This window comes from Quercus lobata, chromosome 3 (assembly GCF_001633185.2).
Source record: "Quercus lobata isolate SW786 chromosome 3, ValleyOak3.0 Primary Assembly, whole genome shotgun sequence".
Taxonomy (NCBI): Eukaryota; Viridiplantae; Streptophyta; class Magnoliopsida; order Fagales; family Fagaceae; genus Quercus; species Quercus lobata.
In genome coordinates this window covers 48,760,154-48,832,242 of record NC_044906.1, presented here as the reverse complement: position 1 = coordinate 48,832,242, position 72,089 = coordinate 48,760,154, and the positions used below count along the sequence as shown (strand labels likewise).

The window sequence follows — 72,089 nt, the reverse complement described above, 5'->3', positions numbered from 1 at the left end:
TTCCTATATGGAAAGGATCCCGTGAAATACGCCCAAGGAGACTCCTATAAGGAAAAGACTTCTACTCCAAGGAAAAGGGGTCAAGCCCTACTACTATAAAAACCAAGCACCCTCATGAACCAAGGTACGCATAATTTACCCTCTTTAGCACTCTAGAGCAGTGAGAATAAGTTCTGACTTGACCTTCGGAGGGTATTTGGCCGGTACCACACCAATGCTCTCTGTTAGGTCCTTTCTCTTTGCAGTGCAGGTGCTATTTGGAGTGCGCGAGGATCGTGTGACTTACTGGTAGTATTTTCGGCATCATCAGTTGGCGCCGTCTGTGGGAATCGTGTAGTGTAAAGTCATATTATCGCTTCCCGGACAAAATTTGCATGGTGCTCACCCGCTCAATGGCAACCACTAACAACATTCAAGAAGAAGAACCACCCACGACCGCCCTCGAGAAGCAAGTTAAGACTCTCGCCGCGGCCGTGGAACTCCTCACCAGACAGAATTGCGACCTGGAAAAGCAGCTGGGCCAGAAGAACGCAGCACCGGACAACCAAGGAGCTGATCAAGAAGGAACCAACGCTGATAGAAGACACCAAGAGGGACCCCAGGCCAGTAACGCCCCGAGCAAACCGGAGCGGAAGAACGTGAGCCTCCCTTCCCTCGCAAACACGACTCCGCCACCTATTATCGCAGAGATGCAGGCGATGAAGGAACAAATGGAGGTGATGATGAACGCTCTCAAGGGGCGAGTGTCCAGTGATCTTGACGACCTTGTCAACCGAACAGACTCGCCGTTCACCGCCACCGTCAACTCCTTCCCCCTACCAAGTAAGTTCCACATGCCACAGATAGACAGTTATGACGGGGTCAGGGACCCTCTGGACCACCTAGAGACATTCAAGACCCTGATGCACCTTTAAGGAGTGACAGACGTGATCATGTGTAGGGCTTTCCCTACAACGCTAAAGGGTGCGGTGAGAATTTGGTTCAGTCGACTGACACCAAACTCCATCAGCACCTTCAGAGAAATTAGTGCTCAATTTACTGCGCACTTCATCGGAGGCCATCGGTACAAGAAGTCTACGACTTGTTTGATGAGTATCAAGCAGCGAGAGGATGAAACTTTAAGAGCCTACATATCCCGTTTCAATAAGGAGGCACTCTCGATCGACGAAACTGATGATAATATACTTGTCGCAGCATTCATGAATGGGCTGAAGAAGGGTAAGTTTTTGTTCTCCCTATATAAGAACGACCCAAAGACCATGTCAGAAGTACTTTACAGGGCCACAAAGTATATGAACGCCGAAGACGTGCTGTTGGCGCGAGATGAGAGGCCAAAGAAAAGAGAGAGGTAGGAAGACACTCGGCAGGACCAAGGCCGAAAGAAAGCAAGGACTGGAGACCGAAGAGATGGGAGGCGCCCTAAGCCCCTGGGAGGAAGATTCACGAGCTTCACTCCATTGACAGCCCCGATAGATCAAGCCCTTATGCAAATCAAGGACGAGGAGGCTCTGACATTCCCGGGAAAGCTGAAGAGCAATCCCAACAAACGTTCTAGGGATAAGTATTGCCGCTTCCACCGTGACCATGGTCACGATACGGCTGATTGCTATGACCTAAAGCAGCAGATTGAGGCCCTTATCAGACAAGGAAAACTGCAGAGGTTCGTTAGTAAGGAGAAAACGAATCCACCCCCACAAGAACAACACCCCCGACGGGATAATGAGCGACCAAGGCCCTCGATAGGGGACATAAGGATGATCGTAGGAGGAACAGCTGTCGCTAGGTCATCCAAAAAGGCCCGCAAAACCTACCTTCGGATGGTACAAAATATTCAGATGACGGGAGTTGTGCCGAAGATAGCACGAAGAGAAGGCCCCATAATCGGGTTCTCAGAAGAGGATGCACGACACCTTCACCATCCACATGACGATGCGCACATCGTCAGCCTACGGGTAGAAGACTATAACATGCACTGGGTGTTGGTCGACAACGGCAGTTCAGCAGATATTTTATACTACCTGGCGTTCCAGCAGATGAGGATTGACAGGGAGCGATTGATTCCAAAAAATGCCCCGCTTGTGGGCTTCGGAGGGAACCGGGTATTCCCTTTAGGCGCGATCACATTGTCTGTAATTGTAGGAGATTACCCTCAGCAGATAACCAAGGACGTAACATTCTTGGTGGTCGATTGCTCGTCTTCCTACAACGCCATCCTCAGACGACCCACGCTCAATTCATGGAAGGCGGTAACTTCGACTTACCACTTAATGATTAAGTTCCCCACTAACTACAAAGTAGGGGAGCTGCACGGAAGTCAGATGGCCGCACGCAAATGCTACGTAGCCATGATGGAAATGGAAGATCGGGTTCAGGCTTTGAGTATAGAAGAGCACCGGACGGTGATGGAGCCAATAGAGAAGCTAGAAGAGATACCCCTTAACAGTTCCGATTCTGGCAAAACGACTAAAATTGGAACACTCGTTAAACCCGCAATCCGTCAAAAATTCATAACCTTCCTCAGAGGAAATTGAGACGTATTCGCCTGGAGTCATGAAGATATGCCAGGAATAGACCCTTCAGTCATGGTGCACAGGTTGAATGTATCACCTGCCTTTCCACCTGTCCGACAGAAGAAGAGAGTGTTCGCCCCCGAACGAGATCGGGCCATAATAGAAGAAGTCCGAAAGCTACAGGAAGCAAGCTTTATTAGGGAAGTATACTATCCCGATTGGCTGGCGAACATAGTAATGGTCAAAAAAGCTAGCGGGAAATGGCGGATGTGTGTGGACTTCACCGACCTTAACAAAGCCTGCCCCAAAGATAGCTATCCCCTCCCAAGGGTCGACGTCCTAGTAGACTCAATGGCCTGACACCAGTTGCTGAGCTTTATGGACGCTTTCTCGGGGTACAACTAAATCCGAATGCACGAAGCTGATCAGGAAAAAACTTCGTTCGTAACCAGCCAGGGCCTTTTCTGTCACAAAGTGATGCCCTTCGGCCTGAAGAACGCATGCGCAACGTACCAAAGACTTATGAACAAAAAGTTTGTGTAATAGATTGGGAGGAATGTCCGGGTCTATGTTGACGACATGCTAGTAAAGAGCCGAAGGGAGGAAGACCATCTGGAAGATCTCAAAGAAACATTCAACACTCTTCGCTCCTACAACATAAAGTTCAATCCAGGAAAATGTGCCTTTGGAGTGACGGCGGGAAAATTCCTAAGATTTATGGTGTCCCAAAGGGGAATCGAGGCAAACCCGGACAAAATCCGAGCCATTATGGAGATGGCGCCACCAAGAAATGTGAAGGAGGTGTAAAGCCTCAACGGAAAAATAGCGGCACTCAATAGATTCGTGTCAAGGGCAACAGACAAATGTTTGCCCTTCTTCCGGACGCTGAAGAGATCATTCGAGTGGACTACCGAATGCCAGCAAGCATTCGAGGAATTAAAGGCTTATCTCTCCTCTCCACCACTGCTGAGCCCGTCGTAGCCAGGAGAAGAGCTTTTTCTCTATCTAGCCGTCTCCCCCGCAGCCATCAATGCTGCCTTAGTCAAAGAAGAAGAAAAAGTACAAAAGCCCGTGTACTACGCGAGCCGAGCGCTTCGCGGTGCTGAAGAAAGATACCCGCCTATGGAAAAACTTACCTTTGCATTAGTTACGGCGGCCCACAAGCTCAAACCGTACTTTCAAGCCCATACGGTAAACGTCCTGACTGACAAGCCCTTGCGGCGGGCGATGAGCAATCCTGAGGCTACGGGTCGATTGGCGTTATGGGCTATAGAGTTGAGCGAATTTGATATCCAGTACCTCCCACTCACCGCAATCAAGGGACAGATCGTCGCAGATTTCATAACAGAATTCACTCATGACGAAGACAAGGGGGCAGAAGAGTCCCCTCATTGGAGCATATATACGGACGGGTCCTCTAACCGACAAGCTGGAGGGGCTGGCATCGTGTTACTATCGCCCAAAAGAGATACAATTGAATGTATGGTCCATCTTGACTTCCCCGCTACCAACAATGAATCAAAGTATGAAGCACTGATAGCAGGACTCGACCTCGCCAAAGCAGCAAGAGCCGCGAGGGTAGTCATCTACTGCGACTCTCAGGTCATCACTAACCAAATAAATGGAGACTACGAATGCAAGGGCGAAAGGATGAAAAAGTACCTTGATCAAGTAAGGGCAAGAGTGGATGACCTAGAAGCCAAAATCATCCAAATTCCCAGAGGAGAAAACGAGCGAGCCGACCGCCTCGCAAAGGCTACTTCAGCAGAACATATGGTCATCCCTGGTAATGTACTCTCTTTCATTCAGCTTTCTTCGCTAATAGATCCCAGCAACGTGCAGGAAATATGCTCTGACAGTAGCTGGACCGCGCCGTTAGTTTCATACTTGAAAGACGGGGTATTACCAGACGGAAAGGAGGCTACAAGAAAACTGAAGGTCCAGACGGCAAGGTTCGTCCTAATAAAAGACGTCTTGTACAAAAGAAGCTTCTCTCGACCATATCTGAGATGCTTGGGTATGGAAGAGGTAGACTACGTCATGAGAGAGGTACACGAAGGAATCTGCGGAAACCATTCAAGGTCTAGATCAATGGTACACAAGCTTGTGCGAGCGGGGTACTATTGGCCCACCATGCAGAAGGACGCCGAAACCTATGTCAAGGCCTGTGACAAATGCCAAAGGTTCAGCAATATTATTAGACAACCAACCGAAGAGCTGACCCCGATGACGGCCCCATGGCCATTCGCACAAGGGGGATTAGATATTATGGGACCATTCCCTACAATAATACGACAGCTAAAGTTCCTAGTGGTGGGCATTGACTATTTTACAAAATGGGTAGAAGCGGAAGTTTTGGCCACAATTACAGAGAAGAACGTGCGAAGCTTTGTTTGGAGATGCATCATATGCAGGTTTGGCATTCCTAAAGCCTTTGTCTTGGACAACGAGAGGCAATTCAACAACGACTCCTTCCGGGATTTTTGCTCACAGTTAGGAATAAAGAACCACTACTCCTCCCCCGCTCACCCTCAAGCTAATGGCCAGGTCAAAGTCACGAACCGATCCTTGCTCAAGATTATCAAGACTCGGCTCGAGAGGGCAAAGGGTATATGGCCCGAAGAATTGCCAAGCATACTATGGGCATACAGGACGACGGCAAGGACACCCACAAGAGAGACACCGTTCCGACTGACGTACGGAGGCGAAGCGGTCATCCTGGCTGAAGTTGGGCTCACGAGTTACAGGGTGCACAACCATGATGAGAACAAAAACGACGAGGCCATGCGACTACAGCTTGACCTAGTGGACGAGATCAGAGCAGCAGCAGAACAAAGGCTCGCTAGGTACCAGGACCGCATGGCTAAACACTACAACTCTCGGGTCCGACACAGAGACTTCCAAGTTGGAGACCTTGTTCTTAGAAAGGTCATGGGCGCCGCTAGGGACCCTACCCAAGGGAAACTCGGCCCCAATTGGGAGGGACCTTACCGAGTTACGTCGTGACAGAGGAAAGGCACTTACCACCTAGAGACGTTGGAAGGACAGAAGCTGCCACACCCATGGAACACCAAGCACCTACGAAAGTATTACCAGTAGGAGCGGCAGCATGAAGACCAACCTTTCTTTTTTACATTTCAGCAAATTTTAGTCTTACTCCTTAACTTTATCATTTACTTTAGTTTTTTGCAACAATACTTCTTTTTTTGTTTTAAGCCCAAAAGGCAGGATTTGGTTTTAGAATTACTTTTATTTACAAATGCATGGTAATAAGAGGAGTTCATTCAAAATTGCTGAAGTATCTATTTTAGAAATCTACGGTTTAAAGTCCACAGAAGTGGACAACTAAGTTCACAAAAGTGAACAACAAAAACAACAAAGTCCATAACACACGGACTAAAAAGCTGACGGTCCTAATGGATGTCATCATATGGACGAGGTCCTAAAACTAACAGGCCTACAAAAGATGACAAGCTCATCAAGCCCACGATAGACCGAAGCTAAAAAGCTGACGGTCCTAATAGATGAGACTATCATCATATGGACAAAGTTCAAAAGCCAACGGGCCTACAAAGGTGACAAGTTCATCAAGCCCATGACAAACTAAAACTGAAAAACTAACGGTCTCACCAAACGGATTGGGCCGTTATACAACCAACGGACTTACATTAAGTCCATAAAGATGACTGGAAATTAGGAAATTGACGGCCCTAAAAACAGTGCAACTAACGGGCGAAGCCGCAAAGGCTGACGGGCTTCAGGCGACGGAACCAGTACTTGGATAATGAACAAGGCCAAAAATCCAAGAGGAAACCCGTGAAACTGACGAGATAAGAAGAGTATACACATTAGTCGCCAAAAATCTATACCAACGGAGTCTTCCAACCAGTTCAAAAAATTGACGGGTTTGCAAAACAGACAGGAATGCTTACCAAGACTTCATATGGCTCAATCACTGATTAAAAGATATGAAAGCAACGAAAATAACATAAATACAGTTGTATACAAACAAAAGCCCGAGAAAACCAAACGAGCACTTAAACAATTGTTTGCAAAATAATTAAAATACAACGATTGTTTGTAAAATAATTGAAATACAAGGTTGAAGTACAAATAAAAGAAAACTAAGGAGCAAGAGCGTCAGCAGGGTTCCCGTCAGCTTGCTGATCTTCAACGTTTACAATCACAGCTGGAGTATTGGAAGCAGGAGGAGAAGGGTTTGCAGCAGGTTGGGCCAGGACAACAACACCGTCAGACTCAGGAGTAGGAGTAGGCTGAGAGGAGTCGTCACCTCCATCATCCATTGTAATTCCGGATAGGTCCAACTCTGGGAATGCTGATGCGACCTGCTTAAGGCAATCGTCAAAACCAGTGCCATAATACTCGGCGCAAGAGTCAATAAACGATTGTGTCGTTTTAAAGTCTCGAACCGCGTCAACCCCAGCCGTCTGCAGCCTTTGGCCTAGATCCGTCACCTCCTCTTTGAGCTTGTCATTCTGACGGTCAGCCTCCACCAGCTTCTCCCTGACTTCCTTCAGCTCTTGGTTCAGCGTACGGACGACATCCTTGTACTGAGCTTGTTCATTCATCAGATTTGTATTGTGCTTCCGGACCCGAGTGATGACTCCCTCCTTTGCAACACAACGGTCTTGAAGGGCCGTAACACGCACCAAGGCCTAAGAAAAGAACACAGCTGTCAGTCAAAGTTCATCAAAGCAAAATAAAATCAAATTCGACCAAAAGGTAGCAAGTATACCCTGGTGAGATCAAAAAGGGCTGAAGCCCCTAAATCCTCCGTCTCCAACAGGTCACAAGGCTCTATGTCCGTCGGCTTTATGAAGGACTTAACCTCCCCAACGGCATAGTCCTTATGGGTCAGGAGACGGCAAAGGCCCTCGCTGACGGGACCTAATGAGGTCATTACCCCTTTACCCGCACCATGGCTCGACTTAAGAGGTGATTTCTCCTTTGCAGCACCGTCCCCAGGAGTGACAGCGGCCTTTTTGGACGGATGGCCGTCACTCCCGTCGGGCTTCCTCTTTGCTTGCTTACTGACGACTTTAGGGGTTGACGAGGTCTAGCCCCCCGCCTCCTTTGCCCTTTTCTCCTCTTTCTAACGGGCCGCGACAGCCCTTATCCTCTGTTTGGCAGATTCCATCTCTACAATACAAAGAAGTCGTTAGAATAAGAGACGGAGGAGTAAACTGATGAAACCAATAAGAAATCTACTCACGTCGACGTGAAAATTCCTCCAACCTTCGAGCTTCAGCTGACGGCTCTGGACCCCCACAATATAAATGAATTATGTCAAAGGTGATCAAATCCCTACACTTACGTTCCTCCAAAGGGATTTCTAGAACCCGACGGATGAACTCCTCCTATTCGTCGGTTATATGGGGACAGGTATAAGTTGAAAAGGAAAAAGAGAAGGAATGAATGTTAGTAGTGTCACTTCAAAAACAAAAGGAACATAGTTGACGGGATTAACCTGAATCCCTGACAAAAGCCCAAGTGTTGTCAAAATAACTGTGGGGCATCGTTGCCCATTCCTCTTGACGGCAAACCCAATCCGTCCCTTCAACAAAAAAATACCTACTTTTCCAGTTCCTATTGGAATCTAGCATATCTGATACCAACCTCAAATTTTTCTCCCGGGCATTGAAATGGTATGTCACCTTAGACGAGGCGATATGATGGGGCCTGTAGCAGTAAAAGAATTTGTCTAAGGTAAGCTGACGGTTTCCTCCACTTAGACGGCCCACAAGATCTCAGCTCCTATGAAAGTCCTCCAGGCATTTTGGGCAATTTGAGTGACAGACAGGCCCAGGAAGTCAGCTAGCTGACGGTGTAGGGCCGTCAACGGTAATCTCAGACCCGCAGTAAACATGGCATCATACATGCCCACGTCAGCGGTTCTCCCTGAGTAACAACTCTCATTCTCCTCAGGGAGACGAATCGGGATATGGTCTAGGATTTGGTAACGAGTGCGCAACTCCCTAAAAACCTTATCACTCATCCTAGGTAAAAATTTGTTAACGGCCCAATCCTCAGGGAGAATGAAAGGACGGTTATCTCCAGGACCCTCTGAAGTTCCTTCACTTGGTCCCTCATCCCCGTCACTATCACCTTTGTCGCTATCATCGCCGTCAACATTTATATCACCCCCTTCACCTTCATCCTCTCCTCTTCCCTCTTCTACTTCATCCTTATCTCCCTCAGTGTAACTCTAATCACCGTCAGGAGATCGGGCCGACGTCTCTCTCTCTGACAAAGGCGAGAAGTCCTCTGACTCATCGCCGGAACCAAAGGTCTCGTCGTAGCCCGCTCCTTCGCGGACTGACGACTCCTCACACAACACGTCACTTGACATCTGACTACCTACAAGTGACGGATCCAATCTAAGTACCTAGGCTGATGTCCTCACAAATGAAATAGACAAAATGAAAAAGAAGAGGAGATGGAACTTACTGGTAAAATGACCTTCTGGAGAAGAACTGCTTCAAGGATAGCGACGAATAAGTTGACGGAAGTAAAGGTTGCGTTGACGAAAATAAGGGCGACAGTCTCTCTCTCTCAAAGATCAGCAACAATGAAATAGAGAAAAATGAGGAGGAGGTGCTACTTATATATGGGATAGAAGGGCGCGGAAGACGAAGCGACACCCTCGTCAGAAGCAAAGCCAATAAGAACATGCCACCTGTCCAAAGCATTAAGTGCGCGGCGGCTCGAGGAAACCCTTGTAAATAATTTTCCCGCCTCTTTAAAAATAACACAATTGACAAAAACATGTACTCCATAACCCGTCAGTATAAAAAGTGACGGAGATATGGAGTAGGGGGCAACTAATAAGGATAAAAGAGTGGTCAAATAAGAGATATGGGTGACGGTACCTACTGGGCCGTCAGCCTTTGTTTAACGACTGACGGCGGGATGAAGTGAAGAGTTCCATAGGCCAACGGGATAATAAAGCTGAAGGTCATCCTGAAGCTGACGGTATGAAGACCGAAGGCACAATATAGACTGACGACACTAGTCAAAGAATGCTTGCTAACCACGTTTGTGTGTATAAGTAAATGACTTACTCTCCACGTTTCATGAAACCTAAGAGGGATTCCTATATGAAAAGGATCCCGCGAAATACGCCTAAGGAGACTCCTATAAGGAAAAAACTTCTACTCCAAGGAAAAGGGGTCAAGCCCTACTACTATAAAAACCAAGCACCCTCACGAACTAAGGTACGCATAATTTACCCTCTCTAGCACTCTAGAGCAGTGAGAATAAGTTCTAACTTGACCTTCGGAGGGTATTTGGCCGGTACCACACCGGTGCTCTCTGTTAGGTCCTTTCTCTTTACTATGCAGGTACTATTTGGAGCGCGCGAGGACCGTGTGACTTACTGGTGGTATTTTCGGCATCATCAGAGGGAAAACAAAATACACATGAATGATAAAAATTTGAGTGCAAATATTTAGAAATAAATGACAGAATATATGAAACAGCATAATAGTTTATGATAAACAATATTATCAATGTTAAAAAATATGACCGAACATACAAGATACAATACAACTACACTTACCTGTAACTTGGAAGCTTTAATGCAAATCAGATACAATCTAAAGATTAACGCATCCAACAAACTGTTAAAAAGTTTGTGTGCATGTATGAAAGTTTGTGTGGGCCATCTATAAAAGTTTGTGTGCATGTATGAAATCAAAAATAGTAATGTACAATACTTCATAACTCAATATGTGTTATAAACTAAACTAGATAGTCACTTAGTAAAAAAAATTCATAAAAATAACTAAAATAAATAAATAATTAAATTTGTATTAAATTTTTTTTAAAACACCTTGAATATGGAAAGGTTAGTAGCTTTTGAATACATTTGTGTAGTACATTCGTTTTGGATATATAAATTTGTGCATTTTTCGTTGTGCATATGGTTTTTTGTTTGATTTAATTTGTATAGCGATTTATTTAATTGTTAGGTTGGATTGAAATTGATTGGTAGTTGATTTTGAGTGTAATATATAATTTTCAATTTCTTTCACACCCTCAAATTTAATTTTCACAAAGCTATAAATAGGATTAAGGCTTAGTTGAGCTAAAAGGAAATTTAAATAGTATTAATTTCTTAAAATACCAAGAATGCTGTTTGAGAAATCCACCTATTCTCTAAGTTTAATATCAAGTGATGTAATTTCTTTTGGTGCATCTATTATTTTTTTGAACCCAAGCCCAAAAGTTTAATGAATGAAAATTATTCCTTTTGAATTGTGAACTTTGTAATGATCACATAAAAAGATATACTAGTCATAGAGTGTCATAATTATCATTTTTTTTTTTTAAATGAGAGTTATCAATTTTTTTTTTTTTTTAAATCTTAAAAGGCAGCCACTTAGTTCTAAAAGGTAGCTAGTTATTGCACATCCATAACAAAATTTTCAAATGCTAAAGACTCTCACGCTGTAAACTCATAATTTTTTTCATTCAATTTTTTAAAATGGTAGTTATTTAATCCTTAAAGATAAGCACTTAGTTCACATCCATAAATAAAGTTTAGGTTTCTTAAAAAAACTAGAGAAAAAAAAAAAAGGTGTCAACGTTACCATTGCTTTAATTTTAAGAAAAAATGTATTTTTTTTTTTTATATGAGAGTTATCAATATTTTTTTTAAAATCCTAAATGGTAGCCACTTAGTCCTAAAAGGTAGTTAGTTATTACACATCCATTACCATAACAAAATTTTCAAATGCTAAAGACTTTGATGTTGTAAACTCAGATTTTTTTTTTATTCAATTTTTTTAAATGTTAGTTATGTAATTATATTTAATCCTAAAAGATAGGCACTTAGTACACATCTATAACTAAATTTTAGGATGCTTAAAAAATCTTTAAAAAAATTTCAAAAAAAAAAAAAAAACAACTAAGAAGGACTGTCAATGTTACCATTCCTTTAATTTTTTTTTTTTTTTAAAAAAAAAATGCTGCAGTGAAAGGCACAACAAAGGACAATATTAAATTTCATATGGAAGAGATGAAATTGAGAAAAATGAAGGTAAAGTGTAATAGTTTCAATTAATTAAAAACGTGGTGTTACAAAAAATAATAAATATATGTATATATAGGTAGGATATTTACAAAAAAAATGGTTTTGAACAACTAATTGATAGAATGACTACCACTTCGCTCATCTGAATTCATCCAATGTGCCTGCTATGCAAGAAAAACAATAGGCAAAAATGAGCACGCACAGAGGCTCTTCTTTATTTATTTATTGGTAAAGGTTAGTAATTTTCTTTCAGAATTAGCAACTACTATTAATCACCAATAAATCTTTTAATTTTAAAAAATGTATATTCTTCACAAAATTTCCAGTGAAAGTAACAACAATTGTTAGGAAAATTGTAAAATGCATCCAACAATTGACAGCATTAATTTCATATGGAAGAGTTGAGGTTGATAGAGATGAAGCTAAATTGTAAGAGTTTCAATCAATTGAAAAACTATAAATTGAATCCGAATGGGAGGTAAAGATGGTATTTGCACAGTTTTATGTTTTAATAAAAATATTATACCCTTTTTTTAAACTAAATTCTACCATAATATTGTAATCAAATAAAAACAAAGCGTATACATATACAAACAAAAAATGTTTGAAGTAGAATTTGAAAAAGTGTGGTCCGATTTTGTGGGCACTATTTTACATGTGAGGGTTATTTTTTTATTTTTTTTTTTAAATATCAATTTAAGTTTTAAAAAAGTAATTTGAATTCAAATAGAACTCATATTTGAATTTAAATAAAACAACAACAATGTAAGAAAATGTAAGAGTAGTTAAAAAAAAAATACAATGTAAAAAACGTGTGGTTTGTAGAAAAATAGACCCAAAAAAAAAGAAGACAAAAATATATATCATTCCCACTCTTTAAAAAATATTCAATAATTAGAGAAAATATTAAACACTTATCAAACTGATCCCAAATAAAGAAAAGAAAAGATTAAAAAAGAAAAGATAGTGATATGGAAAGGATAATGATAACAAAGTAAGGAAACTAAATATAAACAAAATTCTACCATAATGTTGTAATGAAATAAAAACAAACATATACCTATACAAACAAAATATATTTGAAGTAGAGTTTGAAAAAGTGAGATTCTATTTTGTAGGCACTATTTTACGTGGAAGTTAAAAGATTTTTTTTTTTTTTTTTTTTCTAAACTCTAAGTCAATGTTCAACTAATTTTTTTTTTTTAAAATATCAATTTGAGTTTTAAAAAATTAATTTGAGTTCAAATAGAACTCATATTTGAATTTTGAACAAAACAACAGGAATGTAAGAAAACGTGAGAGTGGTTTCTTTTTTTAAATACAATGTAAAAAACGTGTGGTTAGTGGAAAAATAGACAAAAAAAAAGAAAAAATATATATATCATTCTCACTCTTTAAAAAAGACTCATTAATTAGAAAAATATTAAACACTCATCAAACTGACCAAATAAAAGAAAAGATAAGATAAGATAAGATAATGATATGAAAAGGATAATAATAATAACAAAGTAAGGAAACCAAATATAAACCAAATTCTAAAAATAAGATAAAATAAGATAAGATAAGATAATGATATAAAAAGGATAATAATAACAAAGTAAGGAAACCAAATATAAACCAAATTCTACCATAATATTGTAACGAAATAAAAACAAATGTATAGCTATACAAACAAAATATATTTGAAGTGGAGTTTGAAAAAGTGTGGTCCTATTTTGTAGGCACTATTTTATGTGAAAGTTAAAAGAATATTTATACTTTTCCTTTTAGACTCTAAATCACGTTAAAAGAATAAGGGTTTTTTTTTTTTCTAAACTCTAAGTCAGTGTTCAACTAAATTTTTTTTTAAAAAGATATCAATTTGAGTTTTAAAAAAGTAATTTGAGTTCAAATAGAACTCATATTTTAATTTTGAACAAAACAACAGGAATGTAAGAAAACGTGAGAATGAATTTTTTTTTTTTTTTTTTAATACAATGTAAAAAGCGTGTGGTTAGTGGAAAAATAGACAAAAAAACAAACATGATTTGCTGTAAAACAGAGAACCCAATATGCATGAGGCATCTAAATAGAGGTCATCAAAGATGCTTACATTTTTGCCATTGACTATGCTTCAAGTCCAAATAGTCCGCTGGAGTTGGAGGACAGAGGACAGAGCACATGAAAATCTTGAAGATCCACACCCTAGGGCACGTTCCTTGAAATTTAGATATGAAAACCTTGAAGATAGACACCCCAATGCGCATTCCTTAGAGAAATATGTGAAAGAAATTACCCGGTGCACGTTCCTTAAAGAAATATGTAAACGAAATTAAAGGTGAGGTTGAGGGTTATTTTACACAAATATTTGATTTGTTTCTAGAATATAAGAAGTTGTTCATGAATTAGAAAACCAAAATAGAAGAGACCAATGTACATTGACATACGCATACCCTTGAGCAGGAGCAAATTTGAGCAAAATATAGAAAAAATGATGATAATGGTGAAAATAAGATTAACACAGAATTGAGAGAATTAGAGAATTGACATAAACATAGGTTGTAGGGGTATTTTGGAACCAAAAAAATGTCTAGTCCAAACAGGGGAAGCCCCTTAAACTCAGAGGCTCTACTATTTTTTTAGTAAGCGATAATAATTTGAATCCGTTATAAATTTGGATTACTACATTTTTCAACCACAAAAATATCTAAGAGTGTGATGAGTGTTATGCGTGGAGAAAAGAAAAACTTGTAGCTAAAATTGAGGAGTTTTTAATTTGGGTGATAACTTAGAAACTTGAGATATATGTTTAATAAAGAAAAGAAAAAGAAAAAAAAAATGCAACGTGATATATCATATATGTTAGAGATAGAGTTAAAAAAAAAAAAAAAAAAAACAAAACAAAACGTGAGAGGGAGAGGAAGAGGAAAAAAAGAAAAAGAAGAAGCTATTAGTATATTTTTTTTAAACGTGGAGAGGAAAAAAAAAAAAAAAAACTTGAGAGAGTGGGAGAAAAGAAAAAGTTGTGGCTAAAATTGAGAACTTTTTAATTTGGATGATAACTACTTTAGAAACTGGAGATATATGCTTAAACCCCAAACCCAACCCCCACCCCCCCCCCCCCCAAAAAAAAAAAAAAGCATGAGTAGATGTGTGAAACTAAAATGTGGGTTTGAAACGTATGTTTTAATTTAAAATTTTTTTTTTTAAATGGATAAAGTAATTTGAAAACCATGATGAGAGTGCTCCTATTTTGTAGGCAATGTTTATGTGGGAGTTAAAGAAGCATCTTTACCAAATTTTGCCCCTATTTAAATGTAGACAAAAAGTGGAATGGTTTAAAAGAAATGGTAGATGAAAGACTAAAATTAATTGAAAGATCTATAATAGAAACCCAAAATGACAGTTTGACAGAATTAACTGAAAAAATGAAAATTTTAAATACACCCTTACAGACAGACAGAAATAGATAAATAACAGTTCTAAATACAACTAAGTCTTCAGATAATGAAAAAATTGACAGACATGTTAGTAATAATACTATTTTTCATAAATCTAAAAAATATGGACACCAAGTTACGGATTATAGAAAGAAAGAAAAGATGAAAATGAAAATAAAACAAGTAAATCTACAAGACTTAATGACAGAAGCAAAAATGGTAAAACAGGAAATTAAAGAGATTAAGGAAGAAAACTCCACAGACATAAATGAGCGAAATATTGCAGAATTAATTAACTTAAAAGAATTTTCTAATCCCCCAGACAGAAAATTTGATGATAATAACAATAGACAGAATTTCTTAAGTTTAATTGACAGAGTAATTTTCCAAAAATGGCATACAGAAATTACCTTGGTAATTAATAAAGAGTTTTCTTTGACAGAAATTGCTTTAATAGATTCAGGTGCTGACATGAACTGCATACAAGAAGGATTAATACCTTTAAAGTATTATGAAAAATCATCTGAAAGACTAGCTCAAGCTAATGGAGAAAAATTAATAATTAATTATAAAATACCTAGTGTTCACATATGTAATGATGGAGTTTGCTTTGAAACAGTTTTTGTTTTAATTAAAGACCTTTCTTCTAAAATCATTCTAGGAAACCCCTTTATGACTTTACTTTACCCCTTTTTAACGACAGAAGAAGGTATTAAAACTAATGTCCTAGGGAAAGATATACTTTTTAAATTTATCTTGCCACCAATTCCAAAAGATATTTATTCACTTAATAACATAGTAAAGGAAATTGATAGAGAAAGAATTGACAGAAAGAATAGACATTTGGAATCTTTAAAGACAGAAATAAAATACAAAAGAATAACTGATCAATTAACTGACCCTATACTAAATAATAAAATAAATTTATTTAGACAACAGATTGAGACAGAGATTTGTTCTAGTCTACCCACTACCTTTTGGCACAGGCATCGACATATAGTACAGTTACCTTATGAGAAAGATTTTAATGAAAGACAGATACCTACTAAAGCTAGGCCAATACAAATGAATAATGAATTATTAGAACATTGTAAGAAAGAAATTGAAGATCTGTTAACTAAAGGATTAATCAGAAAGAGCAAGTCTCCTTGGAGTTGTGCTGCTTTTTATGTTAATAAACAGGCAGAATTGGAGCGAGGAGTTCCAAGATTAGTCATAAACTATAAACCTTTAAATAAAGCATTACAATGGATAAGATATCCTATTCCCAATAAGAAAGATCTTCTTGACAGACTTCATGAAGCAACCATATTTTCTAAATTTGACATGAAAAGTGGATTTTGGCAGATACAGATAGATGAGACAGATAGATATAAAACTGCTTTTACAGTTCCTTTTGGTCATTATGAATGGAATGTTATGCCTTTTGGTTTGAAGAATGCACCCAGTGAATTTCAAAATATAATGAATGACATATTTACACCTTTCACAGACTTTTCCATTGTTTATATAGATGATGTTCTAATCTTTTCTAAAACAATAGATGACCATTGGAAACACTTGAATATATTTGTTAGAGTAATCAAACAAAATGGTTTAGTTGTTTCAGCCTCTAAAATAAGTCTTTTTCAAGATAAAATTCGATTTTTAGGCCATAATATTTATAAGGGAACTTTAAGCCCTATTGACAGAGCTATTCAATTTGCAGATAAATTCCCAGATGAGATAAAAGATAAAAATCAATTACAGAGATTTCTTGGCAGTTTAAATTATGTTTCAGATTATTTTCAAGGATTAAGAAAAATATGCAGACCCTTGTATAAGAGATTAGAAAAGAATCCTCCACCTTGGACAGACAGACATACTATGATAGTCAGACAGATTAAAAAATATGTTAAGCAACTTCCTTGTATTGTTATTCCCTCTCCTAATACTTTTAAAATTGTTGAGACAGATGCTTCTGACATAGGTTATGGTGGAATCCTAAAACAGGTAGCAACAAATGATGCTAAAGAACAAATTGTTAGATTTCATTCTGGCTCTTGGTCAGCTACCCAGCAGAATTACAGCACTATTAAGAAAGAAATTTTATCTATCATACTATGTATTTCAAAATTCCAAAATGATCTTTTTAATCAAAAGTTTTTAATCAGAGTTGATTGTAAAAGTGCTAAAGAAGTTTTACAGAAAGATGTTCAAAATCTTGTTTCCAAACAGAGTTTTGCTCGATGGCAGGCTATTTTAAGTGTTTTTGACTTTGACATTGAATATATTAAAGGAGAAACTAATTCAATTCCTGATTTTTTAACCCGTGAATTTCTACAGGGAAGATGAGCTCCCCTGCAGATAAGAGCAAATCCCCAAAACCCAGAACCAGACAGTCTTATGCTGCTCCCCCAATTCCTCCTCCCCCTAGCAGATTCCTCCCTTGCCCCTCTTTTACTTCCCCCACTTTCTCTTCAAATAAATCTCTAGACAGATCCCCATTAATCTGTAGCCCAAACCCTTTCCAACCACTCTCCCCCAGCCCCAATCCAACATCCAAACAGACTTATGCCATACCCTCAACCTCCTCAACCCCTCCTTTAAAGAAACCATTTAATGTAGTTGCATCTTCTTTTCCTCCTTTGGCCTCTCCTTCCAACCAGCCAAAATACAGATACTCTACCTCTCCAGAAACTCAGACCCAAATCCCAAAAGAAGATCACAGCATTGAAATCCCAAAAGACTCATGGAATTTTATTTTGTGGATTGAACCAGAATACCAGCACATAAAAGACACCCTCTCCCTTGTCCGACAGCTCATACCCCCAGGATGGGAACATCCTAAGACAGAAACTTTTAAGACCCAAACATTTTATGAGCATATTTTAGTAGATACAGACTCAATTTTAGTTACACATATGCCTTGTTCCCAGGAACCAAACAGAATTGGTTATTCTAAAGTTGTTATAAAACAGATTCTCACCTCTTCTCAGTGGAAAGCACAACCCTGGATCACAAGGAACTTTTCTGTACCTTTTGAGCCCCAGTTTTATAATTATTATGACTATATGGAAGCTTGGGACAGATTTCTTTTATTCCAAAATAATATTAACAGGCATACTTGGTTTTTCCGGTTTGATATGTACAGAAAGAAAGACATGATGATTCCAAGATGGTTCATTGACTGGTGGAATTCCTATGGTCCTGAAGCTATGATTCTTCCTCCTGATCTTTTAAAAGCCTATGAGACTTTCAAGAAAGAACCTAACATACTGCATCTTAGGGATTTCCCACATCTTTTACAGTTCTTTTACAGGTTTCCAGATCTCCCATGGATCATCAGATGGGAATACAAGATAGAAAAGCATCCCCAGTATCCTTTTCCTATGCTCGCCAGAAAGTTTAAATTAAAATGGTGGAATAAGTTTAATTTTGATCATATTTGCCAAGAATTACAGAAAAAGACCTCTTCCTCCCAGACAGAAAGTTCTAATTTCTTTTTAGAAAAGAGTCAAGTTCAGTGCCAACTTGCCTCTGTTTCAGACAGAAGACAGCTCAAAAAGCAACTGCTTGAAGCTGCATCACAAATATCAGATGATGAAGATGACACAGTAATGGAATCCTCTTCTCCAAACTACAGAACTCATCCAGAAGCATTTCAAGATTCCCAAGACCCTTATGACATGTGAAAGATAAGACAAAAGACAGAGAGATGCAAAAGAAGACAAAAAACAGACCGACAGACCAAAAGATAAAATGATAGAATGCAGACAGACCAGAAAGATATTTTAGCAGAATATTTTCGTACACAGATTCTCACAGATAGAAAAGTTACTATTCACCAACATGCGTACCCAAACAGACTGCCAGATAGACTTTTACTGTTCAAGATTCTACCGACAGATAGAGTATTACTGTTCAAGATAGACTTTTACTGTTCAAGACTCTACCGACAGATTAACTTGAGTTTACTTCACTTAACTCAAGTTACTTTTGAAGACTTACCATGGTTCACTTTATCTATAAATAGACAGACTTCGAAGACAGAAGATAGGTCCAAATTTTAGGTCCAAAACTTAGGTCCAGAATAAAGGTCCAAAATTTCAGGTCCAGTTCTAAGGTCTAAGTTTCCTTTTCAATTCCAAGGTCCAATCCTCAGAAAGACTTTTAGCTTTCCTTTTCCCTTTCCCCGAAAGACTTTGTACTCTCCCTTAGATAGACTTTTGTACTTTACTTTCTTTTGTAATCTTGTAACCTTACCTTTCCAGACAGACAACCTTGTAACCCTTTACAGATTTTACTTTGTAATCTTGTAACTCTTCAGACAGTGTTTATTTTCAAAGCTTGTAAGAAAGACAGAAGTTTTCAGTTTTAATCAAAGACAGAAGTATTTTCAAGTAAGATTTTATTTGTTTCAGTTTTCATATTCCATACTCTGTTTTAATCTATTTTTGACTATATCTATTTTGCTATTATCTTCTTTATCAACTATTTTATCATTGTTTATGCTTCTATATTACTGCTGTGCTCACTCCTGGGTAGTCAATGGTAACTACGCGGATCAGTGTTATCCTCATACTGCTCATGCTCGTGGAGCACTCCATAATCATTACATAGGGCACAGTATGAAATAGGAACGAAAACAGGAACATGATCCTTGGCTGTCATCAATCTGGGGTCTTTAACAATCCTTCTTTTCCCAATGATCCTTCCTGCTGAAGGTTTTGGGCCATACACAGCTATTCTGTCGGTGTAGCCATATAAATGGAAACCTCTGTCTAATTCTTTCTGTACTTCATAAATCTTATTACTCATGAAATTATACCATTCTTGAGCCAGAGCACCTGGATCATCAAATGATAAATAAGTATCTCCTGTGTACCAGTTATATTCAGGGATACCACACCAATCATGGATAAGGACTAAAATATGTGCTGGCTGAACTTCCATATAATAGCTACTGTCCCAAACTGGAAGAGTACTCCAGATTTCCATCTTCATATAATTAAGTCCTTCAATCTGTGCTGCTGCTTCTTGGATGACTCTGGGAAATAAACTAATCTGATTTGCAGAAGTAATGGTTAATTTGCTAATAAACCCTGCTTCTAGCATTTCAGATAACCATAAAGGATCACAGATTACTGGATCTTCTGTCTTTGTGTTGATAAGTAATCCCGGGTAGGGATCAAATCTGTCTCCTGTTCTTTCATAAACTCTATCTGAATTTCCAAAACTGTCATACCATTTAGCCTTATGAGATAACCATATATCACCTGTCATGTCTTCTGTTCTGAAAATGCTGTAGAGACTAATACTTTAAAAAGATACATCCATCTGTCATAAGAACTTGTTATAGCTTTATGAGTTAATATATTCTGTTGGATTTCAGGGGGTAAGGTTCTAATAGCAAGTCTCGTTATTTGCTGAATCTTAGGGTGGAGCTTTGAAAAGCTTGTTCCCATAAGATAGCTTTTTAGAGACTGTAGTTCTGTCTTTGTGGAGCTTGAATCTCCATCCTCCTTGCCAGGGAGTTGACAACCGAGTGCTTCAATAAATGCCCCGGTGCTAACAAGATGTAATTCCAAAGCCTGAAGGGTCATTTGGAATAAGGGTTTCTGTCTGAGGGTGAATGCTGCCTGTAAATTATCAAGAAGTAGTTTAATATGAAAAGGAAGGTCTGTAAATTCTCCGTCTTGAAACATAAAATCACTGTCGGGCACTTTTTGCAGAATTACTCTTTTATCACCACATGAATACATTGCCTCTGTTAGCAGTGTATCCTGAAGGGATATTGTCTCTTTCGAGACGCCTTCATGCATTTCCGAAATTTTTACTGAAGGTTTTCGGGTACCTTTGGGTTGCACCGCTGGTGCCTTGCCCTTGTCTTTCTGAGAGAATCTTTTACTCATGGTAGTCTGCAATTGGGTTTTAGGAAAAGGATTATATTTGGAACAAATATTTTCTGTCAAAACTTCTTTTGAAATTCTTTTGCCTCTGTCTTTCTGTGAAATTCTTTTGAAATATTTTACAAGAAAAGTAATAAAAGCATTTATAAGACAAACAACATTTATAAAACAAACTTTTCTTTGTACACTTTTGTGCTCTTTCTGAGTAGCAATAATATTAGAGTGGTCATGATGGGGTCTGTCAAAGTAAGTGGGATTCAGAGATTGGTTAAAATCTAATATAATTCTATCCATTCTATCCATACATGTACTACTATATATCTCATCTTGTGAGAATATGTGAAATAAAATTTCTTCATAAAGTCTTTCATTAATAGGGCAATCTATTAGGGGATTAATTCTGTCTGTTAGGAAATTGAATCTGTCATTATTCAAGAAATTACCACAATTAATATTTTCTTTAATGATTAATAAAGAAGATTCTGTCAAAGATTCTTTTATTAAAATATCTGTTATATTTAAAAATGCTATAAAGAGTGTACATCTGTCATTTAGTACTTCTATCAGTCTATCAGTATGTCTGTCATTATTAAAAGAAGTAATAATTGTACCATCTATATTTGGTGTAGGGGCAATAGTCTCAAGTTGCCATCTGTCAGTCCATATACTATTAATACATGCATATTGATTACAAAAGACTATATTCAAATCTCTGTCTTTTATGAATTCTTCTGTAGATTGGTCTTTACGTAAGAAAGGAGAATAAAAACATATCTCTGTCTCTTTGTCCTGTTTATTTTTCTTTTTGTCATTTTCTGTCAATTGATTAAGAAGTAGCATTTCTGTTCTATAGATTCCTCTATCGTTGATATCTGTTAAAATAGTAACCTTTTTGGAAGAGTGTATTTCTGTCAAGACAAGTGGTAAATTCAATTTAAAGAATATATCTTTTTCTAACACATTAGTTTTAATTCCTTTATCTGTCATTAAAAAGGGGTAAATTAAAGCCATAAAAGGAGTTCCTAAAATAATTTTAGAAGGAAAGTCTTTAATTAAAACAAAAGCTGTCTCAAAATATATTCTGTCATGGCATATATGATCATGAGGTATCTTATAATTGATTATCAGTTTTTCTCTATTGGCCTGAATTAATCTTTCTTGTATACAATTCATATGAACACCTAAATCTGTCAAAGCAATTTCTGTCAAAGAAAATTGTTTAGTAATTTCTGTATACCATATTTGGAGAATTACTCTGTCAATTAAACTTAAGAAATTCTGTCTATCAAATTTATTACTATTGTTTGAAACATTAATATCTGTAACTTCTTTATCTGTAGGAGGAACAAGGGGATCTATCATGGAATTAGAAAATTCTTTTACAATATTATGTTCATTTATGTTCGTCAGATTTTCTTCTTTAATTTCTTTAATTTCCTTTTTTACCATTTCTTCTTCTGTCAGTAGGGCTATTGGTTTTATTTTACACCATCTTGTTTTAATTTCATTTTTATCTTTTCTTTCTTGGCTTTTTCTTCCTTTCTACAATCCGTAACATGGTGACCATATTTCCTGCACCTAATGCAAGCAATAGGTATTTCTATAGTGTCTTTTAATTTTAATAAATATTCTTTCTTGTCTTTATAATGATTTGGTAGATTTTCTATCAGTTTTATTATTATGTCTTTTTGTTTTCTTTTTCTCTTATTAATTTTAAGTGGGTTGGTTGATTTTAACTCTTTCTTAACTTGATCTACTTCTTTTTGACTAACATTAAATATTTCCATTAATTCATTTATTATATCTTTCTCAAATTCTAATTTACTAATTTGTTTAATAATTCTATTATGTCTGTCACATTGTTTTTTAGTATGTCCATATTTTTTGCATTTATGACAAATAGTATTATTAACCTGTCTGTCAGTTTTCTCATTATCTGATAACTCTGTAGTATTTAAAACTGTTATGTCTCTTAATCTGTCTGTTTCTAAAGGTAAACTTAAAAGTTCTATCTTTTTAGCCAATTCTATTAAACTGTGGTTTTCAGTTCTGTCAATTATTTTAAGTCTCTCATCAATTTCTTCTTTAAAACTATTACTCTTTTTGTCTTTTACTTCCATCTTTACTTTCCCTACATTATCACTATTACCATAATTATTTTGCCTACTATTGTTGACTTTTTCTTTTTGTCTTTCATGTCTCATCTTTTCCTCTATTTCTATCTTTGAAGAAAATAAACTTGACATTCGCATACTAACTCAAACTTATGTTCTCCTCCTTAACCATCTGCAATATTAACACAATACAACACACAAAGATCTATCTCAAAATTTGATAAAACTTGGATTCAAATAAATAATTACACAATAGGATACAGAAATGCCTCTTCGTAAGGAGGGTGAGAAGGTGATCTTCTAAAAGCGTAAAGCTTGATGGCTTTATGCTCCTTGGCTTTCTTGGATTCAACCCATGCAAGTACACAACGTGGCCCAATCAAACTGTAGAGTTTTTGAGCCATTGGATTCAACCTTAGCAAATAGCAACCACCGCCACCATTCTCTCTCTTTCATTGGGTTCTTCAAATCCATAAAATCTTGGGGCCGATCTAAAGCTTTGTGAATATTATGTGAATAAAAGTTCTAGAGTTTGATTGTTTTCTTGCTTAATCAAGGTTGAGAGATGTGCGTTAGGGTTATAGTTTTTGTAGAAAAGAATTATATTTGAGTTTTGAATCCTGATTTTTGTGAAAGGTGTTGAGGGGTTTTGGTTTTGGTTTTGGGAATTTTTCTGGTTAAGGGATTTTATTTGGGTTTGGTTAAACTCCACAGTGAACAGATCCTGGGTTTGGATTTCATTATTTTTCAATTTTGTGGATTTTTTTTTTTTAAATTTTTTATTTAATGTTGACATTCCATTTTTAAATGATAAATAAATTTATTATTATTATTTTAGTAGGCACATAGGCATCAAGTGTGCCAAATATGCATACCATGTGCCACATAAGTATTTTCCATTAGCAAGTTAATGGTAAGGATCAAATTGACTATAAGTTCAAAATAACAATGACCAAATTGACGGTTATCAAAATGTAATGACCAAATTGAGTGTAGCCCCAAAATATAAGGGCCAAAATAACATTTTCACTAAAATATAATTAAAAAGAAAACAAAAATTTACCCGCCCTATAACTTATGGCCAGTAAAATTACTAAAATAAAAAACAATAGTAGTAAGAATACAATTTTGGAGAGTGAGTCTGCATAGGACAGTTCATTTGATCTAAAATTTGCTCTATAACACAATTTTAGAAAACTTTTAGGAAAATAGTATCCAAACAAAATTATTTAGTTATGTAGTACATTTTTGAAACTTGAGTTTGTCAAACTTGAGTTCCAAGCCATATGGACTATACTGATTGAAACTTAAATTTGTCAATTTTGAGTTCCAAACCAAACTCAAGTTCAAAAAATGTCCAGCATAACTAAATATGCTATTTTTCTAAATTTTTCTAGAAAAGGTACTATTTGACAAAATTTTCCGTCCATTCGATATCCGCTTAGATTTTCAGCTTATCCAGTACATACTACATAGTCAAGCACCACAGCTAATGCCAATCATCAATCAGAAATCACTTCCTGCTACAGTGCTAATCATAAATTCTCTCCTTACCAAAAGAAGCACCAACTCCACGAAGCTAAGAAAAAGCCTCTCTCTCTCACACACACACACACACACACAGGATGAGTGGAGAAGAGAAGGTGGTGTGCGTGACTGGAGCTTCGGGTTACATAGCATCATGGCTTGTGAAGCTCCTGCTCCAACGTGGGTATACTGTAAAAGCTACAGTTCGTGACACAAGTCAGTGCACACATTCTCTTTCTTTCTCTCCAATTTGTATTGTATATAAAGACATCTCTTTGTACCAATTCATTTTATGCAAGAGCTTGAAATTTCCAAAATCTTCTTCTTCTTCTCTCTCTCTCTCTCTCACAGTTTTTTTTTTTTTTTAATTTCCATAGCCTCTGCTCTATTTTTCTTCTTTCAATGTGTTATTCCACTTCTTGATTAAAGCTTTGCATCATCTAAATCTCATCAAAGATCTCAAATTTTCAAAGGCCTAATGCTATTATACAATGATTAATTACTGATGGTTTTAAAAACTTGAGCTATTAAAAAATGATGAATTTAATCATTGAACCATATTTCTCACTTTGAAAGGTTTGCAGTAGAACAAAAGAAAATGTTATACAACCAAACCAGTGTTATTAGTTCAATTGAGATTTAAAAGACTTCGTTTAGAAGAGTCTCATTTCCATTCCCAATTGAGCTATAAGGCTTTGGTGGTTCAGTTATGTATTTACTGGAAATACACACATGATTTTCGTATTTAGTATATAAATAAATGATGTTAATAATCCAATTATTCAATTGACACTTTTGGCATCTCTAAAAGTATCGTCTACCTATTTGTACTTTTATCCCCCACACCCAAATTTAATGTAGGAAAAAAATATTTGTTGTAAGTGTCCCCACCCACTTCACTTTGGGCATCAAAAGCGAGTTACAACTAACAAATTGTCTACATAGATCTACTGTGAAAAATGATACACCAGAAGTCTTCATTCCCTCGGTCAGCCACTTTCTTGAAAACCTTCATGTTTATCATGTGAACCATAGTGAATTTGTGCACACAATAGGTGGGACATCAACTGGGTAAGCAAGGTTTTCTTTTTTTCTTTCTAATAAATAGCGTGGCAAGTAAACTAACCGTCATCCTAAATGGAAGCCTTAACATGGTTTATCTTATATAGAATTATAGCATCTAATGGTAGATTTATATGGTTTAGTCACAATCATATTGCATATGTAGCGTGCATTATTATCCTTTACTCTCTTTTTTTGGATGAATGAGAGATATGTTGTTAACAAGAAACTAAGTACAAAACCACAAAGCTAAAGAGCTCTAATCACCATGCACTCTCCGCACAGCACACACAAAGACTAGAACTTCAATAACCAAAGAAATAACATAAAGCTCCCAAAAAAATACACAAATATCAATGAGAGAGTAATACTGCACTCCCACCAACAACAAATACGCTAGGTCCAGTAACATAAATAAATAAATAAAAAATAGAGCTTCAAAACAAACCACTGATCAACTCCGTTCTCAAGATTCTTATTAAGAATTGTTCTAGGAATACCCCAACCCCAGAATAAGGTTCTGTTTAAGGTAGAGTTCTTGAAATTCCCTATAGCAACCACGTGTCTTTTAACTTCCCATCTTTTCTCACCTTTATTATTCATGCAGCGCTTGCTACTAATAATTTAGCATTTCAATTGAATTCTCTGCATATATATTCCACAGAGGATCTGAAGAAAACTGAGCATTTACTTGCACTTGATGGAGCTAAAGAAAGACTAAAATTATTCAAAGCAGACTTACTAGACGAAGGATCTTTTGATTCTGCAGTTGATGGATGCCAAGGTGTTTTTCACACTGCATCACCTGTTTTACTGACAGCCAGTGATCCACAGGTTCATCTTGTATTTTCATTTATTTGCCATATGCATTGTGGAATGTATAATCATCTAAGAAGCACAGGTGTGGATTTGGGTTTGGGTGTGGGTGTGGGTGCAGGTACAGTGCGGCAACTCAGTAATTTTAGAAAAAGTAGGGATAGGTACGGCGGGATATATTTATTAAAAAATGATTAAATATATTTTTATTTATATATATTGCTAAGCATATTTTTTCATATAATGGTAAACATATACCAATTTAAGAGCAATATTAGATAAGGAACCTTTGGGATCAATTTAATATTTATAACCGATATTTAAGGGGAAAATTTTGCAAAATAATATTATTTTTTAATGATAAGTAATACTTTAAATTGATACAATTACCAAATTATTTGGGAACGTTTTAAAAAAATAAACAAATAAGATGTGGAAAGGGAACAAAAAGAGGAAAGAAAACACTAGAGTCAAACAGTGCGTTTTGCCTTGTTTTTTTACTTTTTATTTATTATTATTATTTTTATAAAAAAACACTTATTTCGGCTCGAATCGGACCGATTCAGGGCTGTTTCGGCCCGTTTGGGACCGAATTGGAAATTTAAAAAAAAAAAAAAACTGATTCACCTCGGACGAGCTTGCAGACGCGTCGACGGCCGCATGGCACATCCGTGCGTGTCAAACGCGGGTGCGGCACTCTTGGAGCTGCACCTGTGCTTCCCAGATAATCATTGTGATAATTTTTCTTGTAATATGACAAATGCTAAATTTGTCTTAAATCATTTAGAAAAACTTAAAAAGATCTCATATCAGATTTCCTGTTTTAGCAAACTGGTGATTCTTTCTTTGAGCATGTGTCTTGGACAATTCAATGCTCGATACGTTAAAGCAAAATAGTGAAATGGGGTAAATGGGTAACATAATTATGTTCTTTAATTTTATATTTTAGAGAAGCGTTTTCAAGCCTTAATCCAAAAGTAGAGACTAGAGAGGATGTTGAAATGTGAGGAGCTGTGAAGCTAATCTATAGCTTGAAGAAGAAATGTACATGGTGAAGTCAGAGGCTAAAACTGCAGAATCAAATGCTGCATAAACTACACTAGTTTAGTGTAAATACTTGTAAAGCTACTTGTAGTATAGTTCTATTTAATTAGTTGGTTAATATTGACAGGTGTTAGTTGATGATTGGTTCTAGGTAATTGTTAGTTAGTTAGAAAGTTTGTTAGCCACTTTCCCGCTCTGTTAGTGTATATAAACTCAGAGCTTAGTGTAATCATATTATTCAAGCATTTCACAAACACAAACTCTCACTCTCTCTCTATCATGACCTCCATAGCCAAAGCTTGAAACTTTGATATGGTATCAGAGCTGACTGGCTCAGCAAGTTCAGATTTTCATTGCTGTTATCCCAGTTTCAATTCTTAATTTCTTTTCATCTTTTCTTTTGATTTTTCACTAGAATTCCTTTGATTCTAGGTCAGAATTTTGTCTTCTCTGAGTTGAATTTGTACGAAATCTTTTTTGATTTCTTAGTCAATGCAGTTTCAATCTTCTTCTGGATTGTTCAAGATTTGATTGAATTTCTTTGATTCTTCAAACTTGATTGATCACCATGAGCACTCAATGTGCCTAAACTTCAACAGCAATACCTACTCATCCTCAACTTCAACTCAATCTGCCTAAACTTCAACAGCAATACCTACTCATCCTCAACTTCAACTTTGGGAGATTTCTTCAAGCCCATAATATCTTCCTAACAGTGATAATCTTGGTATGACTCTCGACCCAACCTTTGAATGAAGAAAATTATAATACTTGGAGTAGGTCTATACTAGTGTCTTTGGATGCAAAAACTAAGCTTGGTTTCATTGATGGATCCATTCCAAAACTTCAGTCTGAATCTAATCCTAGTTATATAGCATGGTGTAAGTCCAATAGCATGGTTTTGGCTTGGTTATTCAACTCTCTTACAAAGGATATTTAGACTAGTGTGATCTATTTAAGTCTGCTAGGGAGGTCTGGCTTGATCTGTTACATAGGTATTCTCAAGGCAATGGCCCTAGGATTTTTGAGTTGAGGAAAGCTGTGAGTTCTTTAACTCAAGAGGATTCAAGCATCAATGCTTATTACACCAAGTTTAAAGGTGTTTGGGATGAGTTTTCTAACTATAGGACCTGCACTTGTGGTCATCAAGATAAAGAATGTACTATGGCATTTCTCATGGGACTTAATGAGATTTATGCAGGAGATAGGGGACAGATCTTGCTCATGGGTCTAGTTCCTCCATTGTCTAAGGTGTTTTCTCTTTTTCTTCAAGATGAAAAAGCAAAGAAAAGTAGGATCTGGTCATGTGGTTCAAGCTGAATCTGTAGCTTTGGTTTCCAAAACAACAAATTCATATTAGAAATCTTCTTCCACTTATGGCAAGGGCAAGAATGGTAGACCTCAGTGCACACGTTGTGGATTGATGGGACATGTAGTAGACAAATGCTACAAATTGCATGGATATCCTCCTGGATATAAGTTCAAGGGTAAAGGTCAAGCCTCTACCAACAGTGTTGCTATTTCTGCTATAGATAACATAGTGGATGACAATGTTTCTCTCACTCGTACTAAGTATCAGTAGTTCTTGAGTTTATTGAATTCCCAATCTCATTTTGGCACACAAGGCCCTCAAGATTTGGCTTCAGAAAGTCATCAAGTAGCTAACATCATTGCTCAACCTACAATGGGATTTGCTGGACATGAAATGTCAGGAATCTCTTTCCAAAATCTTTCTAAACTATCTATTAATTCCTTGGAATATTCTGTTTTTTCTTCACATGTCAAGACTACTTTCATTACCTCTACTGACTGGATTCTTGATAGTGGAGCCACTGATCATATGGTCCACTCTGTCCATCTTCTCTCTTCTATTACCTTTTTGGTACATATTTCTGTCAAGTTACCTAATGGTGACATTGTACAAGTCACCCATATAGGTACTGTCAAGCTAAGTACCACATTGACATTAGACAATGTTCTTTGTGTTCCAACTTTTTCCTTTAATCTTGTTTCCATCAGTAAACTCACCCAAAATATCCATTGGTGTTGTCTTTTTCTTTCCAATTTCTATTTCATTCAGGATTTACAGCTTTTGAGGATGATTGGGTTGGGTAAGAAGCTTGGTGGAGTGTACATTCTGCAGAATTCTTCAACTGCTTTGCCTGCTTCCATCCCTGCTATTCTTTCTAAACTTGTACCTGCTTCTTTTAAGGTTTCCGTTCATTCTTGTCATAAAACTTCTGTTGTGGATGATTCCAATCTGTGGCACTACAGACTTGGCCATCCATCTTCACAAAGGATGCATTTGTTGCAAAACTCTGTATCTTCAATTTCATGTTGCAATAAAACTTCTTCTTCTTGTATTGTTTGTCCCATTGCTAAACAAAGAAGGTTGCCATTTACTCCTTCTCATATTTCTAAGTCTAGCTTTGATTTGGTTCATGTAGATATTTGGGGACCATATTATGTACCTTCTTTGAATGGTTCTGAATACTTTCTCACAAATATGGATAATTACAGCAAAAGCACTTGGGTGTATTTGATGAAATCCAAGTTTGATACATCTATTTTAATTCAAAACTTCTTTCACGTGGTAACTACTCAGTTTAATGCTTCCATTAAATTTTTAAGGTCTGATAATGGACCTAAGTTTGCATTGTCATCATTCTTTGCTTCAAAAGGTGTACTTCATCAACTTTCTTATGTTGTAACACCACAGCAAAACTCTATAGTTGAAATGAAACATCAACATCTCCTAAATGTGGCTAGAGCTCTAAGGTTCCAAGTTAATTTGCCTTTGAAATTTTGGGGATATTGTATTCTTACAGCCACATACCTTATTAACAGAATACCTAGTCCCATACTTCATAATCTTACACCTTTTGAGAAGCTTCTAGGCCATCCACCTTCCTATTCTCATTTGAAAATATTTGGTTGCCTTTGTTATGCTTCTACCCTCACTAGAAACAGAACCAAATTTGATACTAGAGCCAAGCCTTGTATATTTCTTGGTTATCCCAATGGCATTAAAGGTTACTTCCTAAATGGTAGGATGCAATGCAAGCCGAAATTGATGCTCCCTAAGCTAATCATACTTGGGAATTGACTGAGCTTCCACCCGGCAAACAACCCATTGGTTGCAAATGAGTTTACAAAATAAAGCTCAAAGCTCATGGTTCCATTGAGAGATATAAAGCCAGATTAGTTGCAAAGGGGTATACTTAAACTGAAGGGGTTGATTACTATGAAACATTTTCTCATGTGGTGAAGTTTGTTACTGTCAGAACTCTCCTTGCCTTGGCAGCTATCAATGGTTGGCATCTAGCCCAGCTAAATGTCAACAATGCCTTTTTACATAAGGAGTTGGATGAAAAGGTTTATATGCTTCTCCTCCAGGGTTTGGCTGCAAGGGGAATGCAATCAAGTGGTGTGCAGGCTGACTAAGTCCTTATATGGACTCAGACAGGCTAGTAGACAATGGTTTGCTTAGCTGTCTTCCATTATCATTTAGCAAGGGTTCATCCAATCCAAGTCAAACTATTCAGTGTTTACTAAGTTTGAGAAGTCTTCAATCATCATTTTGCTGGTCTATGTAGATGATATCTTAATAGCAGGCAACAATGAGACAGCTATAGATGATTTCAAGAAGTTCTTCGACAACAAATTCAAACTTAAAGACCTTGGATTTTTAAAATATTTCTTAGGTCTTGAAGTTGCAAGAACTACAAAAGGGATATCTTTGTGTAAAAGGAAGTATACCCTAGAGGTTCTTTTTAATGTAGGTTTTTTAGCAAGCAAACCAGCACATACGCCTATGGAACAATTTGCAAAGTTCAGTAGTATAGAAGAGACAAATATGGCTGATCCTGGTATGCATAGAAGACTTGTAGGAAAACTTTTGTACTTGACTTTGACCAAACCTGACATTCATTATGCAATTCACAAACTAAGTTAGTACATGGGCTCTCCTAAGCTTCCGCACCTTCAAGCTGCTTACAAAGTTTTAAACTACTTGAAGAACAGTCCAGGATAGGGTCTTTTCTTCTCTGCACAGTCTACTTTACATCTAAAATCCTATTGTGATGCTGATTAGGCAGGCTGCCCTGGAACTAGAAGATCCATTTCTAGTTTTTGTGTTTTCTTGGGAGATTCTTTAATCTCATGGAAGTGCAAGAAACAACAAGTAGTGGCTAGATCATCAGCAGAATCTGAATATAGAGCAATGGCGGCTATGACCAGTGAGTTAGTGAGGCTAATTGCTCTCTTGCAAGACTTTAGTTTTAGACACTAATAGTCAGCCTCTCTTTACTGTGATAGCAAAGCAACCTTATACATTGCTGCCAATCCTGTCTTCCACTAAAGAACAAAACATATTGAGATTGATTTCCATTTCATTAGGGAAAAAGCACAATCAGGAACAATTTGAACATTTCATATGCCTACTAAACATCAACTAGTAGATCTTTTCACAAAGCCTTTTGGCAAGGTTCAATTCTTCAAGCTCCATTCCAAGATGGGCATGCTCAATATATATGCTCCGTCTTAAAGGGTAGTGTTGAAATGTGAGGAGCTGTGAAGGCTGTGAAGGCAGTCCGTTTGGATTGAGTTTTTTGATAACTCAATTCTCTGTTTCCATAACTCATAACTCAAAAATGGTGGGACCCATAGTAAAAAGGTTGTTTGGCCAAACGATAACTCTGTTTCCATAACTCTGTTTCCATCACTCAATTCTCTGATTTTTGAGTTATGAGTTATGGAAACTCAAAACAACAAAAAGCTGTTTTCAGTTTCCATAACTCATAACTCAATGGCATTTCCGTAAATAAACACACATGAGGGACCCACAGCCGCAACTTTTGACCACCTTTTGACTTTTTTTTTTTTTTTTTTTTTTTCTTTTTTCTTTTTCTTTTTCCTGGGTTGGCTGTTCGGTTTGGTTTTTTTTTTTTTTTTTTTTTTTTTTTTTATATATTAGCTTCGGTGAGTTGGGTGCTAAAAAAAAAAAAAAATTACTGTACTGGCTGACAGGTGTGGGGTCCATGAATAGTGTGAAAAAATTGAGTGATGAAAATAAAAATGATGTTGCCAAATGAGTGTAAAAAAATGAGTGATGAGTGATGAGTGATGGAAATTGAGTGACGGAAATTGAGTGACGAAAATTCCTTACCCAAACAGGCCCTAAAACTGCAGAATCAAATGTTTCATAAACTACAGTCGTTTAGTGTAAATACTTGTAAAGCTACTTGTAGTTTAGTTCTATTTAATTCATTGGTTAATACTATTAGGTATTAGTTGATGATTGGTTCCGGGTTAATTATTAGTTAGTTAGAAAGTTTGTAGCTATCTTCCCACTCTGTTAGTGTATTTAAACTCAAAGCTTAGTGTAATCATATTATTCAAGCATTTAACAAACACAAACTCTCTCTCTCTCTCTCTCTCTCTCTCTCTCTCTCTCTCTCCATAGCCAAAGCTTGAAACTTTGATAGAGGACATTGCAGAGAGCTCATAGTAATAATTCATTGAATTAGACAATGGAGTAAATCATAAGTATTAAAGACCCAATTGGGAATCCAATGACAGGTATGTAGACCGGTTCGACTGTTTAAATAGATCATTTATGCATAAGAGATCGGTCAAACTCGACGGGTTTGTGGTGACCTGTGTAACCCAAATAAGTTTTTATCACCCAGTTGGTTTTGTGAATTTTGTAAAATTATATCTATAGGTTCATTTTATTGACTTCTCACATCCTACCAAAAGACTATTATATTATTGTGAAACCTTGATTTTGAATTACAATGGCTAGTTTAATTTAGGCATATGCCTATTTTTAAAAATTTTAAATGTATATATTTATGTTATGATTTTTCAAAGTTATTTTCAAGTGTGTGTGTGTGTGTGTGTGTGTATATATATATATATTTTTTTTTTAATTTGATCTTGCGGTTCAATCAATGACCCACTGGTTGGGTTGGTGACATAGTAACCCAACTCATATTGTGAATTTCTTGTACGTTTTTAGACCTCTTAAAATCACAATCAGATTAACCTAGGTAATTAGCCAATTGATTACTTAGTGAAATTAACAAATCTAAGTTAACACAAATATATCATATCAATGTATAGCAACGGAAAAATAAAAAACACAACGATATGATAACCTAGGAAAACCAAACCGGTAAAAAACCTGGAGAGGATTTAACCCAGCTATCCTCAAGATAAAAAACAAACCCACTAGAAAGAATCGAAGTTTTACAATAGCAACTTAGACCACTAACACCCTATTACTACCCACCAGTAGAAACTTACTGACACGACCATGTGCAAGATCCAAAACTACGGACTCCTTCTTTCTTTGGCCTTTTGCAAAACACAAACACCCACGTTTATGATTTTAAGATTCCACTCAAAGGTTTAGCAACACAAACTCTCCTGTTTGTGACTCCAAGACCACCCTTGAAAGTTTAGATCATCAGCACCTTTGATGACTAGAGAAGGCAACAATTTCTACAACATCGGATTTTGAGATTTTTTAAGGAATAACACCGGTAGAAGATATAAGAGAGCTTTTTAGGAACAAAACCCTAAATACAAAAGAGGCACACTCTTTTCTCTTTCAAAAACCTTATAAAAATGTGCTTAGGGTTTCCTTTATATACTGGGAGAAGTAGATTAGAAACTCTAATCCTTAATGGGCTTGAATTGCTGTTTGGGCTTAATTAAAATTCTGCAGATACGACTTTCGATCGATCGAGTTTGTCTTTCGATTGATCGAACATTTATCAAGCAAAAGCATGTTCTCAGTCTTCACATTATTCAAAAGTTCAGTAGCATCAAAAAGTTTAACAAGCAAATTTTTCTTATCAAGCTTAAGAGATGCAATTTTCTTCAAGCCTAATTCAACATTCATAACATCCTTTGCAACAACTTTGCAAAGTTTATTGTAGGCTTCTTGAAGATCTACGTCCTTAGAGAGTTCCCCATCAGAAGGGTTTTCTTCAGCAGATACACTTTCATTGACTACAGCAGTAGCAATGAAAGCAATGAAGTTTCCATCCTTGTCACAACCAGACTCATCATCAGAAACTTTACCATCACTAACGGTTACAGCCATAGCCTTACCCTTAGACTTCAAGTAAGTAGGACATTCAGATTTCATGTGACCATACCCTTGATATCCAAAACACTGAGGACTCATAGAATTATTAGAAGATTGACCTACTTTTTCTTTAGGTTTATCAGTATTGTTAACTTTAGTGAGATCATTCTTCCTAAAATTTTTAGGTTCAACAGTGTTCTTATCTCTTGCCCTTCTATTGTTGTTTCTAAGGAAATTCCTAAAGTTCTTGGTAGGATAAGCAATCTCATTAGCAGAGAGCTCATCATCAAATCCACCAACATCAACATCATCAACTGACTTAAGAGCCATTGATTTGGATTTGCTAGTCTTAGGTAAGTCCAACTCATAGGATTGAAGAGATCCTACAAGTTCATCAACAAGGATGGAGTCCACATCCTTACTCTCAGTGATGGCAGTCACCTTAGGTCTAAAATCTTCAGTCAAAGATCTAAGAATCTTCCAAACAATTTTAGGTTGATCATAGATTTCACCCAAGTTATATGCAGAATTAACAATATCATTAAGTTTAGCATAGAATTCATCAAAAGATTCATTATCAAACATCCTAATACTTTCAAATTTAGAAGTTAACTGCTGCAATTTATTGATTTTGACAGTCTTTGTGCCTTCATGCACAGTCTGGAGGATATTCCAAGCAGTATGAGCAACCTCAACATTAGAGATTCTCTTAAATTCCTTCATAGAAACAGCGTTAAAGATAGCATTCATAGCTTTGCTATTGAACGCAGCTACTTCTTTTTGAGAAGATTGTCACTCACTAACAGGAGTAGTGGGCTTCTCCCATCCGTATTCGTCGGAGTTCTAGACTCTCTCATCAATTGATTTCGGGAATGCTTTCATCCTTACTTTCCAATAAGCATAATTATTCCCATCAAAGTGAGGAGGAATAATAAGAGAATATCCGTGTTCCACGACAACAGGGGTCAATGATCAGCTCAGAGATCAAAAAATCAACAACAAGAGAGCAACCCGCTCTAATACCACTTGATGGTTTTTAAACCCCTTAAAAACACAATTGGATTAACCTAGGTAATTAGCCAAGTTATAACTTAGTCCAAATTCCAAATCTAGGTTATTACAATCAAACAATCATATCATGCAAAGTAGCGGAAAGGTAAATAACACAATGATATGATCACCCAGGAAACCAAACCGGTAAAAACCTGGGGAGGATTTAACCTAGTTATCCTCAAGGTAAACCTGAATCCACTATGAAAGAATCAAATTTTTACAATAGGACTTAGACCGCTAACATCCTATTGCTACCCACCAGTAAAAACTTACTGACACGACCACGTGCAAGCTCCGAGACCACAGACTCCTTCTTTCTTAGATTCTCCAGCAAGTACAAGCTCACCCGCTTGTGTTTCTTTAAGTTCTTATGGCAGCAACTGAATGATCATCAAGTTCTTGAACGAATCTCCTTCTTGATAATCCTAAGGTTGTGTAAAGGAGAGCTCCTCACGGATCTCACAAGAGATTTACACAAACAGCAATGTGAGCAACAATAAAATGTGGCTAGGGTTTGCCTTATATACCTAGGGCAAAAATACAAAATCCTAAACTTTTTAAATGAACTAGGGCTGAGTTGGAATTCTACAGAAAAACGCATTCTGCCCGAATTTCGATTGATCGAGCCTAAGCTTCAATCGATCGAACCAGGCCAAATTGCACTTTTAATTCTGCATCAACTTAAATCCAATTTTACATAAATGACATAACTTTGAGCAAGTCTAAACACGACTAAACATCTTGTTTTGATCATGGTTTGCCAACAATACACATTAGAGTTCTAAATACATAAGTTCCTAAGTCTTTAGAACCTAACAATTTTGAATTACAATAGCCAGTTTAATTTTGGCATATGCATATGCCTATTTTTTTTTTTTTTAAAATTATATATTTATGTTATGATTTTCAAACTTATTTTTAAGTATATTTATTTTAAAAAAATTTTATTTGGTCTTTCAACTCAATCGGTGACCTAATGACTTGGCTCACTAAATCAATGTCCAGGCCAGGTTTAATAACTACGGAGTAAATGTATATATTATTATTTACAAAGACATAAGAGAAGTTCTACCATATTTAACAATAATAAGAATGGTACATGATAAACTTGTTCAATGAAGTGTATTTAATTTATCCAATATTATTATGCTTTTGATAATTTAGTTTCATAAATTTGTTCTTATGGGAGCTACTTTCATATTTTCTTATATTTCAGTCGCAATTAATTGATCCGGCAGTGAAGGGAACACTTAACGTTCTCAGATCATGTGTAAAAGTTCCTTCTATTAAGAGAGTGATTTTAACATCTTCTGTTGCTTCAGTTATGTTCAACGGGAAAACCTTGTCCCCTGATGTGGTAATTGATGAGACTTGGTTTTCGGATCCAATTAGTTGTGAGAAGTTGAAGGTGTGTATCTATCTGCTATATTGCTTTTTAAGTGTGTCTTTATTAGGACTATCACATATAATTGATCTCAAGATACCTTTAATGAAAGATCTAAGGTAATGTTCTGATGATGATGTTACAAGAAAAATAAAAGTCATAATATCTTAACTTTATACATGTAGTTCAGTAATTATAGCTGTTGTTTGAGAAACATTAGAGAATAGCATCATAAATTTTGTTACCTTGCTTCCTCATGAGAATATATCCATGCCAATTTCTAGATTCTTTTTACTCTTTCTTGTAATAATACTTTCCTAAATATTTTTTAATGTAATCATTTCACCTAGTAATTTATTTTATTTGCTAGAATCAGATTAAAAAAAAAATTCTATATTTCGATACTTCTAAACATAAATTGTATGGATTCCTGCTCTAAATGAAATGAGACATATAGCATATTATTATTATTATTTTTTTGGTCCAACAATTAATTACGTACTGACCAAGAAAGGATCTCTCATTCGAAGTTGTTTTTGTTTAATTTTTTTATTATTGTATTTTTTCAGCTTTGGTATATATTGTCAAAGACCTTGGCTGAGGAGGCTGCTTGGAAATTTGCTGAAGAGAATGATATTGACTTGGTAGCTATAAACCCAGGCCTTGTTATTGGTCCACTCATACAGCCAACTCTTGGTTTTAGTCTGGAGACATTTCTAAAGCTCGTAAAGGGTATTCTTTGTTCTTTCTACATAAAATTCTAAATATTCAAGTATGTGCTTCATCTCGAAAACCAAAGTTCAACATGATATTAAAAAAATGATCAGTTTTTTCTCTGTACTGCTTCAAGTGTCTCATCTATTTAAGATGGCATCTGACAGTGTCGACATTTAGGCCTTTTGAGATGGCCCAAGTTGGCACCCATGCGGGCAGTCCACTAAGACAAAACCCTAGACCTATAGTTTTGCAATGTGCAATTGAAGTGTAATGTTCTCGATAGTCACTAATAAATACAGGCAATCAAACAATAAGGCTCTTTCTTGTCCTAGGGTTCTATGACTTCTATCACCAAATCCAAGTTCAATCCAACCAATAGGCAAGTTAGACAATCGCCTAAGGCTTTCAAGTGGAAGAAGGTTCCCAAATTTTAACCAATAGAGTACTAAAAATTAGTCAATAGATAAAAAATAAATTTTTTATCAAAGAAAAACTGAAAAATTAAAAAGAAAAAAAGAAAAAGAAAAATTCTAAAGCTATTATAAATTTTAACTAATAGAGTCCCAAATATTAGTAAATAGATAAAAGTTAATTTTTTATCAAGGAAAAAAAGAAAAAAAAAATGCTAAAGCTAGTATAAATTTTACTGCATAAAACATATAAACTAATGTAATAATGAATGAGATTGGTGGACTTCAACCACCGCATTTTTGAATTGTTTTATTGTGATTAGTGACACAACAATTCATAAGATTTATGTGTAGTAAAATTTGTAGTATCCCTAGCATTGCTAAATAAAAAATTTTCTTCATGGGCTGCACTCATGGTTCCTTTTCTCCAACAAACATAAAAAAAATCTCTCTCTCATCAAAGCAAAACTTATACCTTGATAAAACCTAAATATAGTAGTAGTACTTGAATAGATATTAGTGGTATTGTAGTATAGACAAAGGTGATTAATTTGTTGTCTTTCTTTCTTACTCTTGGATGCAGGAACTAAAGTATTTCCTGATGGAATGTGTATATTAGTTGATGTTAGAGATGTTGCAAATGCACATATTCAGGCATTTGAGATTCCTGCGGCCAGTGGCAGATATTGTATAGTTGCAAAAGTTATACATTATTTTGAGGTTTTCAAGATATTGCATGGACTTTACCCTACTTTAAATCTACTTGAAAAGTAAGTTATTTAGTTGCATGATACTGAATGTCACTTATTGGTGCCTTTTGTGTAACATAAAAGTACGACTAAGGTGAAATAAATGTTTCATTTAACAAAATAATCATAATGATCCGTTTAATTAAGAATTTGCTTTTATCACCCATAGCAATTGTTGTGACACATCACAAAAGTTGAATAGTCACTTGTATTTTACATTTTTGGCAGATGTGAAGATGACAAGCCTTTGCTGCCAGCATACAAGATATCCCAAGATAAGGCCAAAAGTTTGGTTATTAGCTTCGTTCCTTTGGAAGTGAGTCTTAGGGACACTGTGGAAAGCTTCAAGGACTACGGCTTCCTCACTATTTGAATTATGTTACTGAGAGGGAAGTAATGCAGATTAGTACAAATAATTTGTGTATGTCCAATCTTGGCTAGTGTTTGTTGGACTTGAAGGTTCCGTTATGTTAAGATGTATGAACTGCAGTTTATCAATAAAGATGTATGAACTGTAATACTTTTATCTTTTTGCGTAAACTTATAAATCAAGTTTCACTCAATTTGTAAGGAGACATTGAATTTTAAATTTTAAATTTTCTGGAGACATTGAGATAAAAATTCAAGTCCCCTGTTCCAATAATCTGAGAAGTGTCTTAAATATATAAAATTGTTTGTCCAACTGGTGGTTTCCAAATTATTCACTCCCCATATGACAAGATTTTGACTTCAAAATTTCAATGGGTTGGATGTGATTTGCAAAATTTCTCATACAAAATTTCCAGGCCTCCAATAACTTATTCAATATACAGTTGAATCCTCTACTACCAATGTCTTGCCATGCAATTAATTTCTCTACATTCGTGAATAGCTGTGAATATATTGTGATGCAAAGAATAAATGGTGAAAATGGCAACTAGGTTCTTTGTGGTATTAGTTTGATTTTTGATTTTTTTTTTTTTTTTTTTTGGGTTTTAAATCTGTATTTATCTGCTTAGTAAGGTGCCGCCAACGATCACGTCATCAATGCCACGATGAAATAAGCAAAATGAGTTTTCGACTAGATAATTTAGAACCCGTACTATGGGCTATCATGTTGAACACATGGACTATTTGCACTCAAATTTAACCACTAAACCAAATCCTCCATCCACATTCACATCCAAAACTTGAAAATGAAAGAAATAAAAGTTCTCATCCACTGTAAATACAAATATGTGATGATACAAAAAATAAAATTTTATCCATCCATGAAAATAAAAGGAATATAAGTTTGACATTTTAAAAAGTTAAAACTTAAAATGCCCTTCGGTTGGTGTATGACAAAAGTAACGTGTAAAGTTGTGATTTACAATTATTTTGTGTTGGTTTTAATTTCATGCCAAATTTAATTGTAATTTCTTCAATCATTTTTTCCTGTATGTATGTGAGTTTCTAATTGTAAGGAATGAGTGTGAGAGAGTGTGAAGACTCAAGCTTTAAAGGATGAACAAGTGGTTTTCGTGAGTGTCTCGCGAGAAGCTTACCCGCAAAAGGGCCACATGTAGAGCACATGACTGAAAGATGAAGAGTCATGCCAGGCTAGAGGTTTTCGCGAGTATCTCGCGAGTAAGGCCAACCTGCGAAGGACTCGCGAAACTCTCTATTTGGCAAAAAGTGAAGTTTTGCTTTATCAAGTATTTACCCACACTATATATACCATCATTACCCACAATTTGTAAAGAGTGCTTTTCAGAGGGAAAATCCTAGAAAATACACTTGAGAGTTAGAGATTGTCATACCCACAATCATCTACACATTTTCTTGTGGTTTTCCTCAACTCCTACCTCTCCATCTCTATATCCTTGAGAGGTTGTTAGCCTAAACACTTACCACACTCATACTGAGTGTAAAGTGAGATTTTGGTGCTACTGGGAAGTATTGGAAGGAGTCATTCATTGACAAATGCAATTGGGCTAAATTGCAGGATCTGGATAGCAAGAAAAGACAAGGCTCCAGGAAGTTAGTTGGTAGCAGGAGTTTGGAGGGCTCAAGTACATGGGGTAGACTAGGCTTGGAGGGTATTTTGTTATTCGTGTACTCCAACTTTATTCTCTAGTAGATCGATTTCAACTTGGAGAGTCACAGAGAGGTTTTTCACTGAGTTTTTTGGTTTCCTCTTCAATAACACGTCTCGAAGTTATCTCGTGTTTGCATCTCCCTTCCTTACTCTTTAAGTTTTTCTTTTATTGTTGATAATGGATGAATATGGCTCAGGGTAGTGATAACGGTTGTTTGCGCTCATTTACTCTTGTTCTGCACTTAGTATAAGTTAGAGTAAAAACTATCTAGCAGTATTTTTTATTTGGGGGTTTGAACAAGCTCTTATATTTTTATACAAATCCGAGCTTTCATAACGTGGGTAGAATTTATAAATTAATGCATTCCTTTAACCCAAAAAAAAAAATGAACTTCAAATTTGGATGTTCCAAAAGCTAAAGTCTTAATTCTATGGAATTTTTAAATTACCTTTCTTTCAATATTAGAAATTTCTAAAGTACAATTTATAGAAAATTTCACCTTAAAATTCATCATACATAGGAGATAGAATTTCATGTGCATAATCTAGTTAGATATACATCACAAAATCTCAAATGAATGAAAAAACAACATTTTAGTATGGACAATTTAGAAAAAATAAAAATAGGAAAAGGAAATGTTAGTATAAAGTCAAGATATGGATATATAAGATTAAAAAAAACAAAAGATTAGGTGAAAGAAAAAGAGAAGCAAATAAATCTAAGTTGACAAGCAAGAATAAATGCCTTACCTACTCGCTTATTCTGTTCTTTCTTTGTTTTCATTTTCTTTTTTTCTTTTTTCTTTTTTGAGATGGAAAAGGTATTTCTTTTTTGATACAATGGATTATAATATTACATATAGTAGAAGTTATAGATGGGTTCCATATGAGCTTAGTTTTAACAAAATTGAAACTGAGGCTACCTTGGAAGCTTCCCTAGGTATGTTTTGAAGCCAATATTGAATGCTTCTTGTTGTAAGTATTGATAATAGATTTTACAAATTTGTTCATGTGTGTTTTTCTTTCGCTATTCATAAACAATTGGTTGCTTTGTTTGCTTAAAATTTTTAATATAAATGTTAAATGTAATAAAATTTTATTGCACTTAAATTAACATTATATTTTTGTGAGACATATTATTGCTAAATGGTTTAGTACATGTTACATCTAATGTTGCTTTTGATAAAAGTTATATCACTCAATTATACTTTATAAATCACTATTTTCTTGAATCCAAGTTTTTATTTAATATCAATTATAGGTTAATCACATGCAAAATTTCAAAATAATCAATTGCCTTTTACGGTAAGGGTAAACTTGAATATTGTACCTTAGATGCAATACATTTAATTCCTTAATCAAATTCAAACACATAGTTGCATTAAATTAAAATATAGTTGGAAATAGTAACTATAATGCTACTTTTTTTTTTTAAACCGTAATACTACTTTGTTTATTGTTCAAAACAACCAGGTGTTTTTTTTTTTTTGTTTTTGAGAAACCAGACCAAGAGCCTGGGAATGCATCGAAGAAAAACTATTAAGGAACATCAAAAACTACCAATGGGGAAATGTCCTCAAGTATATCATCAAACCATACCGGAGTTCCCAGCAAGTTTTTTGCTTTTTTAGCTAAAGCATCAGCCACTACATTGCAGATCCGGTGGGCATGAACAAAAATAGAATTCTGAAAAACAGGGACTAAGGATTGAACATCCTCTACAATTGACCAGAAAGACAATAGTGTAGCATTCCCTTTAGAAATGACACTTACTACTGAAGCTGAATCCCCTTCGAAGATGACATTGTGAAGACCAATCTCAGCAGCAAATTGCGCAGCCCAGCGGCAGGCGAGTTCTTCCATATCAACTGTGGACAAGGACATCGGGATTGGCATAGACAGAGCTCCGATGACTTCTCCATTCCAGTCGCGAGCAACAGCACCTATCCCAGCCAAGTTGGTGTCTTTGAAAACTGCAGCATCAAAGTTCACCTTGACAAGTCCAGGGTCAGGTAGGAGCCACTGGTGCAGCACTGATGGCAGGGGAACGGGAGGCTCATATTCCTATGCTACCAGAAAGTCTTGCAACAGATTGCTCGCCAGAGATGTAATCCAGGACATAGGCTGTGATGGACGCCCAAAATGAAGAGCATTCCTTATGTTACATAGACACCAAGCTGAAACCGCAAAGAGTTCTTTTCTAAAATCATCATTAATCTGCAAAAACCGATTAAGCAAATCACACAGAAATTCAGGGGAGGGGGAGAAACTGCTTGTTGGAACCAACTATGAGCATTCCACACACACTTCACATCCTTGCACTGCCAGAATGCGTGTAGCACATCCTCAGGGCTGCCATTGCAGATTTCACAAAGCTCTGAAGTTGAAATATGTCGCCGGAAAAGGTTGGCCATTGCTGGAAGAGCATTGTTGCAAGCTCTCCAAATAAAATGCTTGATTTTGTTGGGCACCCGTAGCTACCAAACCCCTCCAAAATTGTTTTCTTGGTTCAAAATTTGAGCTTCCTACATTATTCATAGTGGCAGAAGCAGTCAAGAGCTTGTAAGCACTACTTGTGGTGAACAAACCAGATGGAGTATCGGCCCACACCACACGATCAACTGGACTTCTAATGCTAAGGGGAATTCCCAAAATCATAGATGCTTCATGAGGAAGAAAAAGTTGCTGAACTAAGTCTGATTTCCACAAGCACAAGTTAGAATTAATCAAGGTGCTCACTCTAGCTTTGGCCAGAACAGAAGGGAGGGGGAGATAATAGAGCTATTAGGTCTCATAGGTAACTATTTATCTTCCCTGATTCGAACAGACTGGCCATTCCCAATTCGCCACACCATACCTTTCCAAATTACATCCCTAGCACTAATAATACTTTTCCAAGCATAAGAGCCAACAACCGAATCCTGTGCCTCAAGGATGGAACAATTTGAAAAAAATCTAGCTTTGAACACTCTGAAACAAAGAGAATCTGGATTTTTTATCATTCGCCAAACTTGTTTTGCCAATAAAGCGTCATTGAACTTTTCAATTTCTTTAAAACCCATACCACCAACTTCTTTTGCCAATAAATGCACCTTCCTTGAATCTCTATTATAACCCCACCAAAATTTACTGATAAGAGCCTTCGATTCTTTAATCAGACCTTTAAGGAGCTTGAAACAACTCATGGTATATGTTGGTATTGCTTGAATAAATGACTTGATAAGAACTTCCCTACCAGCTTGTGACAACAATTTTTCTTTCCAACCTTGTAGCTTCTTCCACACCCTCTCTTTCAAATAAACAGAGCTTTGTTTTTTGGCTCAACCCACCAGAGCTGGTAGCCCCAAATATTTTTCATATTGGTATATAGCCAGAACACCCAAAAGATGTTGGATCCAAGTTTGGAGTGAGTGAGTGTGGGGTATTTGAGCTAAAGAAAATGTTTGTCTTCTCTTTATTAATTTTTTGGCCAGACCCTCTCTCATAGATAGCCAAAAGCTCCATAATCCTCTCACATTCTACCTCAATAGCCCGATAAATTAAATAAGACACTATTATCTGCAAAGAATAGGTGGGAGTCTCGAGGCCTATTCCTGCAGATTGCTACTGTGGACGCAAAGGGTCGTTTAAGAAGGAGTCACCACATAGTTTTTGCAATGGTCTAGGTGTAGAAAAAACATAGTTTGTATCGCATACAAAATATACGCAGCGGAAAATTAACGAATCTACTTCATTTGCAATTGATAACATGTACTATGTAAATTTCAGAAGTTAAGAACAAGAGAGCATACCTTGGTGCGGTGAAATTCAAAACCAAAGATTAGAAGTACTTGGAAACACTTTTAATCTTCACTCCAATTCCACTTATGCCTGAGAAGTGTGGTCTCTTAATCAGTTTATACATATGTGTTTAAGGGAGAATAAGAGAGTGGCTTACACTCACATACACATCATTTTCATACATTTTCATGCATTACAAATTTTGTATGTTTCTCTCCTTATATATAACTGATTATCTAATTGGGCTAACCTTTTGGGCCATTCCAATTGGGTTTTAGTATGTGACTTGGAGTGGGACCAAAATGGACAAATATGACACTAGCTCCAATGGGTTTTAGGCCTTTCTATCAACTCTTGACAAGCCCAAAATTACCATTAATTCTATTTAATACCACTATATAAATATAATTGCACTCTAGGTTTTATTAATAAATTATATCCCGAGACTTTATTATAAATCCAACCCCTTCATTAAAATATTCATAGTAATACAAAGTCATGAATGTTGACTGCTACTTTGAAGATTACTACATCTTAATCCTTGAGTACCCGGTTTAATCCTTTAGGTTATTCATCATATATTTATGAAATCTAATTTCATAAATATATACTTTAGTAACTTCTTACTAAAGTAGTTAGGCCTAACATTCTGAATAATTAAACCCATTAAACTTATCTTAAGGAAATATTTTATAGCTCCGTTAAGAGATTATGAATTCCATCTTAAGAATATATGTTCCTTCAATATTGAATGTGGTTGTCCAACATACTAAGATTTTGATCGTGACTTTAGATCTCACATCTGATATATCAAAGCAACCTACACTTCATGATTAGGTTCATTATTCTCTCAAGATTGAGAGTTGATGTAAATAGAAGTCGTGAGATTTATTATTCATTTAACAGTCGTTAGTAGAATAATAAATCTCACAACGGTCCAGTTCAATATGTCGTAATACTTAAAACTTATTAACATATCAACTAGAAGTCTCCACTTCCATGATCAAGTCAATTCATCTTCGTTGATATGTTATAGTTTTCACAGATGAAATGCCCAATTTCACACCGACTACAAACTAAAATTCTGAGTTTACAAAGAACTTGTGATTTATATCTTTTGTGACTAAATCACATAAATCACATACTATGCATCTTATGGACTATATGATAATGTCCAAATATTTATGTTACCATTATTTTAGATAATAATAAAACAACTTTATTAATCATAACATAATATCATACATGGCATACAATAGGATTTTAGGGCACTAATCCTAACACTAGGAACCATATATATAGCATCCTTTTGAGAAAGGACCTTTTGATCTTACTACTAGAGATATGGGTTCAGAGTAAAGGTACGGTCTTGGAAAGGTGTTAGGCACCCAAAACCGCCCAACCCTAAGGTTGGCTTCCCATCATTGTGTCTTATGTCTTAACTCTATTTAAGGCACACTCAATACTTGTATCTAACTCACACACACGCTAACATACATCTAGCAATCAACATAGCATCAAACATCCCTAACCATACACAAACAAAGCCTACCATACATCTAATTATGCATATCACTTCATCAAAGACCCTAGCATTCATCTAATCATGGCATCAAAGCATATCAAATTGGGCAGCAACAAAATAAGGCAGCAAAGTAGGCATGGTGAGCAAAAATAGATCAACACATGTATTCCAAACTCTTAAACATGAAATCACACATCAAACAAACATATTTAACTCTATCATTAAAGCAAGACCATATCACAAATGCATGAACATTTCAAATGCATGACTTACCTTTTACTTACCTTGCAGCAACTTAGCACCTATGGCATTATGCATGAGCATATGAATGCAGGGTCATGGCATTGAAACAAAGAAAACACTAAACAAACCCTAATTCTAACATGTGATAGCAAACAAGTAATTAAACATGTGAAACATAGACATTGAAAGCATAAAAGCATGGGAAAAGAAGCTAAACAAGCAAACATGTGAAAGAAGGTGCAAAGCAAACAAAAAATTAGGGTTTCTGGGCAGTAACTTTCGTACGCAGGTTTTTGCCCAGAAACCCTAATGAATGTTTAATTAGTGTGTAAAACACTAATAAATGTTTAGACCCCCAATTTTAACAATACCGACACAAGCTTATACACAAACAATATATGTGCGGAATGATGAATATAAGCTATATCTAAGTTGGTAAAACACTTTAAACTCTAATTAATCACAAACACAATAGCAATAAAAAAGTAAAGAGTAAGGGAAAAGAGATGCAAACACAAAGATAACACCAGCACATGTTATCGAAGAGAAAACCGAAGAACTTGGCATAAAACCTCTTCGCCGCCCTCCAAATGGTCAAATGACCCACGAAAGAATAAAGTTGGGATACATGAATAGCAGAAGACCCTCCAAGCCTAATCTACCCAATGCACCTAAGCCCTCCAAGCTTCTTGCTCTAATAGGGTTAAGCCTAACCATGTATTTTTTAACTTCTTAGATCCCGCAATAAGCCCATTGCATCAACCAAGTAACTTGGTCATCTCCGAACTACTTCCCAAGTACCAAAATACCTCCTCACTAATATGGGTATGGTGAGATAAGGATTTGGCAAATGTACCTCTCAAGGATATGTCAATGGAGAGTGTAAGAGTAGAGAAATTTGGAGAATCAAATGTCAAAGATTATGGACAAGTCAATCTTGTTTTTCTCTAGGGTTTCTTTCTTGAAATTCTCTTTGGAAACTCTCTACATTTCGTGGGTATAAGGGCATTTATAGTAATGTATGTGAGGAATGCGAAAAGTCAATTTTCATCCAAACAGGGCATTCTAACGACTCAGTCTCGCGAGTGGAACAAGTCGTGAGTTTGAGTCGTGAGCTAACTGCCTGGCTAGACTGTATATTTTATCCTGTAGTGCTCCAACTATCATGAACCTTCAGTTCCCTGCATGCTTCACACGTGTACTACTTTTGGCGACTTGCTAATCACGAGTCAGTCGCGAGGCTCCTTTGTATGCACACACCTTGAATTTTCTTCACACTTTCTCACACACAACCCTTACATAATTCCCACCTAAAAACAGGGTCTCTAATTGCTAAAATACAAGAAAATTTAGCACGGAATAAAGCCAACACATGATTGAATAAATTCAACCTTACACCTAAAAACACAAAAAGAGGGCAGAATCTCAAAACAGGAAATCTAATAGCCTAACATGCATTTAAAACACACGAACATAAAAACCTAAGCTAGAAAAACATGTTAAAGCATATTATAAAAAAGGAAATTAAACAAACAGAAGATTAAAGTGCAAAAAATAAAATAAAAGAAGAAGAAAGGTTTAAAACTAATACCTCAAAGAAAAGCTCTTCAAGCTTGATATTTTCCATTTCCCTTAGTCAAATCTATTCAAAAACCAATAAGAAAGTGATTAGTAATATTCAACTCAAAGATCAATGCCAAAAAAGAACCTAATCAAAAGAAAATTGACTTGAGGGTGTTTTGTGAAAAACTCCCTTTTTGATTCACTATTTCTAGTGAATCTTAGTATTTTCCCGTGAGATTTCTGTGTTTTGAAAGTATACAATGTAAGGCCTTTTATAGTGTGAAAAAGGGGGTTTGGAACGATCCCCAAACGACATGGGATTCATTCCAAACCTCAACATAAATGCAAAAAACTTGCCTTGTTTAGGTTTCTAAAAATTGCTATGTAAGCACAAGATCAAGCCTGCGTAAGCATGAAGAAAGCTACGTACACAGGCTGATTCATGCGTACACATAGCAAGGGCTTCCTTTGATCTTATTTTTCAAATTTTGATTTATTTGCTCATTAAAAGTTAAGTTTTTTCATTTTAATACTTCCCAAGTCAATTTAACTTCTGATTAGGCCCTAAACCAACCTTGAGGTCTTAAAATTCAGCATCATTAGGAAACGGGGGTCCAAGTCATAGGGGTACAAAATGCGGTGTCTACAGCTACGGCCTGAATATGCCCATCCACCTCAGACTGTTGCAACAAATTTTGTAATCCCATAGCACACATGAGAAATAAATAAGGAGATAAATGATCACCTTATTGAATCCCCCTTGACGATTTGATATTACCCACGGGTTGGCCATTGAGAAGCACTGCATAAGACATCGATTTCAAGCAGAACATAATTAATTTAATCATTCTCTCATCAAGACCCAGATGATGCATAAGCCTCTCTAGAAATTCCCACTCTACTCAATCAAATGCTTTACTCATATCTAGTTTGAGAGCCATATACCCCAACTTCCTTTGGGTTTTCCTCTTCAAATAGTGTAAAGTTTCAAACGCCACAAGAATGTTATTTGTAATTAACCGACCCGACAAGAAGGCACTTTGTGAACCTGGAATAGAGTTAGCCAAAAACTTCTTCAAACGATTAACCACCATTTTTGCAATTAATTTATAAATGACATTTCATAAACTAATGGGCCTAAAATCCGAAACTTTCTTTGAATTTTTTATCTTAGGGATCAGGGAGATAAAGGTGGTATTAAGAGATTCCGGAACAATACCTGAGTTCAAGACTCGAAGCACAACAACAATGACATCCTTCCCCATAATGTACCAGAATGACTTGTAAAAAATTGGAGACATACCGTCCAGGCCCGAGGCCATATGCGAAGCCATTTGAGTAAGAGCTTATTGCACTTCACAGGCTTGGAAATCACCACCCATACTGGCACTCCTGTCGTCACCAACAGTGTGTTGTATACCATTTAAAATACTTTCAAATCCAAATGGATTAGACCTTGTGAAAATTTTCTCAAAATACTTCTCCACCACACTTCCCATTCTAGCCTTATCCACCACCCACTGACCAGAATCATCTTCCAAACCCAAGATCAGATTACGCCGGTTTCTCTGGTTCGCTTTGCAATGAAAATATGTGGTATTTCTATCACCTTCTTTGATCCAAGTATTACGTGATTATTGCTTCCACATACATTCTTCCTTAGATTGTAACATCTGAATTTCGAACCTCAGAGCATTAATCTGAGCTAGATTGTTTCTATAACACCCTCCTTCCTCTGCTTCCTTCAATTTAGCTAGTTTTTTCCTAAGGGAAGTTCAGACACGACCAAAAGAATTTATGTTCCAAGCTTTGAGATTAACCTAGCAAGCAAAAATCTTTCTATTAAATTCCCCAATCGAACCTGGTTGCTAGTTTTCCCCCCAGGAGTCCCTAAACACATCTTCACAAGATCTATTCTTTAACCACATTGCTTCAAAGTGAAATGGCCGGCCCTTTTTATAGAACCTTTGATTTTTTGAATTTAAGCATAGCAAGACAAGTTTGTGATCGGAATGAAAAGCATCCAAGTGATGTATATGTGAGGTAGGAAACCTCAAGATCCAACCAATAGAAGCTATACCTTAATCCAAATGAATTCACACATTTTGATTACCAGGTCATCTATTACACCATGTAAATGGAAAGCCAGAGATGCCCAAATCCTTCAGTCTACAAAATTCAAAAGCATCCTGGAACCCCTGCATTTGTCTTTCTAGTTTATCCAACCATTTTTGTTTCTCATTAGCAAAGAGAATTTCATTAAAATCACCAACACAAACCCAAGGTAAATTGAACCGATTACTTAACATTCTAAGTAAGGACCAAGAGTTTTTCCGGTTGGCTGTCATAGGATCTCCATAGAATCCTGTAAACCGCCAGGCGTCATCAACTCCATGGTCAATAATTAAATCAATATGATTGTCAAAAAAAGACTGCACATCCACATTCATATCAACTGGCCAAATCAAAGCTAATCCTCCCCCAGTATTATGATGTGGAACCACAAAATATTAGCAAATTGAATCTTTCAGCCAATTCTCTCTAAAATAACTTTTTCAACCTTTGTTTCCATAAAAAAACACCAGCTTGGGATCTTTATTGCGTACTAACGCAATGAATTCGTTTTCTGTCTATGGGTTTCCAAGCCCATGACAGTTCCAACTAAGGCAATTCATAATGCATGGTAGTGTTGGGACCCAGCAGCCACCTTAATAGTTTCTTTGTCAAAAGAATTGCAAAAACTCATACACTGTTTTTTACCCTTACTCAAATCTACCACTATCGTAACAGGTCACCTATCCACATTCATAGGTGAGGAGTTATTCGAAGGTAGCCCTGCAACACATGCTAGTTTTTTCCTTTTTTTTTTTTTTTGGTGGTTCTAGAGAGAGGAGAAGAGATTACCTGAGTAGCATCTAGTAACGTAGGTGAATAATTTGTCAAATGAATTTGGCTTGGCATCGCAAGTTGTAGTAAATCTACATCAGTGCAGTAACTCACTCCGTGGCTGTCCTTAATCGATAGACCCACAACTGCCTCCTCCAATCAGTTTGCATGGCATAACGCCACCCTCGTCAATGTCAGCCCATCCAAACAATCCGTTGGTTTACCATTAACAAACTCAGAACTAACATTGTCAGGGTTAGGCTTTGAGATCTCAAGGTTAACCATGGAATTTTTAGCATCCATTGCCGACAAGTGATCATCTTTGTTTCCATCTTGATTCGATTGAATGCCACTATCACTAGCTTGGTTTGTCGACTGCCCCCTATTGCTATTCTTCTTCCTCCACCATGGTGCTTGACTATAGGAGCTACCCGATATAACCACCATAATTTTCCGACTTAACCGTAGAGGCTCCAGTCTCAACCACTCCCCATATTGTTGCTCATCTCTTAACAATGAACCCTTAGCCAGAAGCCAAGCCTTACATTCACATTCCCCATGAGTAACCTGACCACACCAATAACTGAAATTTGGAAGCCGTTCATATTTTATGCCAACCCAGCCCACCAGTTTCCCTTCAAACCACAGTTTAGAGCAATGTGAGATAGGTTTTAATATGTCAAGGTTAATTCAAACCCTCAAAAATTCACCCCCTGAGCCATCATCTTTAGGATCAGCAACTTGAATAACTTCACCAATCGATTTCCCAATTTGCTTCCCAGTCTCATGCTTCAAACTCAGCTCTAGGATGTTATGGAATTGAACCCAAAAAGTAGCTCGAGAGAATTCCAAATAGGGTGTCGATTCGACGTTGTGAACTTGCTAAAATGCCACAAAATACTTATTATAGGACCACGGTTCAAATTCAAGGACTCGCTCAAGGTCCACGGAGTCCTCAAACTTGAATAGCAAAATATGCTCTCCTATATCTCTAATCTTCAGTTTACCAACCAGGTTCAACAACGGTTTGAATGTTCGAGCCACTGCATCCATGTTCAGGACTCTCTTCGTAAAAAATCTGCTTGCTAAATGGTGAACCACTGCTTCTTGGTTCGAAACTTCAGCCCCTCCCTCTTCTTCTTCCATGAGAGAAAACCTAGCCCATAAGTCATCCAATCTAGCCATTAGAGTGAACAGAGTGCAGTGCTGAAAGAAAAAACATAGAGACTAACCCCAAACAACACACACCGTCCTATCGAACCGACAACAGTTGAAGGGAACAAAGACCTAAACTAGGTTAGGGACACGATTCTACAAGCGGCTAGGAGGGAAATTAAATAAATAAATAAATTGGGAAATTAAATTCCATGGCTAGGTTCTTTGAATAAATTGAATATTTTGACCTCTAGAAATTAACACCCCACCACTAAATAACCCAAAAAGGAAAACCATTAAAAATGAGCTATGATTGAAATTTAGTACGATATTGGCCAACAATTAGGCCATTACGTCTTCGATATTGGATGAAATAAGCAAAATGGGTCTTCAACTAAATAATTATGAACCTGTCTTGTGGGCTACCATTTTGAACAAAATATAGGGATGGCAATTTCTGCCCAACCCGCGGGTACCCGGTCCGATAAGGAATAGGATCAGGTTTGGGTTTAAAAAAAAACCCGAACCAAGACCGGGTCGGGTCCAGGTTTTTACAAAAATCCGACCCGGACCCGACCCAACCCAATTATATATAACTTATAATTCCTCAAATACCCCCCTATATATATATATATATATATATATATATTGTTATAAACCCTAAAATTTCTATTCCTCATCCTCATTTCATTTCAGCTCACACAGCCCGCCTCTCTCATCTCTATTCTCTTCAGTCTCACACAATCTCACTGTCTCACTCACAAATCACAATCTCACTCACTCTCAATCTCACCTTCGGCCAACTCTCTCGCCGCCGTCCCAAGCCTTCACCGCCATCCTAAGCTCTATCAGTGTCACCAGTCCCAAGCTCTTTGCTCTCTCAACTCCATTTCGTCCTCGCCATCACCGATCTCATACTGTCGCACAGTCCTCTGCCCCTCTCATCTTCCTCGTCCATGGCCACAAGCGTGACACGGCCTCACTCCACCTCGTTCTCCATTTTTTTTTCTTTTTTTCTCGGTTCAATTCGCCTCAATCATGTGAGTTTGTGTTTATGTTTATGATTTCTGAAAGGGAAAAAATGAAAATCATAGATCTGAAATTTGTGTTTGTGATTTCTATGTTTATGTTGTGATTGTGTTTGGATTTGTGTTTGTGTTTGTGATTTTGGGTCGAAAAATCATAAATCAAAATTTTTGTTTCTAATTTTGGGCTGGGCATAAGCGACGAGGCCCACCAGGGTGGGTTTGGGGTGGGAAAAAAAACTCATTTATTAAATGGGCTGGGTTCGAGTTACAGTAGCAGGCCCAGGGGTCAAGTTCGAGTTTAGAAAAACCCGGCCCAAACCCGACCCGTTGCCATTCCTAACAAAATATGATTGAAGTCAAAACTTATATTGTATGAAGTTTTGTCCTAACTTCATATCATGTTTTTACCATAAACATGTTAAAATGTGTTAGCCCAAAGGTAAAAAGTCAAGATATAGATAAATAAGATTTATAAATAAAATAAAATAAAAATAAAAATAAAAACTAAAGATTAGATAAATGAGAAAGAAAAACGGATAAATCTAAGATGGCAAGCAAGAATAAATATCTTGCCTACTTGCTTTTCTTATTTTTTATTTTTTTATTTTTTTGTTTCGTTTTCTTTTGAGATTGAGATTTTTTTTTTTTTTTGGGATAGGATGGATAGTAATTTTATAAATAGTAAAAATTATAGATAAATCCCACATGAACTTACTTTTAACAAAATTGAAACTAAAACTAACTTGGAAGTTTCCTTACTAGGTGAGTTTTGAAGTCAAAATTAGATTCTTCTTGTTGTAATTATTTAACTAGTACTTAGATAAAGTACCTCTAGTGCTACTCTTCAAGGAAATGGTAACCCTCCTCTGCTAATCTGATGCTCAACACATGTTCTAACGCTCAAAACATATTTGAATTATCTATTTGGGATTAGTAACACATGTTCTAACGCTCAACAAAAAAAAGGGCCCATTTTGTATATATTCTAATGCTCAGCACAAAAGGTGTATTTTCACAAAAGTCAGCCAATACAGAAGACCCCACAACCCAAAGAAGTTCAACGTTTGGGTGCATTTGGGCTTGGGATTTGTGTTAATATGGAAAAGGAAAACCAGTAAAACTGAGCTATTAAATTTAGTGCGATACTGGCCAACAATCAGGCCATCAAGTAAATAAGCATAATCAATCTTCAGCTAAGTGCCCGTTTGGTTCCACATTTTCAGCTCAAAAAGCGCTTTTTGAAAAAAGCCAGTCCTAAATTTGCGTTTGGTTAAGCCCAAAACGCAACTTTTATCAAAAAGTTGCGTTTTGGGCATAGAGCAAAAACGCGGACAAACGCGAAAAATTTTATGGACCTCTGAGGGTCCATAAATGAAAACGCGCAGTGCGCGTTTTGGATGGTTACCGTTGCTACGGTAGAATTACGGAAATACCCCTTCAATTAGAACATCAACTCTTTCGGAAACAGTAGATCAAGAACAGAAAAAAAATAAAAAAATAAAAAAATAAAAAAAAATAGAACAGCTCTTTCGGAAGCAGCAGATCAAGAACAGAAAAAAAGAAAAAAAAAATTTAGAACAACTCTTTTGGAAACAGCAGATCAAGAACAGAAAAAAAAAAAAAAATTAGAGCAACAACTCTTTCGGATCAACAGCAGATCAACAACAACAACAAGAAAATTAGAACAACAGCAGATCAAGACCCTCTGGCAAATCAAAAAGACTGACGGAAAAAAAAGGGGAGGGAGAGATTTACCGACCATCCAATCTTCTCGATCATCCAAGCTTCCCGATGATCCAAGAACAAGAAAAAAAAATAGAAAAAGAAGAAGGAGAGCTGGTTCCTTCATTCGTTTTGAAGTGCTAAGAGAACAAAAAAAAAAAAAAAAAAAAAAAAAAAAAAAAAAAAAAATGAAGGAGAGCGACTGTTCTGGCCTGAAGTGCTAAGAGGGAAAAAAAAAAAAAAAAAGAGAGCGACTATTCTGGACTGAAGTGCTTAAGAGGAAAAAAAAAAGATGAAAGAGTTGTGGAATGAATGTTCTGGATAGTGCTGGTGTGGTAGGAATAAAAGAGGAATGAAGGAAAAAACAAAAGAAGGAAAAAACAAAAGAAAAGAGTGTGGGTACGTGGGTGGAGGAGAAAAAAAGAGGGGAAAAAAAAAAAAAAAAAAAAAAGAAAGAAGGGAAGGAGAGCCCACGTGTGTGTGTGTGTGTGGGGAGAGAAAAAAAATTATATCACAATATTTTTACAATAAATTTTAAGGTAAGTTATTATTAGCTAATATTGGTGAGAAAAAAATATTTTTTTTAGAAAGAGAAAAAAATAATTTTAATAGTATGTTAAAATTAAAATTAGTATCAATTATTATCACAATATTTTCACAATACTTTCATAATAAATCTTAAGTGGTAGGTTATTATTAGCTAATATTGGTGAGAAAAAAATATTTTTTTTAGAAAGAGAAAAATTAATTTAAGTATGATGAAATAATTGATTTAAGTATGAAACAAACTCACATAAAAAAAATAAAAAATAAAAAAAAAAGTATGAAATAAATTCCCTTATATATACATTGTCCTTTTTGGTCATTTACCACTCAAAAAGCCACTTTTATCAGTTTTTACCAAACACTCAACTTTTTCATTATGCACTTTTTAACAGCTTTTACCAAACACTCAGCTTTTTGAAACTCCACTTTTTCATTATGCACTTTTACAAAACTCCACTTTTTCATTTATGCACTTTTTCAAAAAGCTGAACCAAACTCACCCTAAATAATTTTGAACCCGTCTAGAGGGCTATCATTTTGAAAACATTGGCGGATGTTTTACATTTTAGAAAGTTAAAATGTCCTAAGCATAATGGTGAATTGGTTGGTGGTATGACAAGAGTGACGTGGGTTTAATTTATTAATGATGCATTCCTTTGAAAAATAAAAATGAACTTCAAATTTGAATAAAAGAGATAGAGAAACGAATAAATCTAAGTTGACAAGAAGCAAAAATAAATGTCTGTCTTACTTGCTTCTTTTGTTATTTCTTTGTTTTGTTTTCTTTTGAGATGGAAAATGTATCTCTTTTTAAGTACGATAGATGATAATCTTATATATAGTAGAAGTTATAAATGAGTTCCATATGAATTTAAGTTTAACAAAACTAAAACTAAGGCTAACTTAAAAGCTTCCCTAAGTTTGTTTTGAAACCAAAATTTGATTCTTTTTGTTTCAAGTATTAATAATTGCTTCTACAAATAATATTTAACTAACAATTTACACCTAATCTAATAATTTGAGAAATGTCTTGAATATATGAAAATGTTTTCCAAATTACTCACCTTCCCACATGACAAGATTTTTACTTCAAAATTCAATGGGTTGGATGTGATTTGCAAAATTTCTCATACAAAATTCCCAAACCTCCAAAAAACTTAATTGTTATACAATTGAATCATTTACTACATATGTTTGCTAGAGAATGATTATACTTTCTTTTATAAATTTTTTTTTTTTTGGATAACGCAAGAATGATTATTCTCAGTACACTTGTAGATCATATAATGCAATTTCTACAAAAATGTACACGTTCGTGAATAAGTATAAATATATTGTGATGCAGAGCATAAAGGGTGAAAATTGTAACTAGGTTCTTTGAATAAATTGAATATTTTGACGTGTAGAAGTTAATATCCATTTCGTTATTTGTAGTATTAGTTTGATTTTTAGTTTTGTTTTGAAATTTGTACTTAGCTGGTCTAGTAAGGTGTGGAGTATGTGAGATAAGTTGTCTTAGAAAGTATTTAGTATTTACGGTGACTGTTATTATAAGTAATATTATGTAATTCCTTATATTTTCTTTTAATAGGAAAATTTTACATTATTTGCCAAGTCATCATTGAAATTTGAAACCGCACCATTCGAGAAAATGGCAACCTCCTCCGTTAATCTGGTGATGGCTTTAAGATTTCTCCTCAGCCCAATTTTATACATGTTCTGATGCTCAACGCAAAAGGAGTATTCCCCATTTCCATAAAAGTCAGCTAATGCAGAAACAATCAGTCTCTAGCTTAACGTTTTGGAGCATTTTGGGCTTGGGATTTGTCTTAAAGTATGGATAGATCCAGCCGAAAAAGGAATACCATTAAAAATGAGCTATGATTGAAATTTAGTGCGATATTGGCCAACGATCAGGCCATCATGTCGTTGATGCCATGAGGCCCTGGATGAAATAAGCAAAATGGGTCTTCAACTGTATAATTTTGAACCTGTCCTGTGGGCTGTGGGTTCTCATGTGGAACAAAAGAGGATTGAAGTCAAAACTGATATGGTATGAAGTTTTGTGCTGACTTCATATCATGTTTTTACCTTATTTATACGTGTTAAAATGTGATGGCCCAAAGGTTAAAAATCAGGATATAGATAAATAAGATTAAAAAAAAAAAAAAAACTAAAGATTAGATAAATGAGAAAGAAAAACAAATAAATCTATGTTAGCAAATAAGAATAAAAATCTTGCATTTTTTTTTTTTAATACAAGACTAATTTAGCTTAATCTAAGTGTATATATGTGTGAAGCTCTCTTTTAGAAACTTGAACCCCGACCCTTACTCTCATACCCCACAAGCACTTATACTTGTAAAGTGACCATTGTACCAAAGGTGTGCGATGGTCCTACTTGTTTCTTATGTTCTTTCTTTGTTTTGTTTTCTTTTGAGATGGAGAATTTATTTCTTTTTTGGTACGTGAATAATAATCTTATAAATAGTAGAAGTTATAAATAAGTTCCACATGAACTTAGATTTAACAAAATTAAAATTGAGGCTAACTTTGAAGCTTCCCTAGGTTCGTTTTCAAATTAAAATTGGATTCTTCTTATTGTAAGTATTGATAGTTGCTTCTACAAATAATATTTAATTAACAATATGCACCTAGTCTAATAATCTAAGAAGTGCCTTGAATATATGAAAATATCAGTCCAACTAGTGGATTCAAAATTATTCACCTCCCCCCATATGACAAGATTTTGACTACAAAATTTCAATGGATTGGGTGTGATTTGTAAAATTTCTCGAACAAATTTCCCAAACCTCTAGTAACTTATTCGTTATACAATCAAATCCTCTACTACCAATGTCTACCAGAAAATGATTATATATATATATATATATATATAAATATTATGATAAAGCGAGAATGATTAATTGATTATACTCAGTAGTTAGTACACCTGTGGATTATATAATGCAATTTCTCTAAAAAATGCACACATCCGAGAATAACTATAAATATATTATGGTGCAATTTGGATTCAGCTTATTCCAAGTCCACGTTTTACTGTAGTGCGTTTTTTTTTTTTTTTTGGTTCAGCCCACAATTGTTGACCATTCAACTGTGAATAGTGCTTCCGTGCACTATTTATGGGTCCCACAAATTACACTTTTTAACAACTTTTTTATTAAAAATGAGTCCCACATCACTATTTACACATTTAAAAAATATTTTGTTACAATGTTTTCAGTTTTCAATTTCAACAAAATAAGTTTTATCCAAACAGACCCTATGATGCAAAGTATAAAGGGTGAAAAATGAAAATGGCAACTAGATTCTTTGAATAAATTGAATATTTTGACGTCTAGAAATTAATATTCATTTAATTTTTTATTTTTATATAGGAATTCGTTTCGTTCTTTGTAGAATTAGTTTGATTTTTAGTTTTGTTTTGAAATTTGTATTTAGCTGTTAGTAAGGTGTGTGGCCAACGACCAGGCCATCAAATCATCGATGCCATGAGGCCCAGGATGAAAGATGATGCAAAATAAGTCTTCGACTAAATAATTTTGAACCCATCTTGTGGGTTATCATGCTGAATACATGGGTTTTCTACACTCAAATTTAATCACTGAACCAAATCCTCCATCCACATTCGCGACCAAAACTTGAAAATGAAAGAAATAAAAAGTTCTCATCCACTGTAAATATAAATATAAATATGTGATGATACAAAAACAAAATTTTATCCATCCATGAAAATAAAAAGGAAGAGAAGTTTGACATTTTAAAAAGTAAAAACTTAAAATGGCCTAAGCATAATGGTGATTGGTTGGTGGTATCACAAAAGTAACGTGGGTAGAATTTATAAATGTATGCATTCCTTAAAAAAAATTGAACTTCAAATTTAGATGTTTCAAAAGCTAAAGTCTTAATCCTATTGAATTTTTATATTACCTTTCTTGTTTAGATAAACTATACAAATCAATATTAAAAAATTTTGACGTACAATTTTTAGAAAATTTCACCTTAAAATTCATCATACACCAGAGATAGAATTTCATGTGCATAATCTAGTTAGAGATACATAACAAAATATTAAATGAATGAAAAAACAACATTTTAGTATGGACAATTTAGAAAAAATAAAAATAGTAAAAAGAAATGTTCGTATAAAGTCAGGACATGGATAGGTAACATTAAAAAAACAAAAGATTAGATGAAAGAGAAAGAGAAGCAAATAAATCTAAGTTGACAAGAAAAAATCAATGTCTTACCTACTCGCTTTTTTTGTTTTCTTTTGTTCTTTCTGTCTTCATCTTTTCTTTTTCTTTTTTTTTCTTTTTTTTTTTTTTTGAGATAGAGAATATATTTCTTTTTTTGTATGATAAATAATAATCTTATATATAGTAAAAGTTATAGATAAGTTCTATATGAGCTTAGTTTTAACAAAATTGAAACTGAGGCTACTTTGGAAGCTTCCCTAGGTATGTTTTGAAGCCAATATTGAATGCTTTTTGCTATCAGTATTGATAATTGTTTTTACAAATTTTGTCATGTGTGTATTTCTATCGCTATTCATAAGCAATAGGTTGCTTTGTTTGCTTAAAATTTTTCATATAAAAGTTAAATGTAGTAAAATTTTATTGCACTTGAATTAACATTATATTTTTAATAGACATATTATTGCTAAAGTATATGTTATATTTAAAGTTGCTTTGATATAAGTCATATCACTCAATTACTTTTTATAACACTATTTTCTTGAATTCATGTTTTTACTTAATATCAATTATAAGTTAATCACATGCAAATTTTCAAAATAATCAATTGCCATTTACTGTAGGGGTAAACTTGAATATAGTACCTTAACATAGCTGCATTAAATTTGAAATGTAGTTGTAAATAGTAATACTACTTAGTTTATTGGTCAAAACAACTAGGTGGTTGAATTTAATTGGGAAACTTTGGTTCAAAAAAATAAAATAAAAAACAAAAAATGGTGTTTGGTAGAGGAATTTAAGTAATGTTGTTTGAGTGTTTTTGATATACGTGTGAGTAAAAAAATGTGTAAAAATGTGTATAATATTGTTTAAAATGCTCAAAAGTATGTTTGAACTTACCTACCAAACATCCAATAAATTATTTGCCTAGATCTTGGTCTAATGATAAAAAACTATCATTAAAAAAAAAAAAAAAAATTCCTTGCCTACTTTCTTTGAATAAATTGAATATTTTGATCTCTAGAAATTAAAACCCCACCACCAACCAACCCAAAAAAAGTTCAACGTTCGGTGCATTTGGGCTTGGGATTTGTCTTACGGATAGATCCAGCCCAAAAAGGAAAACAATTAAAAATGAGCTATGATTGAAATTTAGTGCGCTATTGGCCAATGATTAGGCCATCACGTTGTCGATGCCATGAGGCCCAGGATGAAATAAATAATTTTGAACCTGTCCTGTGGGCTATCATGTTGAACAAAAAGATGATATGAAGTCAAAACTTGTACGGTATGAAGTTTTGTCCTGACTTCATATCATGTTTTTACCTTATATATACATGTTAAAAAAAAAAAGATTAAATAAATTAGAAAGAAAATCGTGTAAATCTAAGTGGGCAAGAAAGAATAAATGTCTTGTCTATTTATTTATTTTGTTCTTTTTTTGTTTTGTTTTCTTTTGAGATGGAGAAAATATTTCTTTTTTGATATGATGAATAGTAATCTTATATATAGTAAAAGTTATAGATAAGTCCTATATGAAATTAGTTTTAACAAAATTGAAATTGAGATTAATTTGGAAGTTTTATTATTAGATAAGTTTTGAAGCCAAAATTGGATTCTTCTTGCTATAAGTATTTACCTAGTGCTTAGATAAAGTACCTCTAATGCTACTCCTCAAGGAAATGGTAACCTCCTCTGATAATCTGATGCCCAACACATGTTCTAACGCTCAACACATTTGAATTATCTAACTGTGATTAGTAACCCATGTTCTAATGCTCAACACAAATTGTACATTTTCTGATGCTCAACACAAAGGCTGTATTTCCACAAAAGCCAGCCAATACAGAAAACCCCACCACCAACCCAAAAAAGTTCAACATTTGGGCTTGGTTTTGTCTTAATATGGATAGATCCAGCCCAAGAAGGAAAAGCAGTAAAAATGAGCTATTAACTTCAGTGTAATACTGGCCAACAATCAGGCCATCGTGTCATCTACACCACGATGAAATAAGCATAATCAATCTTCAGCTAAATAATTTTGAACCCGTCCTGAGGGCTGTCATGTTGAACACATTGGCTGAAGTTTTACATTTTAGAAAGTTAAAATGTCCTAAGCATAATGGTGAATTGGTTGGTGGCATGAAAAAAGTAAGAATTTATTAATGATGCATTCCTTTGAAAAAAATATTGAACTTCAAATTTGGATGTTTCAAAGCTAAAGACTAAATTCTGCAGAATTTTTAAATTACCTTTCTTGTTAACATTGAGAAAACAACAAAAGGACAGTTTAAAAAAAAAATGAAAAATAGAAAAAGAAAATGGTAGTATGAAGCTAGGAGGACATGGATAAATAAGATTAAATAAAAGAGATAGAGAAACGAATAAATCTAAGTTGGCAAGCAAGAATAAATGTCTTGTATAGTTGTTTTTTTTTTTTTTTTGTTCTTCTTCCTTTGTTTCATTTTCATTTGAGATAGAGAAAATATTTCTTTTTTGGTATAATAGATAACATTCTTATATATAGTAGAAATTATGGATAAGTTCCACATGAACTTAATTTTAACAAAACTGAAACTGAGGCTAACTTGGAAGCTTCCCTAAGTGTGTTTTGAAACCAAAATTTGATTCTTTTTGTTGTAACTTGTAAATATTGATAATTGTTTCAACAAATAATATTTAACTAACAATTTACACGTGATCTAATAATTTGAGAAGTGTCTTGAATATATGAATATGTTTTCCAAATTACTCACCTTCTCACATGACAATATTTTAACTTCAAAATTTCAATGGGTTGGATGTGATTTGCAAAATTTCTCATACAAAATTCTCAAACCTCCAAAAACTTATTTGTTATACAGTTGAATCATTTACTACAAACGTTTGCTAGAGAATGATTATATTCTTTCTTTTATAATTTTTTTTTTTTTTTAATAACACAAGTGAGAATGATTATACTCAATACATTTATAGATCATATAATGTAATTTATCTACAAAAACGTACACATCCGTGAATAAGTATAAATATATTGTGATGCAGAGCATAAAGGCTAAAAATTATAACTAGGTTCTTTGAATAAATTGAATATTTTGACGTCTAGAAATTAATATCCATTTTGTTATTTGTAGTATTAGTTTGATTTTTAGTTTTGTTTTGAAATTTGTATTTAGCTGGTCTAGTAAGGTGTGGAGTATGTGAGAATATGACTTTAAAATTTGTTACTTGGTAATTTCTTAAGCTACTTTATAAGTTGTCTTATAAAGTATTTTACCGTGACTGTTATTTTAAGTAATATTATGTAATTCCTTATATTTTATTTTAATAGGAAAATTTTACATTTTTTGCCAAGTAATCATTGAAATTTGAAACCGGACCATTCGAGAAAATGGCAACCTCCTCCGATAATCTGGTGATGGCTTTAAGATTTCTCCTCAGCCCAATTTTATACATGTTCTGATGCTCAACGCAAAAGGAGTATTCCCCATTTCCATAAAAGTCAGCTAATGCAGAAACAATCAGTCTTTAGCTTAAAGTTTTGGAGCATTCTGGGCTTGGGATTTGTCTTAAAGTATGGATAGATCCAGCGGAAAAGGAATACCATTAAAAACGAGCTATGATTGAAATTTAGTACGATATTAGCCAACGATTAGGCCATCACGTAATTGATGCCCTGAGGCCCAGGATGAAATAAGCGAAATGGGTCTTCAACTACATAATTTTGAACCTGTCCTGTGGGCTGTGGGTTATCATGTTGAACAAAAGATGATTGAAGTCAAAACTTATATGCTATAAAGTTTTGTCCTTAGAGCATTCACGTTGGTGAAACTATTTTTTTAGTTATTTAGCATCATAAAAAATTACTTTATTTATTTTACCTTATCACTTTACAAAACATTTATGATTCTATTTTTTTACTTATTCATTTAAATATTATTTCTTCCCACCTCACTTTATTTGTCTCTTCCTCTCTCATATGAAGATTTTGAAGAACAGCAAACCCAAAACCCCAGCTACCTCCACTGCCACCCACAACCCACAGCTACCTCCACTGCCCACAGGCCACCATTACCACAACCCAAATCTACCAAATTTGCAACAAATCATCTAAAAAACCAATCAAAATCACACATAAAAACAACCAAAATTTAACAAACCCACAAATCCTCCAACAAAAAAAACCTAGTGACAACTGTGGGCCAAAGAACTTAGCGACCCGGCCCACTTTGTATTGGGCCCAAGGCCTTCGCCGAGGAAAGGAAAATGCCCGAGGACATACAATGAAAGTCCAAATGGCCTAGAGATGTTGCTGAGGACGATCCCGTCCTTGGTATTCCAAAATCCAGAAGGACAAAACGACATGCCATCAAAGTTAGCCTCCCAGAGCACTCCCCGAAAAAAGGACGAGTACAGTAGGACACACACGGGGGTATGATGTAGGAGCAGTTCAAGGAAAAAATGTCACCTCCACATTGAACGTGCCCAACTAACGTTCTGGCCGCATTAATGAGGAAAGGACCCCTGAACAATGTGGCCTTGGTTGCTGCAACTCACAGAGGGTTTAGGAAGGTGGCTGATGGGATGAACACTCGAGTAATGACCTACACAATCAACAGGTGGAGGGTCAAGATCGACTGGAAAGAAGTATATAATGTGAGAGACCCTTCAAGAATGGGGAATTGCAAAAAAAGAACAGGAAGAGAGAAAAAGGAGAAAACTGTAGCAGTCTGCATGGTCTTAAGAACCATTGTAACCTAATATTGAAAGTAGAAGAAGAAGAATACTAAGTTCCTCGAATGAAACACCCGGGGACAACATCCTATACTTGAACCCATTTCCTTATTGGTCAGTCCGCACCTAACCGTGTCTAGTTCTTAAACCCATTCTTTAAAAATTCATTGTATTGGGCCAGTTGGGCTTAAGACCTTTCGTCCAATAGAATGAGCACTCAAACCCACTCCTTACAATTGGTGCCGTCTGTGGGAAAAACTTATGTGTTAGTAAGGACAACGATCCGGCATGGTAGGATCAGGCCCTCATCAAGCAGGCTCCCATCAGCTCGAACCAGCCAAATCCCAACAACAGGGTAACTTCCTTAACCTCGAGCGTGATCAAAATGAAGAGAATGGAAGGTTTCAAGAGGGAAGCGTAAACAACACTCAAACCAGCAGGAGCCACTCTCGCGCTGGCAACCACGTGCTTCAGAGACGAAATAACAACCGAGCCCCGCAATCAGAAGAAGTTAGGAGTCATATGTCTCAGAAACAGAACGATAAGCGGTCCATGTAGCGAGAAATAGACGATTTGAAAAGAAAGCTGCACCATGCACAGCAAAGGCAATCTCGTTCCAAGCTTTACGCGCCCTCCGATGATGAAAGTGACGACGACTATAGACGAAAATCGAGAACTCCCCCAAGTGAGACCTTCTCCCATGAAGAAGAACACTACCGGAGGCGTAGGCACAGAAGCCCATCTCGTAGGGGCTTGGGAAACGATGTCATGAGTAGGGCACTGGATCAACTCTCCAAGTCACCTTTCACGCATCACAAAGAAGGGGCCATTCTTCCTCAACCGTTCTAGCAGCCAACCTTCACCATTTACAACGGTAGAACAGACCCGGTGGAGCATGTGAGCCAGTTCAACCAAAGGATGGCTGTCCATTCTAGGAACGAGGCGCTGATGTGCAAGGTTTTCCCACCCAGCTTGGGACTAGTGGCAATGAGGTGGTTTAATGGTCTAAAGACAAACTCCATAGATTCGTTTAGGCAGCTAACCCAAGCTTTTGGCTCCCGTTTCATTACGAACCGCAGAACCCCTCGGCCTTTAAGCGCTTTGTTGTCATTATCCATGCATGACGGAGAAACCTTAAAGGCCTACTCGGACAAATATTGGGAGACGTACAATGAAATGGAAGACAACTTTGACGACGTCACCATTATCACTTTCAAAAATAGTCTCCCAGTCGATCACGGCCTGCGGAAGTCTTTGACTGGCAAACCCACCACCAGCATGTGCCAACTGATGGATCGGATTGACAAGTACAAGCGAGTGGAGGAGGACCAGTTGCAGGGAAGAGGAAAAGAGAAGGTTATCCCTCAGGAAAGAAGGGATTTTAGGTCGGACCGGTATAGCAGCAACCGCCCGAGGAGGGACTTTGTAGGGCAACCCGGAACAACCAATGCACAGACTGTCAACGCCGTATTCCGAGAACCAGTACATCGGGTTTTGGAGAAAATAAAAAACAAACCATACTTTAGGTAGCTGAATAAGATGGTGGGGGAACCCTCGAGGCACGATCAGAACTTTTATTGCCAATACCACCAAGACCATGGGCATACCACGGAGAACTGTAAAAACCTCTGGAACCACTTGGACCAGCTTGTCCGGCAAGGAAAGCTGAAACACCTTTTGCATCATTCCAGTGGTCATCAAAGCCATCAAGAAGCCATGAGGGATCCTACCCTAAGGCCACCCGCAAGAACGATCAATATAATCGTGGCAGTGCCAGGGAGAATAGGCACGCACCCTGTACGAGTATTAGCGGTGGCTCAACTGCCTCCCGATGAGTCCCAACCAGGGCTGAAGAGGGCCAAAATGAACTTTCGTCCTGTTTTGAGTTTTTCGGAGGAAGATAAGATCGGGACCATCCAACCCCATGATGATGCGCTACTAATCACCCTCAGAATCGGAGACTACGATGTGAAAATAGTGATGGTGGATGACAGCAGCGCGGTCGAGGTTATGTACCTCGACCTTTACAAGGGGCTAGGGCTAAAACCAAAAGATTTGATGCCCTATAACTCCCCTCTGATGAGCTTCGACGAGAAGCTTGTCATCCCAATGGGCATAATTAGGCTGCCCATTCAAATCGGTCCAGAGATAATAGAGGTGAACTTCATCGTGGTAGACACCTACTCCCCCTATACGGCCATCGTTGGTAGGCCCTGGCTCTACACCTTAGGAGCTGTTGCTTTCTCGTTGCACCAGAAGGTGAAATTCTTGTCAGGGGACCAAGTTTTTGAAATCCATGGTTGCCAACCCATGGCGAGGCAATGCGTAGTAGCAGCCGTCTCACATCAGCTAGATGCGGAGTCCTCGGCCTCCGCTAAGAAGATAAAAGGCCCCGGTTTCGCCTCCTGACACAACTACCGAGGAGGCGAAATGTGAAGATCTAGAAGAGGCGGTTATTGGCGATGACCCGGAGAAATTCTTCCAAGTAGGGGCTTAGCTGCCTCTTCAGGAGAAGGATGAGCTGATTGAGTTCCTTAAAAGAAATATTGACATATTTGCATGGGATGCCTGCGATGCCCCCGGGATCGACCTATCCTTCATCTACCATCACCTCAATATCAACCCGGCCATCACTCCCAAGAAGCAACCACCTCGTCGCCCATCAAAAGAGCATGTCGATGCGATTAGGGACGAAGTGGCGAAGCTTAAGCATGCTGGGGCTATCAAAAAATTCTTTTACCCCGAATGGCTGGCCAACACTATGGTGGTCAAGAAGAAAAGTGGGAAATGGCGAGTTTGCGTGGACTTCACAAACTTAAATAAGGCGTGCCCTAAGGACCCGTTCCCTATGCCTCAGATAGACCAGCTAGTGGATGCGACAGCAGGCCATCCTCGGATGAACTTCTTAGATGTCTTTCAAGGCTATCATCAAATACCACTAGCGCTGGAGGATCAGGAGAAAATGGCCTCCATGACACCAACTGGGAATTACTACAACAAGGTGATGCTGTTTGATCTGAAGAATGCGGGATCCACTTATCAAAGGATGATGACAAGAATGTTCGAACCACATTTGGGCAAGAGCATCAAAATCTATGTCGATGACATGGTGGTGAAGAGTAAAGTGGTGTTCGAGCATTTAGGGGACCTCGGCAGCACCTTTGGCGTCTTGAGGAAGCATAAGCTGCGCCTGAATGCTTCCAAGTGCTCATTTAGCGTGGGGTCAGGCAAGTTTTTAGGCTACATGGTTACTCATATGGGAATCGAGGTTAACTCCGACCAGATCAAGGCTACAAACGACCTAAAACCGCCACAAAACACAAAAAATGTCCAAAAGCTTACTGGGATGATTGCAGCCCTCAATCGATTCATTTCCAGGTCGGCAGATAGATGTAAACCGTTCTATCTCTTGATCAACAAGTGGAAGGGGTTTGAGTAATCTGAGGAATGTGTTATGGCCTTCCAGCAACTCAAGGATTACCTATCCCGGCCACCTATCATGTCCAGCCCTGAAGCCGATGAAGTTCTGTACGCATACATTGTTGTAGCCCCCCATGCCGTGAGATTGGTGCTAATACGGGATGAAAGTGGCATCCAAAAGCCGGTCTATTACGTGAGTAAGTCGTTACATGAAGCTGAGGTCAGATACCTACCCCTAGAGAAAGCCATACTGGATGTGGTCCACGCTACGCGAAAGCTTCCCCATTATTTCCAAGCCCAAACAGTGGTTGTTCTAACCCAACTACCTTTGAAGTCTGTACTGCGAACCGCTGATTACACTGGAAGGATTGCCAACTGGAGCACAATTCTAGGAGCTTTCAACATCAAATACATGCCTCAAACCTCTATAAAAGGCCAGGTCCTAGCTGACTTAGTAGCCGAATTCGTTGAACCCCCAATAGAAATAGTGGCAAAGGAGCAGAACATGAATGGAAAACCGGTTAGAGTGATCTCTACACCAGGACCCCCATGTTGGAAGGTGTACGTTGATGGCGTAGCAAATTAAAGGGGATCTGGAGTGGGGCTAGTCCTAATATCTCCCGAGGAAGCCATCATAAAGAAGTCCCTGAAACTTGGGTTCTCAGTCACGAACAACAAAGCCGAGTATGAGGCCCTGCTACAAGGAATCGCCATGGCACAGAAAATGGGAGGAAAAGCAGTGGAAATGTTCTCGGACTCGAGACTGGTAGTGGGCCAGGTAAAAGGAGAATTAGAGGTCAGGGATACAAGGATGCAAGAGTACTTAAGCCGGGTCAAACGCTTACAGCCGGGTTTCGACTTTTTCAGCTTGTCGCACATCCCCAGGAGCGGAAACACTCATGCAAATTCACTGGCCACGCTTGCCACCTCCTCAGCAGGGGATCTGCCCTGAATTATTCTCGTCAAGCATCTGGACAAAGCGAATGAAGTAGCCAAAAACATGGTCCATGTTCATGAGGTTAGAGTGGGCCCCAGCTAGATGGACCCTGTGGTGAGGTTCCTCAAAGATGACATTTTACCCGAGGAAAAGTCAGAGGTAAAGAAAATACGAAAAAAAAGCTCCTCGGTTCTAGTTGTCCGAGGACCACAAATTATACAAACGCTCATATTTCGGGCCATATTTACTGTGTGTCCACCCTAAGGCATCAAAATTACTACTTGAAGAGCTATACTAAGGGATCTATGGGAGTCACATAGGAGAAAGATCTCTATCGCACAGAGCCATTACCTAGGGATACCGGTGGATGGGGATGCAGAAGGAAGCCCTGGAGTATGTTAAAAAGTGTGACCAGTGCCAAAGGTTCGCCCCGAATATTCATCAGCTAGGTGGGACCCTCAATCCTCTGTCCAGTCCATGGTCGTTCGCCCAGTAGGGCCTGGATATTGTGGGACATTTCCCAAAGGCAACAGGAAATAAGAGATATCTACTGGTCGGCACAGATTACTTCACCAAGTGGGTCGAGGCTGAACCCCTGGCTAACATCAAGGATGTGGACGCTAAGAAATTCATCTGGAGAAACATTGTTACACGATTCGGAGTTCCTCACACCCTCACACCCTCATTTTCGACAATGGAAAGCCTTTCAGACAGCAAAGCCTTCAGCTACGAGCTACGAGCTAGGGATCACTAACAGGTACTCAACTCCAACCTATCCTCAGGGAAACGGGCAAGCCGAGACTGTCAACAAGGTCATAGTTAACGGGCTTAAGAAGAGGCTGGATGACGCCAAGGAAAGATAGGTGGAAGAGCTGCCACACGTCTTATGGACTTATCGGACTACACCACGGTGGTCAACGGGGGAGACACCTTTTGCCATGACCTATAGGGCCGAGGCTGTTATCCCTTTGGAGGCAAACTTCCCAACGCTCAGGATGAGCTCCTTCACCCCGAACAGTAACGAAAAACTACTGGGGAAGAACCTAGATCTGATCGACGAACAAAGAGAAAAAGGTAATGGTCCAGTTGGCCTATTACCACCAGAAGCTTAAACAGGGATATGATGCCAGTGTGAAGCTTAGACCGCTAGCACCAGGGGACTTAGTGCTAAGGAAAGTTATGGGTGCTGCCAAAAACCCATCATGGCGAAAGTTTGGGCCCAATTGGGAAGGGCCATACCGAATTACTTCAGTTGCGAGAATAGGAGCATACTACCTAGAAGACTTAGATGAAAGAGCTATACCTTAGCCATGGAATGTAAATAACCTGAGAATGTATTATTATTAATAAAAGCGTTTATCTAGTTCAAATTTTAAGTCCATCCTGATTACGCGTCTCTTATTCTGGCAACTGTCTAAGTACTAGACAGAACCAAGGTGGTCCTCAGACTCAAACCTATGGGGAAACTAGCTACTCCAAGAAAACCTAAGTACTAGATAGAACCAAGGTCTTGCATGGTCCTCAGATTCAAACCTATGGGGAAACTAGCTACTCCAAGAAAACCTAAGTACTAAACAGAACCAAGGTCTTGCATGATCCTCGGACTCAAACCTATGAGGAAACTAGCTACTCCAAGAAAATCTAAGTACTAGACAGAACCAATGTCTTGCATGGTCCTCGGACTCAAATCTATGGGGAAACTAGCTACTCCAAGAAAATTTAAGTATTAGAGAAAACCAAGGTCTTGCATGGTCCTCGGATTCAAACTTATGGGAAAACTAGCTACTCCAAGAAAATCTAAGTACTAGACGGAACCAAGGTCTTGCATGGTCCCTCGGACTCAAACCTATGGGGAAACTAGCTACTTCAAGATTCGTAAAAACTGTAGATAGGGCCTAAGTGCACGCTCGGCACCTCGGATTATGGACTTAGCCCCCTAGAAATATGGGTAGACGCAAACTAAGCGTCCCCTTGACACCGGTAAGTTAGAATTTAGGAAATTAATTTCAAATATATTATATGCACAACCATTCATACCCGTTGGGATAACTAATTCACAAGCCACGAGATTCGCAGTAATAGTAATATCGGTGATGGCAACAAACGCATAATTCAAAAGAAAAATGAAGAAAGAAATTCCATACATGTAGTCAAGAAAACTCAATTACAAACCATTCCAAGGTCCTTAAAATAAAATAGAACGAACTAAAAACTAAGCTAAAATCAATACAAAAGCTAGCCGCGACCCTTACTTCTTCAACTTTATCTTAGCCCCTTCCTTGGGGAGCGGGGCAGGATTGGCCTCAGAACCCTAGGAGACATCCCCTTCCTTGGAGAGCTGGGCAAGATTAGCCTCAAAACCCTGGGGGACATCAGTCGGGGAAATAATCTGAAGGGGCTGAACTGAGAGAGATGGCTCCTCAGCGTGAGAGTCCTTAACGCTGACTATTAATCCGGCAGCCTCCTGGGGCGGTTCAGGATTCGAACTACCACGTGTTTCTGTCACCCTGGGAAGCTCGCCCCCCTCGGCTAGCTCATTAGTGGTGGACACGGCCAGGGCGGCCTCGGGCCGAGCAGCCCCAGCCTCCTCTGGAGCACTCACCGTCTCGAAGTTGGCGAAGGCGGTCTCACGGATGGCTGAAGGATAGTATACCTTCTTCGCCTTCCACAGATCGGATGAAGCCTCCACCTCAGCTTGTTTGAGGGTTTCATTCCAGACCTGGGAGCAGTAGAGCCAGCATACCCCAGGGATTTGAGCCTTGAGGATGGCCTGGATATCAGCCACCCCCATGTCATAGGCCTCCTCCTCGGCCTTGTCCTTGGAGCTCTCGGCCTCCATCTTAGCAAACTCAGCCTCCATCTTAGCCCTTAGAGCTTCATCCCTGGCCCATTCCGCAACGTTTTTGGCTTCCTCCGCCCCAACCAGCTTCTTCTTAAGATCAACAATTTGCTCTTTAGCAATCTTCAATTGATCTTCAGTCTCAAGTAGGCGTTTTGTTTGGTTTTCAGCCTACTTTTGGGCGCCGGCGAGGCCTAATTCGGCGCTGTCCCTGGCCCTGGTCATCTCCTTCAAATCTTCCCTAGCCTTAGAGAGGTCGGCCTCGGAGTTCTTAAGGGTCCGAGCAGAGTCCAAGCGCTTGTTACGTTCAAGCTCCAAGGACTTGCTCTGCTCCTTAGCCTCATCCTCTAGCCTGTAAGTGGCATGGACGACCTGCCAATTGGAACAAACACACTATGAATGGAAAATTAAGGAGCAAAAATCGACGGAGTCACAGGTATCAGAAGCCTTACCATGCCCAAGTACCTCTTCATGCTGAGGAAGACCTCCTGCCTCCTCATATTCTTCAACTCTTCCATGTCAGTGGGGAGCAGTAGGGTCCTCTCCAACGCGTCGGCCACATAAGTGCCTTCGCCGCTTCGGAAG

At 36.9% G+C, this 72,089-nt stretch overlaps 2 protein-coding genes across 2 annotated transcripts; both read left to right on the top strand.

Moving 5' to 3' along the window:
• Window positions 1-24,467: 24,467 nt before the first annotated feature.
• Window positions 24,468-39,390, top strand: LOC115982012 (tetraketide alpha-pyrone reductase 1-like). The gene is made up of 6 exons (XM_031104482.1): window positions 24,468-24,732; window positions 26,243-26,412; window positions 36,807-36,998; window positions 37,544-37,706; window positions 38,685-38,871; window positions 39,079-39,390. Exons 1-6 carry the CDS (start codon window positions 24,615-24,617, stop codon window positions 39,221-39,223), a joined length of 975 nt encoding a protein of 324 aa, XP_030960342.1. The 5' UTR covers window positions 24,468-24,614; the 3' UTR covers window positions 39,224-39,390.
• A 25,836-nt stretch (window positions 39,391-65,226) lies between these two features.
• On the top strand, window positions 65,227-65,838 carry LOC115980992. The gene has a single exon (XM_031103181.1). It carries the CDS (start codon window positions 65,227-65,229, stop codon window positions 65,836-65,838), a length of 612 nt encoding a protein of 203 aa, XP_030959041.1.
• Window positions 65,839-72,089: the final 6,251 nt, after the last annotated feature.

What these genes read in the sequence shown, in the direction of transcription:
- LOC115982012 (XM_031104482.1), top strand. Translation starts at nt 24,615, where the DNA reads ATGAGTGGAGAAGAGAAGGTGGTGTGCGTGACTGGAGCTTCGGGTTAC. An exon ending in ATTTCTAAAGCTCGTAAAGG is followed by an intron (nt 37,707 to 38,684) that starts GTATTCTTTGTT and finishes TCTTGGATGCAG; the next exon opens with GAACTAAAGTATTTCCTGAT. An exon ending in ACTTTAAATCTACTTGAAAA is followed by an intron (nt 38,872 to 39,078) that starts GTAAGTTATTTA and finishes CATTTTTGGCAG; the next exon opens with ATGTGAAGATGACAAGCCTT.
- LOC115980992 (XM_031103181.1), top strand. Translation starts at nt 65,227, where the DNA reads ATGGCTGTCCATTCTAGGAACGAGGCGCTGATGTGCAAGGTTTTCCCA.